The sequence below is a fragment of the Corvus cornix genome, chromosome 4A (assembly GCF_000738735.6).
Source record: "Corvus cornix cornix isolate S_Up_H32 chromosome 4A, ASM73873v5, whole genome shotgun sequence".
Lineage (NCBI taxonomy): Eukaryota > Metazoa > Chordata > Aves > Passeriformes > Corvidae > Corvus > Corvus cornix.
The window spans coordinates 17331849-17392503 of NC_047058.1; the positions used below are offsets into that span (position 1 = coordinate 17331849).

The window sequence follows — 60655 nt, forward strand, 5'->3', positions numbered from 1 at the left end:
TCTGTCCCCAAAATTTTACTCCTTCTTGTATTCCCACAGGCAGTATCCACTGTTCTGGAAGCTGTCCTCAACTAGCTGGTCACAGTTTTTTTGGACAAAACCCAAAATTCCTAACACAGAGTAAAAAGTTCACACTGGAATTTACCTCATTTCTGGTTTCCAGCACAGGACAGAGGAGAGTGAATGAAAAATAAGCACGGGGGGAATTCATGGGACTCAAAGAGGGAACACAGCTCTTCAGGACACCCTCAGTGCAAAAATGGGTAGGAAAAAAAGCCTAATTAATGGCAAGTCTTAATCCACAGTCCCAATCATGTAAGCAAATCACAGTCTGGGCATACAGGAGACAAACATACCTATTCAGGAATGAAGCATTTGCTTATACCAAAATGAAAGTCTGAGAACAGTATTACAGCCTAAAACATGACAAGAGTCATTATATTGACATTAAAAATGAAATCTGGCTTTCCTGTTGAGGCAAATTTCCTAAACGACCCAAAACCCCAGATAAAATTATTGCTTGTGCTCACAGTGCACACACAAACTGTGCTTCTGGAGCGCTACAAATCACCAGTGTCAGGTGTTTGAGGAAGCTGCTGATAATTATTTACAGCTAAGTTACCATAAATACAACAGAGCAGCTCTTCACAGGTGCCAAAGTTGTTCCAGCACCACAGGGAGAGGATGGCGTGGCTTTCAAACATTTTCTTGGAAAGGAGGACCCATGTCCTTTGACCCATGTCTGCATAACCTCGTTTCATTTCTAGATACCATAATTAGTCACTCTGAAAAATGGTATTAAGGAAGAAATTAAAAGTGGGAAAAACGACAGAGAATTCCCCCAAACTTTGGTGACTGTTGCACATCAGGCATGGTCCAGAAATGGTGACACAGAGTGAAATTATGGAAAGTAAATTGATTCCCTCTGAGGCTGCAGAGATTGACCACATTTTCCACCAGACTTCTGAAAGAAAGAGAGGGAAGTTATACTCTTCACCACATTTTTCCCTGATTTCAATAGTTAAAACTTACTTGGCTCTGTTCTCGCAGCTCATCACAGGTAATGGTGCATTCCTCTCATCTTGTCCTTTACTGAAGAGCAGAAAGCCACTGAACTGGGGCCATGGTTAACAACTGACACCAGGATGAGACAGAAGGACCTCAAACATGGTATCTGTGAATGACACGGGATATCTTAATTACTATAGCCCTTTACCATAAACTCCAAATTACCAGTGCAATTCTCTAATCATTATCTGATACTCATTGGTAATTTTAGATCATTAGGAAATATCCTCTTCCATTCCATCCAACAAAATTCAAACAAGTGATGCTAGGCATCTTTTTTTTTTTTTTCTTTTCTAGAAGATGACACCAAGCAGCTAAATTTACTGTTGTGGTTATGTTCCTTTTCCTTCTGCAAGAACTCCTAGAACTCTTTCAATATTTTGTTCTTAACTTTCTTTTTTTCCTCCTAGAATTTGTCTATAATAATGTTTGAACTAGGAATGAGTTCCCAAATAAAAACTGGATCCAGACCAGCTGGAAGTCAAACTTTGATCTCAGAAGACCAGTCGCTTAGTCATGTGGGATTTTGGGTAATTTTTTGTTGCTTTTTCATGGTCTGCACGTTTGGATGTTGCTTTGCAGGATGGTTTTTTCCAAAGGGGTTGGTTGGATCGTTTTGATTTATGGATGTAGCATCATTCCCAGACTCAGATTCAGCACTTAAACTTCTTGAGATCTCCTTAGGTGCTTTTATTGCCCCATTCCAGTTGCACTCAAACGCTTTAGAAACACCTATAAACCGAAACAAAGGCACCATTTACCCTTTTTCTTTGATATTAGGAATACCTAGGGCAGATTTTAATTTTTTTTCGCTGTGCCAAATGTATGTGAGAAAAAAGAAAGAGGCCAAGAAGAAACGCTCAGGAAAATCCATTTACACACGACAGGAGCCCAACCTGCCTTGCTTCCACAGCCCTGAAATTGCCCCAGAGCCTTCCCTATCACCTCCCATTTTATCAGCAGAGCTGTCCTGGGGGAATGACCAAGCCGGTGCTGCAAAGGGCTCGGAGAGTTAAGGCAGAGACCTTGACCTGCACTCTGCATTCAGTCGTGGTGCTCAGAGCAGGACATCAGGCTGATGTGCTCGCCGTGCTGGCTGTTGCTAAGCGAGGGGAGCTGATCGCTGCCTTTTGTGCTGGAGTTTTCGGGATGTGTGGCCCCGCTGAATGGTCGGGAGGTCAGGAATGCACAGGTCACCCTGGGCAGACCCGGGCCCGATTGAAAGGGCACCTCTCGGAGCAGATGGGAAGGGGAAATTCGCTGTCATGGTTGTAGGCATCTGCAGCAGCCAGGGGTTCAAAGAGAGCCCAGGGCCCTGCCCCAGTCCCACGCTTCCCCACCTTAACCTCACAACATTCACCTCTCTAAAGTCTGCAGCAGAGCGATGTCCTGGCTTGCTACAGCCTCAGCCCTGCCAAATTAGATTTAGCATAAGGGCAGCCAAGGAATCCTGCTGAGAATGGGTGGCACAGTGGAGGCAGTAAATTCATGTAGCTCGTGAGTTGCTGGCTCTTTATTTGTTTCACCAGTTCTCCCACTCTCTTCACACTTGAGAGAAGCGTGATTGTGCCAAAAATGGCTGGGCCAATCTAAGACCTACTGGTACTGTACCCCAAAAATCCCTGCTCCTATTCTCTTTCACAGCCAGCCCCCATCATCTGTGCTCATTATTATGCTCATGTCCAGAAAACAGTTCAGTTCAGTAAACCACTGCCTTTTGGTGCATTACTTTTGTACCCAAGGCAGCCCCCTCTGGGTCAGTAAGCGCCAGGACTGCAGAGCTGCATGCACAGAATAAAAATCAAGACCTCCTCTTACATCGGGGCTGGGAGTTTAAACTGTGCTTGTGCCCTCAGAAAAATGCTCGGGGCAGGAACTCTGAGCATCACTCCGAGCTGGGAAGGGCTCTCCCTGCTCAGCCTAAGAAAGGAGGACTGACCCACTTCAGGATGTTTCCCTTACGCTCGCAAGGCTCTGGGAAATAGGACAGGCGAACACGCGCAGGGATCAATAATAGTCAAGTGCTACAGTGAGTCCATTAGGATCAGCCCATCCATCAGGGTTTCAAGAGCTCTTTCCACGCCTGGCAGTAGCCTGGGGCTTGGCTGAGGCGGAATGTGGCACCCACCCCAGCTCCTGCCTGGCCTGCTCAGAAAAGGCAGCTCTTGGCAGAAGTTTCCAGGGCCGGCTCTGCACAGCACGAGTTTTCAGTCCTTGCTCCTGGCATCTTGCAGTGCTTTAGGATCAGTGTCCTGCAGAAAAGCGTAGCACAAAAATACTAAAAATGTCGGTACAGCACTGGAGTTCTTCTGTCCTTTTTAGCAAAGGAAGTGTGTAGGGGGTTCCTGGAGTAGAGGAGGCAACTTTTTCTTTTTTGGGGGGGAACTGGAGAAGAAAAGGTTTGAATTCAGCACCTGAGGACTCCGGGTGTGATCTGCTCAATCACGTTAGGATTTTGAAGGCTGCCTTATGGGAAACCTATGAATAGTTCAGAAAGGAGCCCTGTAGGAAGTCATCACCTGCCCAAACTCTCCCAGGTGATGGATTACTCCACAATTTCATCTAATGTGACTCTCGGGAGCATCTCTGGTGACTTTGGGTGTGATGTGGCAAGACAGCATCAGTCAGTGTCTTTCCCTTAGGGCTGCGCTTCCTCAGCAATTTTGGGGAGCCACTCAGTCCCTGGGTTTGTTAAGTGTGTGCTCACACTCACTGGAGGGCAGGGTGTGAACTGCATTGCCTGCACTGCTATTTCCAGGTTAACATCAATAAATACAGGTTTCTTCTCCCATGGACTGTGGCTTTTTCCATGAGCAGTAGCTTTAAAGAATGCAGGTAATGAAGAATCTGTTCTACTACTGAGTTATTTCATGGATCTTCACTATTAAAGATGTGCAATGCTTGATGAATATTTCCCACTTCAAGACTTAGGTAGGATCTACTCCAAAGCAGTGGGCAGATGGGGAAATATCACAGAGAATGGGGTTTTGCAGTTTGTTTTAGAGGGAGATGATACCAGAAACAGAATCTACAACATTGTAATTGTAATAAGCCTTACAGCTACACAAATAAAAATAAATCTAAGCAGACACATTTTTAATGCTAACTATTAAGGCAAGCAAAATAATTGCACCAGTGTTACCCAAACTTCTACAAATTACATGTGACCAGTTTTCTTCTTGCTCAGAATGCTGAAACACAGCAGGACAACAGCAGGAAAGAAAGGCAGGCACACATGTGCTGTCTTCTAGAAGACTGTTCCCGGGGAAATCCGCAGAGTTAGAGATTCTTGCAAAGTCAGAGTTCAGAATAAAGTAGGAAGACTGTGCTCATCAGAACAACAATTTGTATTTGTGCGAATCATAAGCCAGGGGTGAGGTGGGGGGAAGATAAATAGGTTAATCTGTTGTAAACTGATTTTGACCCTGAAGGTGATCACAGGTACACAGCATTACGGCACTTCAGACTGTTTTATGCAAAGCTTAAAAAAGACCCAGCAACAAACAAAGCTTTTTTTTGTGTTTGCTAAACAAAGCATGAAAGAATAGTGACAAAAGTAGGAGGAGCCGAGTTTGTCCGGACAAAGCCAGGAGGAGGAGCCCTCATGCAATGGAAATGCAGTTCAGTGGTCCTGGATTGATATGCTCATCCTTTAAACCCCCAGGGCTGGGAGATCACAGGGCCTGAAAGTCCATCAAAGAGCACTTCTCTGCATTGATCCAGTCTGGAGCGGAAGGCTGGTGGGGGTCTGCTCTTCTCTATAAGACTGCCTCCGAAGATAATCAGCTTTTCTTCTTGGAAATTGGGGAATCCCAAACATCAATAAAGTGTTATTTCAAGTAAAACATCAGTCTAAACCTGCGGAGGCCTGAACACGTGTGTGTCTCTTTTGTGGTGTTGCATTGCTGGATTTTTTTTTTTTTCTCTAAAGAGAAAAAATAAAAAGAAGGAAAAAAAAAAACGAGTATGTAACATCACAGGAGGGAAAATATTTTACCTCAAAAGTTATGTTCTTAATGCCTGAGCTGTCCTTTCCAATTTGTCAACAGCAGAATCTCCTGTAGATGTCTTTAAAGCAGCCTTACAAACTTCCCTGGGTAGGTCTGGATGCTCAAGCAGCACAGCAGCACCTGACCTAAAAAGAAAATCTTTTAAAAAGTTTAAAAATCAGGATGTCCATTAGTTAGGTTTGCATGTACAGCAGGCAGGCAGTCACAGGCCGGTCCAGCTGCTCGGTTTAAAACCCTTCAGGTCTGACAAAGGGGGAGCTGGGAGCCTGGGGAATGCTTAACACTGACAACACTGGGACAGGCTCAGGGACGTTATCTGGAGCTTCCAGGTGATCGGCTGGGGAGCCCCTGATCTCCCTCTCGCAGCTCTGGGTTTGGTTTGTTCAAATTACAGATAGAACATCCATATTTTAAAGAGCTGAACATGCATAAAGCAGGAGTGGGAGGGAGATCAGGCAATCCAGCACTCTCTGGTGTAACCAGAGCCTGAAAGTCATTAACCAACCATTCGTTTGACTCTGGATACTGTTAAGATATTTTATTTATTCAAGGGGAGAGGTGTTGAACAAACAGAGGATGATACAAGCTTTTCAATCCCAGCATGTGTAATGGGACTTGATAAAACTTAGGAATATTTTAATACCATTAAACAGCTGCGTTTGAGTAACATAAATCAGATGGCTGAACAATCTCAGTGCCCTGGAGATCCTGATAATTACAAAATCTATGATATCCTGGTGTTTGAAACTATTTCAGGTGACCACAACCACTGCAGAGAAATATGGTGAGAGCTCCCTCTGAGCACTGTCTGTGAGTATAACAGAAAGAGCAGCAACTCAGTTACTTGCAAATGGTCCATTTCACGATTTTTGGGATGAGGAAGGGTGGCAAAGGATGTGATTTCTTCCAAAGCACACGGCCCTGGTGTAGGGATGGTGTCTCTGGGATTAGCAGGCCATCAATCTCAGGGCTTTGGCAATCGGGCACACACAAAGTACTTTGCTGAGCACATTGCAACCAAATTCTGTGTGAGCTAACAAATCCCTGCTATGCTAGAGATGTAGAAGATGAATAGTACAGCTCAGAGCAATCTCTTGCCCTCAAAATACAGTTGTTGATCATTTCCCTTTCACTTACCTGCCCTTCTTTCCTCCGAAAAATCACGCCACTGAGAACAAGGAAATAAGGGTTTCTGTTATTAACACAGAGCCTAGCTCTTAAGTGCTTTTTAATAACACTGTTTGGTGAGGATTGTCTTCTCCTGCACAGGTAGAGAGTTGATTAGTCAATATTATTAATTATTTATATTACCTCAATATCTACATCCCTCAGAAAGTTTACAGATCTAGTCAGTATAATATAGAGTAGAAAACAGTTTCTGCCTCAAGAAACTGGCAATCTGTGGTTGCTTTAGCAGAGGGTATTTTAAAAGTAGAGTTTTGCCATTCAAACGATACTGATTTATGTAGTGAGGACACAATCACTTTTGCAGCAGTGGCAACCTAAACTGAAAAATTCTAAAAGAAATTTAAAAAAAAAAAAAAATCTTGTTCTGGTGTAAACATATCCACGCAGGAAATCATGCTCTACATGACAACTCTATGGAAAAGGTTCCTGCTCATCAGTCTGCCCCCGAGCATCTCTGCAACACCATCTGCCAAAGGTCATCACCCCTCAGCCCCAGCAGCACCACTCACACGTTTGCCTCCAAAGACGCTCCAGCCAGAACAAACCAGGTTCCCTGGAAGAGTTTAAATGCTCCCAGGCTTGGTTAACCTAAAGCTAACCTGGAAGTGCTCCTGTGAACAGTTCTGCTGGTGAGTCAGGGGAGTGGTAATCTCTGCAAAGTTTTAAACACCTGGGGGCATCTCTAGAGACACGCACACTGAACCCTAATTAAAGCCAGAGAGAGATGTGGGTAGGTTTCCCTAAAACACAGATACCTGCAGAGCCAGGTGAGGCTGTGTGAAAACCAAGGCAGAGAGACATCAGCGATTCCCATTGTTTCCCGTTTTCTTCTGGCAGTTTTGGAGCCACCAGTGCAGGACAGGTGAGCACAGAGATGGTTCTACAGCCTGGTGTGGGGAGGGCATTGCATACCTAAGGACCTGTCTGAAAGACAATCGCAGAGCATCGGGAGAGGCTGAACTTGCAGGGGGTGAGAAAAGGCAGGGGGTCAGCTGCTTACAGGGGAGGATATGGAAAAGGATCTGATGAAAGTCATTAAAACAGTGGTTAAAGAAGGCAAAGCTAAGACAAGAATTTTGACTTCCCGACAGTCAGTGCAGGAAATTAAAGCAAGACGTGCTACAGGGTGAAAGCACTAACAGAAACTGCCCTCCAAAGGTTTGAAATAGCAAGAAATGCAGAAGAAAATGGAAAGAAACCCCCGCTGTTCTGCAGGAGGTGCAATGCCCAACACAGTGAGCTCAGTTTTGAAGAGAGCTCGGGGTGAGTTAACGTGCACCTATGCAAAAGCGCTTACAGGTGTCAGGAGGCAGCAATAAACACGGAGATATTTGACAGTCCCGCACAGAAACAAACTTCCTTGATGGGACAAACCAAACCAAGGCACAGGAAAAATGGTCCCGACTAAAAGAGCTGCTTGAGGATTCATGTGCCACTTATCACCGTGGGGATTTATTTGGAGCAGCAGCACGGCAGGCAGCACGCTCTCCTTTTGTTTAGCACAGCGCTGGAGTTGGGATTCCTGCAGGAATTCCCCTTCTTGTCCACGACTGCAAAGGGAACCTGCTGCATCTGTAATCAGAAAAAACCCCCTCGGCAGAGGCCATCCGTCCTGTGAGGGTATTTGGCTCATTACATCTTTGCACCGTTTTCACCACACACAGAACAAAACCAGTGCTGGTTTGTGTTTAGCGCTTCTGGCAAACAGTCCTGTCAAAGTCGAGCTGCTTCTCACAGCAGTGCTCTGAAAAGAGGATGAGGAACCAAGCCGTTTGTAGTCTTGGGAGGTTTCTCGCAGCAATTTCCCTATTTTCTGGTCCACTGTGACAGTAAGTGGGGGCTCTGTGGTTTGGTTCAATTACTGGGGAGGGCAGGAGCTCACCACTTCACAAAGCAGGCCTGGCAGGCTCAGACTGCAACAAAAAATTGACTGCACTGAGCTTTCCATCAGGCTGCTGCCATCCATCCCTGTATTTTCTGCGAGGGAACAATTCCCTCACAAAGAAGAACAAAAAAGATACCAAGAATTATAACACAGTAGCTCCAGGGAAGGAAAAAATGAAGGGATATCCCCTTTTAAATGCAAGTAAAAGTGAAAGTACCATGTATTTTTCTAAAGGAAGAGCTTATTTTAAGTAGTCAAATCAAAACTGCCACAACAGGACAGAAACGGGTGCACTAACAAACTTTTATCACTTCAAATGGTATCACAGGGTTCTGTTATAACCAAAGACAGCCCCAAAGTTTGCAAGTTTAACCTCTGGCTGAACATGCAGCCAGCATCCCCTCTCCTCTGCACCACTTTAGATATTCATGAAGCCTGCGGTGTGAAGTACTTTTCATTTTTGCCATGCTTGGTAAATTAGCCAGCAGGCAGGGAGCAGACAATAATAGCAGATTCCTCTTCCATTGCTGGGTTTGATTTGCTGCATCTCTCAGTGTTTTGATCATTTGGACTGAAGATAAGTCGCACACAATTTGGTGGCTGGCAAAGTGGGATTTAATAAGTCTCCTGTAAAACACAGCGTGTATGCAAACAGCCCGGAGGATTAGACCCCGCTTGCTTAGTTTAGAACTTGGTGCAGCCAACCTGAATAATCAAATGGAGGAACAAAAGTTGTGAATCCCCTCAATGCTCTGCTTCATTAGGATCTCCTTACAAAAAAAGAAAATGGGGCTCATCTGATCAGCCAGATTTTATGGCATCTGATTAGGCCACCATTTTCTCAGCAGGTCCCCTTTCTTTAAACTGTTGACTATGGATGGCCTGCTGAATAGGATGAACTTTGGACCGCTAAATTGCGGCATTATGGTTATTTAGTGTAATTTATGAAAAAGAGAGAAGTCATGATCACCTACTTCATATTGCTAATGATATCTCCATTTATCAGAACAGCTATGAGTTTGGATCATCATTTTTGCCTCACAGCCACAGAACACTGTCCAATTAGATTAAAAAAAAAATTGTGAATGTGGGCTGTATGAATACTAAATTAATATTTAATAATCCTTACATAATCATTTATTACTGTTGACTCTTTGCTGCCTTGCATTAAGTTCCACATAGACTCGGAGTGTTTACTTCAAAGTTTCCTATTCATTCCGTATTTTCTATTTGTATTTTACAGTGAATAATCTAAGAAGAAAAATAAAGGGGAAAAAAAACCCTGAACTTGATTTTTCTGCTCAGCAGTGTTTAATCTAAACAGCAATTAAACCCATAAGAAATTACAAAGATGCCATGAGAATTAAATGACAGTTATTTCAGCGTGAAAGTGCCCTTACCATGGATGAAAAAAGAGAGATTTCCAATTACAGAAATTATCACTTTGTCTTTTTTCCCCCTGCCAACAAATAAGACAGCCAAACACTTTCCTTAGAGGCAAATTTCTAAATTGCTGATTATTACAGGTAATGATCTATTCACTGTGTCAGCTTCCCAGCCTTCCTTGGAAGCTGGAGTTATGCAAGGTAACAATGAGCCATCAGGGAGGGGAGGAACAACAGCAGTAGGTGATGCTGCCAGGCAGAAGCCAATTCCTCAGGCATGGCAGGAGCAGAGCACACAAGGACTGAACCTGTGTCCTGCCTCCCACCCACACAAACCCCTGGGTGAGCTTCTTGCCTCCAGCCCACTCTCAACGGATGGTGGATTTCCAGCTGTGCAACAGCTGAGCAGCTCTGCCCTGGTGGCTGCCACCTGCCCTGCTGCTGCCAGCAGGAGGTTGTGTGGTCACTCCTACCCCAGCCCCGATTGCTCAGGTGGGCACAAGCCCTACAAACACCCAGCCTTCAGCCCAGCCAGGTAATTAGACTGCAAGAAGTTTGGGTAGACCAAGCACACCACCATGGGCAGAGCAGAGGGGATCACAGGCTCACAGCAGGGCGTCCTGTGTGATCATCACAGCTCAGCCTGGAACAGCTCTGCCCAGAGCCTAATTCAGAATACAACCTCAGGAAACACATTTTTCTTGCCACTGGTTAATACATGGCCATGGGGACGTTGTTCTGGAATGCCTGGGAGCTAAGTGCACAATAATGATTCCAGCACCACTTCTGGGCTGACAGTGCCTTCTGTTCTGGTTCCAATCCACTGCGGAACTGTGAATCTGCTCATGCAGTTCTTCAAAAATAAGAATCTACTTTGTCAGCTTCAACCTGCATGGCTGGTGTGGTGCCTGCTCTGCAGAATTTTCTGCCATCCCAATTCAGGTTCAGTATCCTCCACTAAGTGAAGTTTTTACATGGGTACACCCCAAGAGTCAGCAGGAGCTCTTTGCTCTCTGGAGTATTTTATTAGCATGCTGACTATTTCTGCAAGAGAACAGTGGGATTTTCCTGTGGGTCGGAGTCCATGCTTGCTGTCACAGAGACCTTGAAATCCCTGTAGGCTTATAAATGCTCTAAATTTTTGGATTTTGATTATTAGAATCAAAGAGTAGCAGATTCTGTGAAAGATGAAAAGGCAGCCCCAAGTGAGGCAATATTTTTACCCTACACCACAACATGACCCCTCAGAGAAAATTTATTGCAGTGGACCAAGACCTCAAACATCTGAGAACCTCTACTTATTTCCCACCCACAGTTGCTACTTCCCAGCCATCCAAGGAAAGCTCGCTGCAGCGTTATTCCCAAGGAAAGACTTCCTCTTAGATTTGTTACACTTTGGCTCCATGAAGCCATTAGTTGTTAACCAACTGTAAAATTATGAACACAGCTCCAGCTATGCAAAATAGTCTTGGGTTTAGTACCCAAGAGAGGCCTTAAGTTGTCCTCATTTTTTTGGTAGGTACATAGACAGAAATCAAGGACAACTCTTGGGCAGGATGAGCAGGCAGCACACAGACCTTCACATCCTCTGCACATGGCAGGAGATAGGGCTCTGATAAAGCTCTCCAAGCCTCCTGTCATTCCTTTATTTGTGTGCTGTCATTAAAGACCAGCATTGCCTGGGTACAGAGTAGAGAAAATGGTGAGAAAGATTTCTAAAAGCCTTCTGTTGAACCTTCTCTTGGGGTTTGTGGAAGCAACCTTCCTCTCAGTAATTACCTGCTTGTGCTGCGCTGGTGGAGCCCTCAACAAGCCCAGCAACCCCTCCAAGGGACCTCTGCACAGGCAAGATGGTCCTGGTGGTACTGCACAATACAAGCCTGAGGTTGAAAAGCAAGGTTTGGAGCTGATTCATTCTCTGGGTGTGCTGGTTTTGGCTGGGGTAGAGTTAATTTCCTTCACAGCAGCTGCTGTGGGGCTGGGTTTTGGCTCTGTGCTGGAAACAGGGCTGATAACACAGGGATGTTTGAGTTATCACTGAGCAGGGATTACACACAGCCAGGGCCTTTCCTGCTCCTCACCCTCACCCGTGAGGAGGTTGGGGGGCACAAAGAGCTGGGGGGGGACACAGCCAGGAAAGCTGAGCCCAGCTGAGCCCAGGGATATCCCAGACCATACAGCAGCACCCTCAGCACATGAAGCTGGGGAGAAGGAGGAAGGGAAGACATTCTGGGTTTGTCTTCCCAAGTCACTGTTCCACATGATGGAGCCCTGCCTTCCTGAAGCACCTGCCTGGCAGGGGATGAATCCCTTGTTTTGCTTTGACTGCACACACGACTTTTGCTTTAGTTATTAAACTGTCTTTATCTCAACCCAGGAGTTGTTTCACCATCATCCTTCCAATCCTCTCCCCACCCCACAGAGGGACAGTGACCGAGCAGTGGGGCTGAGTGGTCAGCTGGAGCTAAACCACAACACCAGGATTGGGTTTTTCAGCAGCCAAGCTAAATGAGAGCATAATTATTTCTGGATAACTTCTGTTGCTGTAGGAATCCCAGCAGTACCACCAAACAAACAAATAGAAACAGCAACTTTTTGGCAGCTCTCACCTCCACACACACAGTATTTCCCACAGAATGCAGAAAAAGGAGTTCAAGTACTTCGAGATGATCCTTGCTCCTGAAATAGATTTGGAGTTGCATCATTTTTATTGGTAATATGTGATTGTCTTTTTAAAAGCAGCTTTTCAAAAATTGCTCAGATACGTTTCAGTGAGACTTCTTTTCGCCCCTGTGGAAAAATGCAATGTGTATTCTAAGAATTATTACACCTTTATTCTGTGCATCAACTCTGTGTCTAAATGTCTGAACTGACAGCATGTCTGGTCACATGAGCCCAGCTGACAAATTTGGCTAACGGTAACGCTTTAGGACAAAATTATGAAAAAAATGACAAATTAGCAATGGCACCTAATCAATAAATGACACAATATGGAATCCATGAAGCTGATAATGCAACCTCACAATTCTCTCATTTCATAAAATAAATTACCAGAGCTAAACATGTGCTAGATGATGTCTCATTTCCAGTTAGATTTCCCCCAACCAACAATAAATTTATCTGTAATTATAAACAGTCCCAAAATGATCAGCAAAACACAAATTTCAGAACCTGGCTACTTTTAACCCTAAACCAGCCATGAATGAGTGGTTTCCTCAGCGCTGTTGCCTTGAGACACCCCTTGAAACAATACAGCGTCCTTCAGAAAAAGTTCCCAGCTGGAATATCACCACTACACTGAGTAAAAACCAGGAAACAGAGTGCCAAATCAGCTTGCCTTTGCTGGAGGAACTTCCTAACTTCCCCACTCCATCTAGAAAAACACCACCACAGCGCTGCCACTTTGGGGAGAACTCTTTAAATATTTCAAGATTTAACTGCCTTCCAGATAAATTTTCTGTCGTTGCAGCCAAGTGTTATTTTACTTTAACATAACACAGTAACACTGAAATGACTTCCCTTTATTCTTACAGGTAGCCTTGGTGACTTATCTAACTTCTGCAGGCTGGCATTTCCCATGATGTTGTTTGTACAAAAAAACAATTCTTAAAAAAATCCTGAAGAAAATCTGTTCCATGATTTTGAAATTATCACGGAGCAAGCTGAGCTCATCACAGCACAGAAATTACCTTCAGGCATCCCTTTTCTGCTATTTTCTGGCGATTCAGAGCAAATCTAGGTACAAGGAGCTCGAGTCAGCCCTGTCCATCACACATTGAGGGAAAGGTGCTTTGTCCATTTTCTTATCTGGAGAGGTGCTGAACCAACTCCAGTGGGGTGGCAGCACACAGAGGGCTCCAAAATAAATTCCTTAAACTTGGTTTAAAAAGAAGTTTGCGAAAATCAAGCAGCCCAGTGAAAATGTCCAACACAGCAGATGCTGGCATGGTGAGAGGCACAGATAAACCAGATTTTAAAGCTACAAAGGCCAGGTTGGAGAAACCTGGTCTGGTGGACGTGTCCCTGCTCAGGGTTGGAACTGGATTGTCTTCAATGTCTCTTCCAACCCAAACCATTCTCTGACCTCCTGAAAATGGAGCTAAGAACTCGTGTAATTAACACCATTCATTATTTCCAAGAAATTAGAGGAAGCTGTCTTTGATTTGTCCCCTCCCAGGCCGTTCTCCTCCTTCGGAGGTTGTGGCCATCACCTCCAATCTTTGGAACAGAAAGAAGAACAAAGTTTTGAGCTCACACAGCAATTCAGAGCTGCCCATCACTGTATTTTTGTGTAACTCAGGGTGGGAATCAACACATCCTTTTACAGGAAAGTTCACCCAGATCCATGAAAAACAATGACAAGAGCAGAGTCCTATATTACCAACAGACATCAGTGTTGGGTTTGGGCAAGAATTTAAAACTTTGCTGTTCTGAATACAGCAGCAATGAACTCAACTCTATTTTTCAATGTATTTAAAGGGGGAGAGGAAGCCCTTTATTTGAGGGCAAAAGCGTATTTTACCATGGGAAAAGGAAACAATAAATAAATAGAATTTATTTCTTCGAAAGCCATTTAAATCCTGAGAGACTTTAAAAACAGAGCAGTCTGCTAAAAAACTAATTATTTAATATCCTGGAAAAGTAAAATAACGATGTTAACACACATAGCCAAGACAGACCTGTTTGCAGCAAGGACTGTGCTTAATCCCAAAGCTTTATGCATATTCCAGTCTTTACTGTACTCATTTTCCAAAGCAATGGGAAAAGGCACAGAAAATAAACAGGTGAATAGAAGATACTCCGCTGTTATCTGGACAAACTGGCCAATCACACACATTGATCTATTTTTAATTAAATCCCTTCTTTCTCTCACACGTGCCCCTGAAGCAGAGTCTCAGAGCTTCCCCAGCCACACCTACAGACAGCATTTCACTGCTTTAAATCCCTGCTTCCGAAAAACTTCACGCCACATTCCTTGCTCACAACCACTCTCCTCTTGCACTGGTAACTTGCAAGAGGTAATCCAGCTGAAAAAAAGAAATCATTCTGGAAGAAAAATGTTAGTCAGCAGCATCAGATTCTTAATCCAAGTGACCAAAAGAACTTCAGCCCCGGTCCATAACAGAAGGCAGCACCTTTGGCTGCAGATACAGCAGGAAAATGTACCCCAAGGTCTCTGGGCACTGGCATGGCATGAGCATTAAGGCTATAAAATAGCATATATAATTAACAAAATGCCAGCCAAGCACTTGGCAGGAAGATCTCATTCCTTCATGCTTGGGCTCATACTGCCCAACATGTGCAGTGATCTCCAAGTTAAGTAGCTGTCCTGTGTTTTGGGTCAATTTACACACATCTCTGCACAGGACTTTAAAAAAAAAATAAATCAAACTTCTTCCAATTTATTACCACCTGAAAGAAAGAAAAAAAAAGGAAAAAAAAATAAAACAATTAAGTGTATTACAAAAATGCCAATTCAATATGTGCCAATCCAAATGCAGACGGAAATCTTTGTTCTTGGCAGAGATGGGTCAAAACTCTGCCCAAAGTCACCATGAGAAATGAGGGGTTACAAACACCTCAGTGCTAAATACTCTGCAGAATATTTCAGTTGTGCCCACAAGCTCTTCTTCCAGCAACCCCAATTGTTACTCTCCAAACAGTTATATGGGCATGACTGGGAGAAAACAGGTTTTAAGTATGATTCCGGATCCTTTGAGAAAATCTCAACTCTCAAAGCAGTTATTTCCCAAGCCCCTGGAGCAGCTATCTCCAGCCCAGCATTCAGAACAATGGGAGGTGCAGAATATACCCCTAATCTGTATTCATTACAGTGAAATGTGTCTCTATCACCTCCCGTCACCTTAATGAAGGGTTAATTTAAACATCTAATTGGGAGCGAAAAGTTCTGATGATATGAAGCGGCCTGACTGGAAGTCAGCCTGCACAGAGACCAAATACCTGCTAACAGTGATGGGCTGAATCCTCACCTCCCCATGGTGCTGGGTGATTTAGAGCTCTGCTAAAATAACGTCACCTACACCCTATTTCCAACCCACGAGCACTTTCAAAAGGCCAGCGTTGTTACAGGACGCCAAAGATAAGAAATTAAGGCAAAAAATTGGGGGAGTGGGGGGAGGGAAGCTAAAGGTTACCTGAATCAGATTAACAAGCGATCCTCTACAAATGGGTTAAAGTACTTGTGAAAAATCCTAAACGTACTGCTGGATATCAGGCAGGACAACCCCGCTGACCAAAACGTTGGGCTCACATTTTTCCAGATAAAAATTTTCAGGCCATATTAAAAATAAGCTCTTTTCCACCTTGAGTATCATCTGCACACGCTGAGTCCTTTGCTCACTTACCTAGAGCCGTGCTACAACCAGAGTTACAGCCTTTACTTCTACACAACCCTATCATCCTTTTCCACAACACTTTTAGAAATTTTTTTACTGTTTGTGTCAATCTCACAACTTGACCAGCTTTGGCAATCAGATCATTTTTGAGAGGTTCTGTTTTGTTTTTCTCGTGCGTCTGTGAAATTTCATTTTTAAATTGTAGGACCACGGGAAGCATCGCTACGTCGAGACACTGTCCCTACTCCAAGGAAGTGAGCAGCACTTTGCAAAAGTCTAGGCTGCCATAAGAGGTTTTCTGGTGCAGCTCAGGGCAAAGTTACCCCTGATCAGCCTTAATACAGCCCTCAGCATCCCTTTATTCTATATACCCAGTCATGTGTTTACTCATCCCGGGCAGAGGGTGAATATGAACGCCTCTTTCCCAGAGGGGGAAAGTTATTTGAGGGTTCCCTGGATGTTGTCTGCTTATCACCAGGACAGATGAAAGCAAACAGCCCGTGCTCCACCCCTGGGTGGAAGGGAGCGGAGGAATGCAGTCCCCTCCCAGCAGCCACACCGGGATGGGCCTCCAGCTCCTCCCTGGCCAGCTCCTTTCACGGGAACTTCACAGCTCGAGGTACCACCGCCCCCCGCTGCTGATCACCCCGATAGCATCAATGCCAAGTACGGCTGAAGATCGCTTTAGGGCTCAGTAATGGATTTGTCACACCTGGGGGTCACAGGTTTCACACCTCGCCCGGGGTGATGATGTGGGACAGCACCGTGGATGGTCTGGTTTCGCCCCGTGGGCTTGGGGCAAGCCTTGACTCCTGCTGGGATAGTTCAACCCCAAAGGTGCCTTATAAACGTGCAATTAATATGGAATCATTCTCAAAACCTGAGTTTTCCCAGACGCATTTCTGCATGGCAGAAATTAATTATCTGCTTGCTCATTAGCAGCCCCTGGAACTCCCCAGTGCAACCCTCGGAGGCTCTGGGTGGGAAATGGGTACCCCAGCCATGACCAAGGCAGCCGCTGAGCCCTTAAGCCGCACTTTTGACGGCAAGTAAAATCCCTCCTTTTCCCTCTGAGATCGCGCTCCAGCAGCACGGACCCCGCTCCCGAGCTGCCCGGGCAGGGTGGGTGGGTGCAGGGCTGGGAAGGATGCCCTGCAGCTATGGATCTATCCCTGGTCTATCCCTTCCCGTAAACAGCCATCAACGTGCCCCCTGCCCCATTCATCCGCATCCTGCCCGCAAATCCCTCCGAGCGGGGACATTTGGGTCCAGATCGTGACAAAGGCTGATTTGCACTTGTGCATATCAGGGTGAGACTTTAGCACCTTCCTCCACGGCCATCAGCAGGCACAGGAGGCACCAGCGTGAAAATCCTCTGCTCTGGCTGCCCCGGGGGCTGCGCTGGTGAGACGGATGGGGGGACAAGGCACCGACCCTGCTGGTCCTCACTGTCCTCGGGAATTTTCAGAAGTCCCTTGGGCTCCTCCGGCCCAAGTCTCCTAATGCTTAAAATTGGACTTATAGAACTGGCTGCCCCCTTGAAAAGCACTCTACGAGACCTAGAGTTTAAGAGCACAAAGGTTGCGTCCTGTGGCACTCAAGATGAAAATTTTCTGCTCTTCCGACTTTGCAGCAAGCAGGAATTAAATCAGATCTGCACCCAGCTCTTTTTTTTTTTTCAGCACAAAGCACAAATGTTCACATGCTCTGCTGCTTCAAGTTCTAAAACTTCACGTTCGGTGCTGTTCATTTAGGGCCTGGAAAAGGCGCTGTAAATCCCCGAGGGCCCCGACGCACAATTCCCACTGGATTCAGCAGTGGAAGCTCCAGGGATGCTTCCCTCAAGTGCTATGTAAATATTCCGGGCTGTGAGCTATAAAGCAGCTCTAATGACGGGTTATGCTAATGAGCCGAGCTGTGAATTGCAGCAGTTCAGGAGCACATCTCTGCTGCAGTTCGGCTTTAGGCAACAGGTGATCTAGGGCAGAGGGGCAGGGAAAGCAGCCGGATTGTTCAGCATGTGGCCGAGCTGCCCAGGAGGGGTTCCCAACGTGCTCATGCCCCAAACTGCACTGAGTGAGCTGCCAGTGAGGGTTTTAACTTGGATCTATTGCTTGGCATCACCAAGAATCATCGCATGTAGGCAGTATTTATAAATTAATTGAATTATTCATCGCTTAAGCCGTCACAGCATAATAAGGCCTTCATAATTTTCATTAAAATATTTAAAATTCTCTTTCCACAGAAATGCCGTTGTTTGGATGTATAGAGGGGGAAAAAATACAAACCCAACTTTAATGATTTTTTTTTCTCAGCCAAATGGGGTTAATTTATTTTATAACATAAAAAATAATGCTGCTCCAAGTCAGCCTTGTGGTTCAAGGTAAAGAATTTTGAAGATGAACTTTCAAGTTACATAAATCAGCTCAGGGTTGCCTCAATCAGTTGCCGGGCTCCCAAGGGGAAAAAAAAAAAAAAAAGATAACACTTGTAGAAAGAGAAAGCAATTAAATTACTATCTCCTGTGGGGAAAACAAAACAAAACAAAACAAAACACAAACAAACAAACCCACCAAGAACAAGCAGATAATCTGTCACAGTAGATTAATAAAATGGAGTTTATCAGAGGTTGTTCAGCAAAGTCCTAAACTAAGGTGAAGGCATGAAGCCACCCTCTCTTTGTGCATTCGGGCTCTGATATTTTGTCTGCATCATCTGTAATTCTATGCAAAACGATCCATTTCTAATCACCAGGCATCTCTTATCGCTGCCCAGGTATGCTGTAGGACTGCAAGGACCCTGGGCACCAGGGAGGACAGGTACTTGAGGCTGAGCTGGCTGAGGTCTGCCCGGCGCTTTGGGGTCATTCCCGGCTGGAATGCGATGTGGGAAAGCAGAGCCTGTCAAGATCTGAATGCAGATGCAGGATGCCAGCCCCTGCACTGCCACTGATGGGGCACTCTGGCATCCCCGAGCCTGATGCAGTGATAATCAAGAGCCTTGTACATTTGCTGTCCCCTCCTGGGAGTTGGCATTTCACCTCAAAAATGTGGGAAATTCACCAAAAGGGGTGAAATACAGCGAACTCATGAGTTCTGAGCCTACCTCACCCTGCACCTGTGCTTTTCCCAATGCTATGCCGTGAACCAGGATGTCCAGCGGCTGTTATAGGATTGAAAAACTGCTTGAAAAGAAAAAAAAAAAAAAAAAACCAACAAAAACTGAGGTGTCCATTTTCTCCAACGACAAAAAGCAAAGCTCTTTCTTGCCACTCTCCATTCCGCTACCACATAGCTCTCATTGCTCACCCAGACACTGGCAAGGTTTCTTTATCTGAATAACTGGCAAAACCACTTTTTACCCCCTCCAAATATCAGTCAACAGCTGGTATAGCGTGAGCTTTACCACTCTGGGAAAAGAAAATGTATCAGTTTAAGAAAAAACCCCTCACTTCGATAAGATTTTTTTTTCAATTCAAATTTTTAATAACAGCCTATTTTAAGGCGCCCTTTCTCCCTTCCTTCCTGAAGCAACCTACATCTGTAATTTTCACGTGTAAAAGGCACTTTTGGTGATTTTGCAGAGTTATCCCGGGTGACACTGCAGCTCTAATCCGGCCACACTGGCGGCCCTTGCAAGTGAAACCTACAGTAAGTTTTGATTTCAGCCACACCTTTGTAAAACTAGTTTTTCCATGCCAAAATATACAACAGAGATCCAAATCTTCACCATTAGCGCCAGAAGCAACAACTCTCTCACAAGTGATAACCTCTGGGTAGGCTGCCAGCTGTGACCCAGGTAAAGCTGTCTTACCAAACGTCATGCACGTGAAAATACTGCATTTCAATTCCACCGCACGGGGTGAGGATAAATGTGAACAACACAAAACCGATATTCCCCGCCAACATCTATCAGCGCACCAGCTGACCTTCCCCTGGCAACCTTTTCCAGGCAAATCCCCGCTCCAAACAGCTCCAAACACGGCCGGGACAGGACGGAGAGATAAGCACCCAATCCTGCATTCCTCCCACACCCAGAGCTCCCAGCCAGAGGGCGGATAAAGAGGAGGCAGCTGGCTCCCAAGAGTGATGTTTGAAACTCCCCAAATAGTGCTGCTAACTGATTCAATCATAGTGTTTAAGACTTTTTCAGGCTGGAGGCTGAGTAGGTGCTTGGCTGTTTATCCCTGTGTCTGTTCCTGATGGTCCATTCAGTAAATATCTGATGTCGATTGACTCCAAAGCAGACACAGAGAACGAATCCAGCGCCCTGTGCTCACAGAGGCCCAGTTCATTGAATTTTAAGGTCAGTTTGAAGATTCTCAGCTTCAACAGTGATGCCAACAAGCAGGCAGCCATTGATATGATATTTTATCTTGCTGCATGTGCAAGGAAAACGGGTTCCAAATTGTGAGCCGTTCATTCAGAGCGCGCAACAGAAAGCCACAGAATTTAACCAGGAGGTTTTTGGTAGGATGCTGTACGGAAGGGTCACATAGAATGAAAAGGCTGAATAAATCCCATGGCCAATTACATGGTCAGTGAATCATGAAAAGGCCAGGCTCCTGGAATTTTGCAGCTGCTAGTAGATTCAACGGATGCATCAAACCAGCAGCAAACTCGGCTACAAGTTACCCCACCCACAGAACTGTTTTGAAACAAAACTAACTTAGAGCAACCCCCCATCATGTAGAAATCTTCAAGGGAACACTGATAGACCTTAATGCCCATTATCTTTCCTTATCTTCGGGATTCATCTGTACACTTTACTGCAAACCACGTACATTTCCTTTTCTGTTTAATGGAAAGTATGTAAAGCTTCATAGAGGTTTTCTTTTTAGTGAAATTATGCTGGATATTTAAGTGTGGTTATTTACTGGGAGCAGGAAAAGCATCTTTAAGTTTGACTCTCCTTAGATAAGCTCTGACAGTCTGCACTGGGGAAAAACAGAAAACAAGTACAGAGTGTTTACTGTCCCTCTACCAGAGTGGCAAAGCCATACGAGACAGAATGATTGCCAGCCCTCTAGCAGAAGTAGCCCAGAGTATCTGAAAACATGATTACTTTAAGCCAGGATGCAGTGACCGAGGAGCTGGCACAAAAACCCTGCCCTCTCTAAGGCCAGGAACCCTAAGCAGAGGTGTAAGGAGAAAATTGGGAGGAATTCCCTCCAGGGCTGCTGGAGCTCCACCATCAGCACGAGGAAATGCTGCAGACAGGGCCCATCTTGAAAATTCCATTCCAAAAAGGGGGCAGAGCATCAGTGTGGGGTGAGGGATCACTACTGGCTCTACCCCTGCCTGACTGGGGGCCCCTGGACTTTGTCCTCATGTAACTGCACTGATTCCTTTGCAAAGTGTTTTGAGATCTCACAGGGGGGAAAAAAAACCCACCCAAAACTAAGAATCATCATCAAACCACAAGTTCTCTGCTGGTATGGCACTCCCAGGCTTGCATGACGTTAGGAACACACCTGATCAGGGATGTTCCAACCAGAGAAAAGCAATTCTTTTACAAATGACTCTGAAGAGCAGCCATGAAACACTGATCTCCCCTTCTTCCAACACAAGATTCTTCTCTACAGCTCACAGATGTTTTATCCAGTCCTGCTTAAACATCTGAAAACTCCTGGAGAGAACCTTGCACATCTGCCTTTTCTTTTCCTGGCACTAAATGCTCCCATTTTTCCTGGCTGTGTCGCAGGCCACCACCCAGCACAATGAGCTTTTCTTTTTGCATCCTTCAGGTGTTATGCACCTCCAGACTTCTTCCTCCCTTCAGCAGCGATCCCACAGCCCCTCATATCTCCACCTTTGTACCCAGTGTTTCCTGAGAATGCCTTCTAGACCTCTTAAGTGATTTTGTTAGCTGAGGTCTCAGTTTTGTCCATCTGCTCTGTGTGGGTGACAAGCTGGTGCAGACACGCATGGGAGGACTGCACCAACGTCCTGCTCACCTTCCCTTTCCCTGATTAATTTTCCTTAATTAAAAAGCACATGCCCTTCCTGTACATCTGTACAGTGCCCCTGCCACGGCCAGGACAGCTGAGAGATTCTTCAAGAGCTAATTACAAATGATTCATGGATTGTGAAATCTGCCATCCTTTCTAGCTGCCAGCGAGGACAGGAATCCACAGGTCCCAGTGATCTCAGATGTGTGTGGACATTTGTAGGTGATCTAAATTTTCATGACAAAAAGCAGTTTTCCTGCCTGCTGGCTCTAAAGAGACCTCAGCTAGTCCTGCAGTACTCAGTCACCAGAATCCTCAGCACTAGAGAGGTGTTCTCTTCCCTTTCCCTCCCACCTCAGGAGCATCTGAATGTTGAGGGCACTTAAAGCCACTGAAAATGAAATGGTGCCAAACATTTAACCGCTGATCCTACCCACAAATATTCCAGCCTGAAGATGACTTCACTGGGCCCAGGGAATGAGAATTTGCTCAGGCACATGTCTCAGGTGAAAATGTTTTTATTTTAGGATTAGCCAAGATTTACCAGAGAACTGTTACTAAATTGCCTCTTCAGAGAAAGTTTAAAAATGAATTTGAAAGTGCTAAAAAAGTGAGAATATGGCAGCACCATTTGTGGGACAACATGAGACCTGAGAGTGTACATTTATTTTCTCTACTACTTGATCCAACGATTATTAAATTATTTTAATGCCCTGCACTTTAGGAAAAGTTATTGCAGGGATACAAGGGAATGCAGGGGGAATTCACTGACTGCACATTGGCCAGGATACAGTCCTGACCTATACTTGGATATTTTTAAAAACTTCTGTACTTTAAGGTCAGACGGCACCATTATGATCCTTTACCCTAAATCCTTGAGGCACAGCAAAGACTATTAAATTTTACCCAGCAGTTCCTGGACAGGAGAGAATTATTCTCTCCTAGGGCATAAGTGAACTCTATTGAGCCCAACAGCTTGTTATTCATACTCCAAGGCAAGCAGCACCTACCACAATTTGAGTGATGAGATAAATAATAATGCAGCCAACCAGAATGGGAGACAAACTAGAAAAATCCTCATCGAAATTCAGCAGATCTGGGCTGGCTCCCTCTCAAAGCTCCCCCATCCATCCTCCCCTTCACAGGGAGATTTTTAGGGACAAATGCCAGTAGATCTCTATTGTTCCTGCTCATTCGTTAGCTACAACTGCTTTTTCTGTTGTGCTCACACTTCAAGGTAAGGGTAAGATTCTGGCCACATAGTGCATGTTGAAAAAATAACTATGAGACACAGAAAATGTAGATGTATTTTAAAAACAAAATTACATTGCATTGTTTCCTTCACGGTTTTAAGTAATCCTCAGAAGGGAAACATACGTGTTTTAAGGTGATAAACTCCTTTCATCCCATTACCTTTGGACTTTCCCCTTCCATCTCCATTAGTTGTATCATCCTCCTTTTTTACATCTAGCCCCCTCCACTAAATGGACTCAGAAAACCCTCTCTTGGTACTATTTGTCACGATGCCATTTTCTGTACCTGCAATTCCCATGCCTGCAGCAAGCAAACACTTGTGATTAAATCATAAAAGCCTGATGTTAAATTGCTGCCCTGTCTCTAGTCCTCCCTTCCACATGCACCAGTGCAGCTCATGAGCCGCCTTCTAAGGCTTCAAAGGGAAGGAGAGGGTCTCAGTTTAGCTGGAACAATGCATTTCACAGAGCCACAGCTTTCACTTACCTCCCATGCTGGGGGTTACTATTTGCTTTCCCACACTTCCCTTTGGGCTGCCCCAGTCTTTGGAGCTGGAATTAAGGCAGGCACAAGTGGTGGTTAAACCTGCTTAGATATATGAATGTGATCATCAAAATCACACCTAAAACTTCAGAAGCTGGAAAACAAGTCCTGTTCCCCTGAAAAGCTCCCAGCCTGAAGCACATCAAAATAAAAATGCTTGAAGGTTATCTTTGCAACAAATTTTGTGATGCAGTCTACTGAAGTCACCTGCTCCCCATTTGCAAGTGGGTTTTTTGTCATTAAGCAGGCAAGGTAAACCCAAATGCTCTCCCTCACACCTGAGCTGCTTAGAGTCCTCTGCTCAGAACCCTGACTTTTTTTATTACTTTCTTATCTCCCTGATAACAAAGGTCTGTTCTGCCTGCTTTTTCTCTCCCCATTCCTTCTGTGGGCAAGCCAATCTTAAAACCCACAACTGGCAGTGGCTCTTATTAGGTCTGTTCAGGGAATTCTCCCAAGGGTTGATAACAAGCTCAGCCATCACAGCTTGGATGTCTCAGGTGAAGAGACATCTCAGGCCACCAAGGAGGTGGCCCCATGGACTGCTTCTCATCCGAGGGCCACATTCACCCACTTCCTTGTCACAAATCAAGCAGAGAATCTGGTGCTGTAACCACACAGCACTTTAGAGACAGTTAATGTGTCCTTATTTCAGCATCACCTTGTCCTTCCTCTTCTGGTTCCTATCCAGATACAGAATTTTTGGCTTCACTTGATGATGCCTTGCCCATAAGTGGATACAGAGAGAAAGAACATTTGCTACTCATCTGCCTACTTTGCACTGAGGATGAAACAGATCAAGCATCAAAAGCCTTCCAGTGCCTTTGGAACACCAGTCCTGGAGAGTGTTTTCCTTTATTCCTCCTTCTTCCCCTTGCAGTCCTGCCTGAGTAAGGTACAGAGCTGCTCAGCACCCGACTCTGGCAATATCCTCCTGTCAGCAACTGTCATGGGATTAGCAACAGAATTCTGGTGTGAAGCCATTAGAAACTCTAATGTGGTAAAAGCTAGAGGTAGTAGTTCTGCAAGGAAAGAAGGGGTGAAACCTCAGTGTGAGGAGAAATCAACTTTCTCGAGGTTGTGTGTATCAAAACATACACTGGCTTCTTTCAGTGGCCTGGCATTCTGACAGCCCAATGAAAATGTTTTCACCCCAAAAGAAGAGTAGGACTGCATGATCAGTTGTCCCCTGGGTGTGGAGGTTGTGTTCACAGACAGTTTCTGAACCTTGGCAGGATCGAGGAGTGAGATGCAGCCAAGCAGAACCCGAGCCCAGGCACAGGACAGCAACACCCCATCAAATACTTGTTCAGTTCAATTTAGGCTGGCCTAAATTCTAGTCCTCTCTTGAATAATTGAAAAGAAAATGATTGTGGGAAAAGTTTCGTGTAACAGGAAGTCCAAAGGATGTGCCAGGTTTTGGCAGCCCCACGCTTCTCTGTGCAGCTCACAAGCCTCATCCCATCATTAACTGGCCTGTCAGTCACTGAAAACAAAATAACTCCCGGGCACAGATGGACAGCCCTGTGCTAGAGGCCAAAACAATCGTGTTTCCTACTCCAGAACCTCCAGGAGATCTGTCAATGCCTCCACAGTCTAAACTCTTCAGTAATCTTTTTGTTTTACTGCTGTCTAAACAAAAAACACCAAAAGATTCCTTAATGCCTCTAACAATTAATCCAAAGTTATTCGTCCCTGCTTACACAAGACTTTTAAATCAAAGCAATTGTTCTTGGCTAGAATTGATACAAGTACAATCTGAAATCTAGAGAGGAGCAGAAGAGTTATTGCAAAGGGAAGCAAAATACTTTCAAGGAGATGATCTCCTTATTTTGAGTATGGTTAAAAAAAACTTGTTATAATATTCCATGCTCTGCTCAAAACCATCCAAGTCAGGAAAACTTCAGTTGTTCCTGGGACAGAGAACACAGGCAGGGCTGATCCTTCCTGCAGCCACTCACACAGCCCAGCTGAATGCCTGGAAAACTGCACAGAATTACCTTGAATCAAACGTTTGCCAGCTTGTATATTCAGCTCCTTTACTTCCTTTAACTTTAGGGCCATGACATCTAATTCAGTTACTATCCCAGCTCTGGTATGCTCATAAAAAATTCACACCTGTTTCACAAATGTTCACCTGTTTAACAGGCTGAGGTTTAAAGGAAAGGATGTTTTTGCTTAATTATGAAAGTATAACTTGCTTTTTAAAAGGAATTCCTACTATGACACTTGCTGTTTACAGGCTGTAAAAGGAAAACTGCCCAGTGAATCGAAAGGGGGAAAAAAAAGCAGGGGTGAGGGGGGAAAAAAAGAGAAAAGAATTATTTGGATTAAAATATCTTTCCTTAACCTCGTGGAATAGAAGCTTCTCTGACTTGGCAGCGCAGTACAATGAAAATGAAATCAATGCCAAGTGTCTTATCCCGAACTCTGAAAGGGCAAAGTTCCCATTGACTTTCAAGATTTCTTCCCCTGCAAATGGCATTCAAGAACAGTCGTTACCTGCACCGAAGGCACTTCCACCACTATGTTCTGTCTCTCCTCTTTGTGTCAAGTAGATGTATAGAATTTTTGAAATCAGCACAGCAAGCTGTGAATGATGCATGAAATGAATAAGCTGAGCCTTGTACAAAGGGGAAATCCTGAAGGCTTGGTGCAATCACTGCTCTACTATTTCCTATGGCCTGCATAGAAAAGATGCATAATATTCTCCACAGAGACAAAGAAAAAAGCTCACCAAGGCCAGAAGTCTCAATCAGAAGCCCCAGAAGAGATAAATGACAGAAGCTCACAAGTTTTTAACATTGCTTAATTTCCCTCTTATTCCTAAGCTCTTCCCCAGGGATGCCTGGCACTCTCAGCCCTGGGTGCACGTGGAATATACACACAGGGACCTGGGGCTCTGAGAGCCCGGCTCACTTTGCATTCCTTCGGAGGCAGCCCAGCTTATGCAGGAGTTTGTGTTTCACACCTCGCCCCATCAGCCGAGGGGAGTTTGCACCAATCCCCCAGCATGGGATGGCCAAAGCACAGGAAAAGGTGCAGATTTTTCCACAAGATCAACGGGATGTGTTAAAACCCCCTAACTTCTTCCTCACGTGGGCATGAAATGGAGACTTCACTTGTATCAACACAAACCACGCTCAGGTTGATCTGTCTTAATTTGATGTATTACTGAATAAAATTAACCTGACATAAATATATGATAGTTGAACTTAGCAACAGCAATAAGGATGAGCATCCTGAGCATAACACTGTGGTACATAATTTTTTTATTTCATCATGGAGAAGGCATAAATACATCTTGTTATGGGTGTGCTGTGACCTCCCCCAGCTCTCCTGCTCTCTCTCACATGTTTGCTCACATGCATTGCAATCTCCCCTGCTGCACTAAGGAGGCAGAGGCATTTTAGAAACTGGAAAACTGAGGTATAAATGGGATACAGAGCTGCTGAAGATGCCTTTGGAAGAAGCAAATCTAAAATCCTGTTTGCTTGACTAGCAACACAAGGAAGTTGGCATCAAAGAATAATTAATTCCTCATCCTGAGGACATTCTGTTGGGAAAAAGTCACTGTGCTGCACTGATTGCTGCATCCAGTGGCACCAATTAAAAGTTGTGATAGGGAAGTATGTGGAAAACTGTCCTGGAAATCTGCATGAACCACTAAATTACCCCATGCAAACACATCTGCAAGGACAGCTCTCCACACCTTCCTGGAGAAATCATAAAAGAAATTGATTCAAATTTTCTCTCTTTGTTATTTCAGTTTTGTCGGAATTCAGCCACAAAATTTACGATAGAATTAATCTGAACCTGCAGATTATTATGTGAATAAACTGGACACGACTACAAGAAATCTAGGATCAAGGTCTGTATAAGTTGAAAAGAAGCCATCAAGCTTCTCACTTTTGCAGGCACTGAGAATAGCAGCAACATTCCAGTCCTGAACATCACCCAACTTCAGATTTCAGGTGTACTCATTCCTGAGAAACCATTCTTTCCATTAACACTGGAGGATAGTTAGATAAGTTCTTGTCTTCCTAATAATGTTCCTGAGAAGTATCTTTCTTAATCTAGTGTATGAGATGGGACAGCTAAAAGGATAATTTATGAATGCTTTCACAAAGTGTCTAATGCTTTTCCTGAATTTATTCTTCATCTCTTCTTGTAGCAAAGAAATACTAGAAATACAAAACCGTGTGGTTTAACATATATTCTTAAAATACCCATAATCAGATTCCTCTGCTAATTATTAGGCTTTATTCACCAAACCGTTCCAAAAATTTAAAATATTTTCACTTACCAACTTTTGTTGCAATAAATTAACCCTGAAGCTCTTTGGCATAGGAAGGAACCATGAAAATGTAATCCAATATACAGGGTTTTGACAAACCAACAGTACTGAGTGTTATCTCCCACTCAAAAACATGTTAAAACAAAAGCCTAAATATTGTCATTACACTTAAATGCCAGCATTAACCTCTTCACAGCCGGTGCTCTGTCGTTCTAAAGATAATGGATGCACTTGCATCTATTCTGGATGTTGTAGAATAAGGCTGGAGTTGGTTTAACTGTGCAAAGAGTTGCTAATGGTTGTGCACATGCAACGAGCCAGCACTTTATAGTTTGGAGCTTTACCTGGTTTCCCTGTGAATGTTAATGGCTCCATTCTGAGCCCTCCCACACCAGCAGGAGAAGGAAATCCCTCACGGGCAGTGCTCAAAAGGCATTTGTTTCGATTTAATGCATGCAGGAGGGATGTCAACGGCCAGATACTCTACAAATTTAAAAACTGAGTTCAGTACAAGTAAAACACACCTTCATCAGTTCTAAAGAGAACCGATTTCTGCTTTTGTTCATGAGGAAAATTTCCTGAGCCCAAGCAAAGGATGTAACAGTGCTCTATGGGGAAAAAAAAGTTGTCTTTCAGGCAATGTCTCCCTCTGTGCTGTTGGCTCTCTAATGAAATACGCTCCTGTTGAGGCACGAAGAGGCTGTATCTGATCTGTATTTGATGTACCAGGCTGGGTTCCATGGGTCTGTCCCCCATCCAGTGTGTGCACCTCTTCACAACCCGTCCCACGAGCTCTGACCACAGCTTATGAACTTCAGGATAAAGTTTAGCCCCGGGAAGCTGAAAACTGCATTGGGAATTTTACCTGGACATCTCAAAATCAGTAAATCAGGAAAAGCAGCCCCTAGACCCTAGCCTTTCCTAGCAGGAAAACCACGGATAGGAGCTTCCAGAGAGAACAAGGCAGAGACTTTTCTCCGTGACCTCTCAGGGACTGGCTCACACACCCTCCTTAGGCCCTGACTTATGGCAAACAAGGATAAGTTGAGCTTAAAAATACTACAAATTTTGAAAAAGTGTTTCTCCCATTTCATGGCAGAGAATCCGCTTCCAGAAAACTCAGTTGTAAAGAGCAACTATTTCTAGTGAGCTGCAGCTCAACTCTGAGGACACCAAGTACAATTCCAGTGCTGGCAGCTGCTCACCTGCCCAGGAGCCCTCGCTTTTGTCAGACCTGCACCTGCACACCTGCCCGGGAAGGTGGCAGGAGAATTGTTTCAGGGAGCAGGATCTTCACACTTCCCCACTCAGAGCTGTCCAGGCACTGCAGAGAGAGCACTGGGGCACAGTCTGACTCCCAGCTGAGATGAAATAGGTCCTGCTGCTGCCCTGCCTGCCTGTGTCCTGTACTCTATTAACATCACTGATATTACCACCTTCTCTCAGACCTCCCGGTTCTTTATGGAGCTGCTGCTTCTCACAGAGCTGGTAAATCACGCTACTAAACCCTCATGCTCCTACCTGAAGGGCAGCAGCACGAACAGGAGGAAGCAGCATCACAGGTTTGCCAGATTTCACCGGAAATATTATGGAAGAGTAATATTACCCCAGAGCTGTGGGTATGAAACAGAATGGGTTCTCATTTGCAAAGCGGTCACCCCCAGCCCGTCCCGGGGCAGTGGTGGTGCCGGAGCTTTGCCTCACTGACCAGTGGGCGGCCGGCCCCGGGCGCTGCTCTGTGCGGGGACAGGGTGCGGGGCTCGGGGCTTCTCCTGCTTTGGGACCTGCTCCAGGAACTGCCCCTTCCCCGGGTGGCCAGGAGCCAGGCACCCCCCGCCAGCGAACGAGGCTCTCGGTGAGGTTTGCAGAACATCCTCGCCTCTTGGAAGAGCCCGAGGAAAGCCCTGCCCGAGCCTGGCCGTGCTTCCCGGCGGAGAAGGCAGGAGCCGCTGCCGGGGCATCCCCGCACCGGGGCCGGGATGCGGCGCGGGAGGGAAGTGGCGGGGAAGGAACGCGGCTCCACCGCCCCGAATAGCCAAGGGTCACAAAATCTCCCCAAAGCCGCTGTCGGAAAGGGGCGGCAGGGCAGGTCCCCGTACCCAAACCCAAGCCCCAGCATCACCGTCGCGTTCCCTCTCCTCCTGTACCAAGGCAAGCAGCGGAGAGGCAGCAGGAGCAGGCGGGAGGCAAAGCTGGAGGCGGGGATGCGCTGCGGAGCGGCGAGCTCGGAGCCCGGCCCTGGCGAGGAGCCGGGGACACACGAGGGGAGCCGGCCGGAACAGGGCTCGGAGGGAGGGCGAAGCGATGCTCTGCTCCGCCGGCCGCCCCGGGGTCTGTTCCGCAGCCATGAGTAAAGCACATCCCTAAAAAAAAAAAAAAAACAAAAACAAACCAAAAAAACAAACAAAAAAAAATGTAAAAAGGGCGGGGAAAGGAAGGAAAAGTTGTCCAGACTCAAAGCACTCGTCAAACCTACTGAAAAGATTGAATTATTTATTTCCTCTGGGGACTCCTGTAACCATTCATTTTTAATGGAGTCTAATTAAGAGTTCCCCAACGGGTTTTACTTTTGTAAATATTTTAGACGACCTGGCGTTTCTAGGCAAATCCTCCAGACCAAAAAAAAAAAAAAACAAAAAACGGAGAAAAACCACAACAAGCCGAGGAGGAGACGTGATTCCCTTCGTTCCCCGTCGGCCGAGGGAAAGCAGCCGGGCGGAGAGGCAACAAGTGGCCGCGGCTCGCAGAGCGGCAGCTCCGGCAGCGCTGCGAAGCTTCCCCGGCGCCCGAGTCCCGCTTCACTTTAGAGAAAATCAAATCCAAAGAGCGCATCCTCCCTCTCCCGCCCCCCAAAATACAGCCCGGTGCGGCGGCCGCAGAAACGCGGCCAGAAAAGCTCCTGGAGCGGGCGGTGGGGCCGCGAGTGCGGCGGGAGCCCCGGGATGGGCTCGGCCCAGCCCCGCTCCGCGCTCCCCGCAGCCGCGGAGGGACCCGCACAAACCGCCCGGACACCGCCGACGTGCCTGATATAAAATTTATTGATCTCTCTTCGTTTGGAAGAAGGAAGCAAACGAGGACTAGGAACAGGGAAGGAGTATTTCGATGACTTTTTTTTTTTTTTTTTTTTTGGAAGGAATCCGGTAACAAAACTAAAACGTTTCTTCATCCGATATGTCAAAACATGGTTCACAGTAAAATTCACAAACCCATTTACATAAGTTTACAGCTTAAGAAAAACCAAGACACACAACTTACTATAAATAAAAGAAATGCGTTTGCGACCCGCACAGCTCTGCTCTCTCCCACCTCCCCCTTTTCAAGGAATAAAACCTCAAAGTTAAAAAGTCGTGAAAGCTACAGATTGTGGATAGAAACCAAGCGAGGGTCGGTAACAAAACACTTAATAAACCACAACGATTATGTGAACAACCGAGTTTAAAAACAAAAGCCCGCGGTTTTTGTTTATGTCATTGCAACGCTAGAAATCAAACTGGAAGATGCAAGATTTTTAAAAAACTTTCAAGCGAATAAAACAGTGCCCAACCTAGCCGAAACCAGGAAAGGAGTTGCCGTGGTTTGAAAACTTCACAGCGGCTTCTAGGAGGCAGGAGTTGTGCTCTATTAAAATAACAACTTGCTCAAATATTATTTCTTGTACAAAAAAAAAAAAAAAAAAAAAAAAAAGACACAACTAACGGATTTCCTTTTTAAAATTTCTCCAGAGTTAGTATTAAGTCTGCTAAGCCGAGCAACACTGCCGTACGTCCCGGTGTAGTCAGGGAGCGGTGGTGGGGTTAGGGATTAAGACGGGGAGCCGTCCGGAGCAGCCAAGTTTATATGTGAGTTAGTGGTACGGTACCATTCACGCCAGTCCCGGCACTCTGGTAGTGCTGGTGGACGCTGTGTAACCTGCTGCCCTGCAGGGCGGAAGGGTCTGTGGCATCCCCCCCGGGGGGCAGGTACATGCTGATCATATCCCGCAGGTCTCCCAGGCAGGCCCTCTGCGAGTGGGAAGTGATGGCCGGAGGCGGCGAGCTGGGCTCGGATTTCACCACGGAGCCCATGGAGCCCAGGCTCATGGCCGTGGAGGGCTGCTGGCCGTAGGCGGCGGGGGACATGCTGTAGGTGGAAGCGGCGTTCATGTAGGTCTGGGCCGTGGACATCATGGGGCTGTACTGCAGGCCCGTCATGTCGTAGCGGTGCATCTGCTGCAGCTGCGGGCTGTTCATGCCCGGGTGCTGGCTGTAGCCCAGCTGGTCTTGCATCAGTGAGTAAGCCCCGTTGGTCCAGCCGTTCATGTGGGCATAAGTGTCAATCCTCTGCCCCACCCCGACGGGGCTGCTCACCGCGTTGCCCCCCCCGGGGCCAGCAGATTGCCGGGCAGCGAGTATTTGTCCTTCTTCAGCAAGGTCTTGGTCTTCCTCCGGGGCCGGTATTTGTAATCCGGATACTCCTTCATGTGCACGGCCCGCAGCCGCTTGGCCTCGTCGATGAAGGGCCGCTTCTCGGCGTCGCTCAGCAGCTTCCAGTCGGCCCCGAGGCGCTTGCTGATCTCCGAGTTGTGCATCTTGGGGTTCTCCTGGGCCATCTTCCTCCGCTGCCCGCGCGACCACACCATGAAGGCGTTCATGGGGCGCTTCACCCGGTCCTGGTCCGATCCCGCTCCCGCTCCGTTACCGGCCCCGCCGCCTCCGCCGCCTTTGCCGGTGCTCCCCGGAGCGGAGTTGCCCCCGGTGCTGCCCGGCGTGGGCTGCGGCGCCTTAATCTCCGTCTCCAGCATGCTGTACATGGCCGGGGCCGGCAAAAGGTGCGCCAGGGCGGCGGCGGGCAGGCGGGCACCGAGAGGGGAGAGGAAGTTAAAAAAAAAAAAGAAAAAAAAAAAAAAAAAAAAAAAGAAAGAGAAAACCTGCCTGGGCGGCTGCCGCGGAAGAAGGAGGAAGTTTTTGTGCCTGGCAGAAAGCGCCGCTCCCCGAGGTGCCGGCGGTGGCGGAGCCGCTGCAGAGCGGCTCCCGCGGGCAGCACCAGGCGATGCGCACACGGATCGCGGGGGTCCGTGATTGACGGGCTATAAATGAGGGGGCGGTGGCCAATCAGCGAGCGGTTCCCGACAGCCCCACGCCGGGAACTGACCGGCCGGGGGGGCGGGCGGAGGGACCCGGGCTCGGGGATGCCGCGGCCGCGGGTGCCGGACCCCTCCCGCCGCGGCCCCCGGGCCCTGCACCTGCCCCCGGCTCCGAGCGGCGGCCGGGGCAGAGCGGCTCCCGCAGCTGCGGCCGTGCCGCGGGGGAAGGAGCGGGCCGGGGGTGCCCTGCGGGGCCGCGGGGAGGAGGAGCGGGGCGGAGCGCTGCGCTGCGAGCGGGAGCTGCGCGTTTGCCGGGCACAAAGAGGTTTGGGACTCCCGGGCGGATGCACAGCCCCGTGCCAAGCTCGGAGAGGCTGCCTGGAGACGGAGAGAGCCCGCGCTGCACGGACGCCCCCCCGGAGCGGATGAAGGGGCGGGGGAAGGACGGACGGGCTAAACTCTTGCACTCCTGAGCTGTCGCCTAGGGGAGAATCTACATTACCACGCTGGGGTTGGGCACGGCTGCCGGGCACTCCGTGCCGGTGTGAGAGGGGCTGCCCCGCGGGAGCGGGGCCGGGGTGGGTGGCTGCCGGCCGGGCACTCCCGGCCATTCCCACCTACACTCACCACGTTACCACTTGAGCTTTTACACTCGGCTGCCCCAAAAGAGGGGAGGGGGGTGGGGTAGAGGGGACGGCGCTTGCAAATCCCCCGAGTTTCATGGCAACAGAAAGTTCTCTTCGTGTGAAAGAAAACTTTGGCGGCGGATATGTGAGCGAGCGGCGCCCACTTGAGCTGTCAATCACCGGCTTCCCTGTCCGTCCCTCCCCGCCCTTTACCCCTCCTTCCCTTCCTTCCCCAGAGGCACGGACATCGCACCTGCACGGACAGGGCCGGCAGCTCCCTGAAAGCACCGCGGGCACAGCGCTCTCCGCTCTCCTCGCCCTGCGCTGGGGGCCGGGACAGGCGGGCTGGGCTGCCCCATCCCTGCGCTTCCTCGTCCTCCGCAGCCTCCGCTCCAGCTCCGCCTGGGGAAGCCGGGCGATCTCCGGGCCAGTGAGCGCTAGGGCAGCAGAGGCAAAGCGAGCCGCAGTCTGCTCGGGGAAAGCCCCGCTGCCGGAGGACGCGGGCAGCACCGCCGCTGTAGCGATGAGCAAACTGCCCCAGGGGCGTGTGGGGCGCAGGGGAGGGTCAGGGGCCTTGAGCTGGGGATGTGTCTGAGCCTCACGTCCCGTCCTGGGCGGCCCGGCGAGAAGGGATGCTGCCGCCGCAGCTCCCCGGCTTGGCACGCACTGGTGTCGGCCCAAAGACGAGACCGCGAGTGTGATGACGGTAATCGGTACGGGGAGGAGGAGACCTCCAGGGCAGGGCTCTCGGCTGGAGAGGGGGCTCCGGGTCGGGGGGGCTCGGCAGGGCCGTGGTGAGGAGCGCCCGGCCCCGCTCCAGCCCGCGCGGCGCTTCCTGCGGGAGCGGGGACAGGACGGGCACTGGAGGGACTCTGGAAACAGCACGATGGCGTGGAGGGGGTTGGTTTGAGCTGATCTGAGCACGGCAGAGATGTACCAGTTGAAGGTCTCACTCGTTTTGTACGGTTTTCTTTTTTGATAAAATGATCTGGTGAACAACGTCGAAGGGGAAACAAATCCCGCTTGCGACCGGCTATGGTGTAGTCAGCACTTTGGTTTTTGCTTGCTGCTGGTGTATTGAGTGAAGTCAAAATTTGGCAGCCCGAGGGGACAGGGTGGCAGCGGAAGGGTTGTTCTAGGCGGGGGTGATTCGCGTGTAACTTTTGCAATATGCTGGAAAAGCTTCAGAGGGCCGTAATTAACTCCAAACCCTCAAAATATCTTGGCCGCTCCAGTCGAGGTTTAAGACCTGCCAGGCTGGCAGGAAATCGGATTGATATATGTCCTGACAATACTTTGATATTTCTTTATATAAGCGTTTGTTGGAGGGACTGGACACGCTGGCATGCAACGAAAAATTGGGCTGTATAGAGAATTAGAGGACGTGCTGAAATCCCCCTGAACAGTGTTTCCATCAATGTTTAAATAAATATTACAACGTTAAGTTTCGGTCTCTTACTTTGTCTTTCAATTCGTCTTTGTGCAGCCTGAGTCTCAAATTAGATTTTTTTTCCCACTTCGACACTCTTAAGGTCCATACTATTTCAAACCAATACAACATTTCTCTTGAAACATGGCATATTTTGTAAAAGAACTGAACCTGACCGAATAAAAATATAACTATAGATTGCTGGATTTCCAGACCTCCCAGGTTCCTGTAATGCTCCCTCGGCGCTTGGCTTCCCACGCCGCGCATGTTCGGAGGAAAGCTTCAAACTCCGGTTCACTGCTATTTCCAGAAGAAGGGTTGAGCAGAGACCCTCTGCTCCAATCCCTCCGTCTCGGCGTTAGTGCTCTCGGCTGGGATTTCGGGAGGGGAGAGGCGAGCCCGAAGCCGGCTTCCCTCAGGACTTTCCCTGGGAGCCGCAATTCCCCGGCTGAGCCCCCGCCCGGGCACGGCGCTGGCCGGTGCTGTCGCCGCTCGCAGGTCGCCACCTTCCCGCGGCCACCCCGCACCTGCTGTCGCCCTGTCCTTCCTTGTCCCTGCCCTGAAAACGCCCGTGAGTCGGCGTGGGGGGCAGGAGGAAACGAGGCGAGCCCGCCGGACCAGCTGCTGCTCCCCAAAGTTACTTGCAGAGCGCTTTAAGAGACCCCATCCCACCACCCTTGGAGCCTCCGCCTGCTCCCCGGGAATGGGGACGGAGCCTGCGGAGCCGCTGGGACGCAGGGAAGGGACAGAGAGCAGGAGGGGACCCAGCCCGGCACAATAAACGGGGCGAGGGGAAACATGATGCCCGGAGCCATTTTCTTAAACTCACTACGAGGGAAGCCCCGTGTGTCTGGCGGGGGTCGGGGAACACTTGAGGTGGTGTAAATACAGTTGTCAAAGGCTGAGGAGCCTTTTATTATTGCTATTTATTTATTTGGGTGACAAAGGAGCGCGAGGCGAGATAAGGAGTTCACAGCGCAACCCAACTTGAACGCGAGAGAGAACCCGCGCTTGAAAAGGGCCATTTGAAAGGGTCTGTCTGGGGTTTCTGCGCGATCAGCGCTTCATAAGAAACAGCCATTAATATTTGTTAATTGCAGCTCCAGAAGAGCTCGGGGGAATCTTGGAACTGTGTCAGGGAGGATCGCTGGCTTTTAAAGAATAACGCTACGTACAAACCGGCCCCGTCTAATCCTGTTATTAAAACATCCCCTTGGTGCCCAGCCCAATTCCCGACCGAGATCAGCGAGGGCTTGTCCTCGAAATTTGCCCAGACAAGGAAGCTGAGCGCCCCTTTCGTTTGGACCCTGCTGACCCTCGCTAGGTTGATCCTCCGAAAATGCCCAGCCTTTTAGTGATGCTTAAGATAAAAGTTCACGTGATCCCTGCTTCAGGCTCGCATCGATCTCCTCCCCCAGAAGTTTTCAGCGTGGTAATGTGGCCGCTAAATGGACCATTCGAGGCTGGTTCTACAGCTGAAGGTTGCTAGGAGTTGGGTGGGGTTTTTTTTTAATTTATTCCACTTCTTAGTGTCACGTCAAAACACAGCTCGAGATTGCCTGCGAGGCTGCTGCCTCCCTCGCCGCGGGGCTGACACGGCCGGACCGACCTCCCAGCCCGGCGAGGGGGACAGCAAAATCATTAATTCCGACAAACGAGCTCCAACTCCTGCCCGTGGCTTCCCCAGCGCCTCGCCGCGTGGAGATCGCGGCTGTACCAGAGCCTCCAGCTGTCCCTGCTGCTCGCGGCTCCGGGGAAGCAAGGGTTACTTCTGATGACATCATTAAAAATCGCAACATTTAGGAACAAAAATCTGAAGTGCGTGGGTAAACCCGGGCAGCGTCGTTTGGGCATAGCTCGATCCCTTTGAACTGAGCCTCCCAGCGCGTTCAGGAGGCAGCGGTGAATGTTTTTTTTTTAATCACTTCCCTCCCCCCGCCCCCCCCAGCTGAACTTTTATTTGGCTTCTGACAACAATAGCGGGCTGCAAACAGACCTCTCGGAGCGCCCGCTGAATAGACCCTTTTCGAGCCCGGATTGTTTCCACCGCCACAAAAAAACAACCAGTAGCTCCGTTTTTTAATTGGGTTGTTCCTGGCCCTGGCTCATTCAGGTGTTCGCGAGGAATTTGTTTATTAGCCTTTGACAAACAGCTCCTCCTGGCAATCGCCTCACGGAGTTGTCTTCAGCGGGAGGGGAGGGATGCGGAGGGGGGCCGTTTGCTAATAAGGACTCTCTCCATCTCCAAGTTACCAATTAACAGAGTTGTGGAGGGGACCACCAGCACAGGACAACTCACCAGGGCTCGCTGCCGAGCCCCGAGGAAACGACAGAGTTAGCTCACGTGTTTTCACGCAAAAACACCGAGGGGAAAACGAGCACGAAAAGTGATGCTAAGGAGACCACCACCGCTGCCCCCAGCGCAGTCCGTGCCGAGCCTGGCAGAAATCTCTTCCCCAATGGATGAGAGAGTAACAGGAACTTTCTGTAACATCCCCTCGCTGTTACAGTACCAACTGCACAGAACCCTCTGAAAGAATTTCCCAGCTCTAGCACAAGCTGCCCGGGGCGGTGCTGGAGCTCCCATCCCTGGGGAGGCTTAAAAGCCTCGGGGATGTGGCGCTTGGGGACGTGGCTCCGTGATGGGCTTGGCAGGGTCAGCTTTGCTCGCTGCTCTCACGGAGCATTTTTTCCAACTTAAACGATTCCATCGTTCTCAATCGTTCTCACACCTCAGCTCCGTTTGCCCTCCCCGCCCCGAGCCGAGCGCCCCCGGCAGGGGCAGCCCCGCGCTCGGTGGCCCCGCTGTCCCCTCCTGCCACCGCGGCCCGGGGACACAGCCCCGTGTGGGGTGGCCCTGGGCTGGCAGCGGCCCCTCCGCGGTGCGGGGACAGCGTGGGGACGGAGCGGGCGAGCCCCGGGTGCTGTGGGGCTCCGGGCACAGCCGCCCCTTCCCTCGGGCCACTCGCCCCCAGGGGCAAGGCAGGGACAGGGGAACTCCCCCGGCCGGGAATCCGCCCCCTCCCCGGGTACGTGCTGCTGTGCTTCTTAAACACACAAAAAAAGCCCAAACCAGCAAACCAAACGAACCCCGCAAACTCAAATCATCTCTGTTTTTCCCGTTTAAAACTTCACGAGTCTTTCCTCCGGTGTTTTCTGTACAGATGCAATAACCACCTTATTTACTGATAATCATGGCCATGGTCCTTTTTAGCAGTTGCATTAGAAATCGGACATTAATTGTAAAACTCTAACTTGCTAATTAGCTGCAAATAAACTATTCATTAGTGGCGAATTAAAATCAAAACACACCTTATTCCCACTCTCGACACACAGTTTTGAAGGCACATATTGTTTCGAACTACAGCCTGTATCACTGGCACAGCAAATTGAGATCCTGAAAGGTTTCTCTCCAGGATAAATAATTAAAATATATTCTACTTTAATTGACATTATAGAGGACACAAATGAGATTTTCCTTTTAGAAAGAAATAGCAGTTTCTAAATAAAGCTTTGCAGGCTGCAGCATGGAGGTTTCAAGCAAATGAATAGTCATTACTACCTTTTCAATGATGTGGGCCTTTTGATCAGAAAAGAAATTAGCTCTAAAGGACAGACAATAGGAAGCCTGCCCTGCAATAGGAAGAAAATTAGATGGCTAAGGCTCTTAACAACACCTATTTCTATAAACCATGGAGCTTCTTGCTTTTCAATTACAGCTGTTCATTTCATATAAGGAAAGTGGAAAAACACTGGGGGGAATATAAACTCTGTTGCACCAAAAAAAAGCCTGAGACGGGGCAGGCAGGCAGTCTGCCCATTTCCCCTTTGTTTTTATTATAATCAGTTAACTAATATTACATATTTTGTAATACTCAGAGAGCCCAGTATAGCATTCCCCTGGTCAATCAGGATGGATTATATTCAGTAAAGGAACTGGTAAAACATGAGGAACTTCACATTAGGTAGCTGGATGTTTCCACTGCACATCAAATCATAATGTGCATCTCATACTTGTGTGCATTCTGCAGAGAAAACAACATAAGACTGGAGAACCTGAGAAAAACAAAGTGCTGAATAACACTCTGCTGTCTTTTGATTATAGTCAAAAACTAACTGCAGTTCTTCTGAATTAAATTGAGTGTTCTTTCACTACACTCAGGACCGAGAGATTATTTCAGGCAGGTTCTCCCCACATTACTTTTAACCCATTATTATTTCAGAAATAATACTTCTACTCTCAAAATGTAAAAATAACTTGTTGTGTAATAACTTTTAAATATGAGTTCTCTTTCAAGTTATTTTGTTTGAACATTATTTTTGAACACTGTTATTTCTCCTGAATATAAAAATAATACAAGTTTCCTTGTGAATCTGAGATGCAATCATAGAAACAATCCTTTCTTCCTCTGCCTTTTCTCTCTAGCCACACTTATTATAATTAGGTGTAACAAGCAAATTATAATTTGTTATTATCCAATCAATATACTGTAATTGAAATACTCTTTCAGTAATGATTTAAACAGAATAACCACAAAGCTTTATTTTAAACAAGTCCTGTTCTCATATTGATTCAGCTGGACTATAGAGATGTCTTTAAAAAATAACATAAAATCAGAGAGTATGCACACTTTCTTTTTTATCCTTTCTGCTAATCTATTTATGTCTTTCGTACTCTCTCCTTTCCCACTCCCCATTCCTGTCTTTATTTTTCTGCCTGTCTCCTTCCCTGTTGTATTATTTGTTTAGAAATCAGGTTAGAAGTTTAATTCAAAGAGCTGATCAAATAAATATGAATCAGTTTTGCTGTGATAAGGTGTCTTGTTATCCTCTCCATCTCTGAAGAAGAGAGTGTTCAAGAAAAATTACTTGTCCCTGTCTGAAAACCTAAATCATGTTTGTCTTCTATCTAGAAGTGATTTTAGAGTGAAATACAAATGAGAGCTTTCTATTTGGGGTCTGTATCTCCCTTTACTCCTTCTTGGCCTTGAGATACAGAAGAATAAAAGAAATAGTTTAATCTGGTAAAGAATGATCTTCTAATTCCCAAAGTGGAGTCACTCATGTCAGTATTTGAAGTAATCTTGAGAGCAGTTAGAAAATTATGAATAATGCAAGCCTCTGCCTCAGTTTTTACCGGAACAAACCTTCCATTTGTTTTGCAAGATCTTAATTACAATGTCATTTGATTTGAAATTATTTTGTCTGAGAAAAGCTACCCATACTAGTAGTAACCAGTGGGAAAAACTTCCCTCCATGCAAATAAGCGGCTCAAGTGTTGTTGAGACTTTGTGATTTACAATACAAAACCCACAGAAAGATCGGCATCCCTGAGGAGATTAAGAACTGGGGAAAACCCAGTCCTGCTGCTCCAATTCTCAGTCCTGATCGTGTCTTCACTCCCTGGAAACAAGCTGAGGGTAAGGAACTGCCTGCGCGAGAACAAGTGAATCTAAACTGACCTCGACACTCAGAATCTGAAAATTTCACCTGAAATTGTTTTAAGTGCCAGAGCAATGAGATTTTTTAGCAGAGCTCTACAGAAAAATAGAGAAATAGGGAATGTAAAGAGCATTGAAAAGTAGAGTGAGCAGGCTGTGAGTGGGGATGAGCTGGAGGGGCTGGACCTGCTCTGTCTACAGGACATCAACACATCTCACTGTTAGCAGGGAAAGGATTCAACTCCTTTGACCATTCCAGTCCACGTGGCCAGTCATGAGAGAACTTCACTAGCCCTGAAAACCCTTTCTGCTCTTTTTTCCCCCTAACACACACTGATAAAACGAGGGCAATATCTGCTCCCCAGCCTTTTGCAAAGCAAATATATCCATCTACACAGACAATAGATATAAAATAACAGAAGTGGGACTCACCGAGGAAACAATTTTTATATGGGCTGTTTCCATGGGACAAACACATTTCTGAGCTGAACATGAGTCACAAATAACTACACCATTTAAATTAATATTCATCACTCATCCTTTATTTCTGTAATAGCTCAAATGAATTATCTGATATTCAAGGTATCTCCCAAGAACTACCCAAATCCCAGTCTTACCATGGGCCAGCTCTTAATTGTCTCTGTAGACATCAATTCCTCTCCTAGCAGGGCAAGTGCAGCAGCACTTGCAGGGGGAGAACTTATTTCATGATACACAAATTAAGGACTTGTCAAATAGGTATTTCCAGGCCTTTTTTGAAACAGGTGGAGCAGTCAGACAAAATGCATCTAAAGCCACACAGTGGATCTTGCTGCTGGTGTACCCAACACATTTTTCATGCAAAGAATCCAACCAAAATCCAATTTTCCCTGGTTAAGAAGCTTTCTGGTGGCACTGGACTCCCTTCTCTGCACCTACCAGGAACACGTGCAGGGTAATTATTGGGAGATGGTGCTCCTTGCTCTGTGGGACAGCAATGAGGTGTTCCCAGGTAGATTAGATGTGTGATCTCAGTGTGTGTGAGGGTCACAGGATGATCGTGATGACAGAAAAGAGAAGAGACTCCACTAAACTCAGCCTCATTCCGGCAGAAGCAAACAAAAGGCTGCTCAGTTAGGGGAGCATGGAGGGGAAGGGGAGCTTTGGGATGCTGTCCTGAGGCTACTGCCTGAAGAATCCTTTTAGGAAGTGAGGAAGGGAATGCTGTGTGATGCAGGAGGAGCTACAGGGGGAAAAGGCTTCAAAAGGAAGAATTTAGTGGCTGAGAGGGGAAGCCAGGAAAGGGACACCACACAGTTTATGGCTGGTTTCCCTTTAGCTCTTTTCCTGTTGTCAGTTGCCTCTGTCCTGGCCCATCCCATTCCCACTTTTGCAAAACAGCCCATCAATAAAAAGCTCAGTTTCTTTTTTGAAAAGAACTCCACAACCCCTTGGAAAATGGTGTCATCTCATAAAACTCTCATACTCTACTTTGATTTAACTTGATTTGAAGACATCAGAGACAGGGCATATCTAAACTATGTCCAGTGAAGTACCAGGATTAGCATTCAGAAATATATTGTACAGAGTTTGTTTCACCCATAGATTGATTTGGATTGGAGCCAAAAAACAGTTGTAGGGTGTTAAGAAAATAGGTGGTATTTATGATTTTATTATTTTAATCAGGGCAAATGCAGATGATTTCTGTATCTGGTTTCCAACTTCTATAAACAAAGTCCATAAAGACTCAAGCCTGCTCTATTTGCACACCAATGGCTCCCAGGAAAGCTGATGGAAAATTAGAGGGAGGCAGTTTTGTCCTAGTTTTGCACGAAAAAAGCAAGTTCTTCTTATCAAGTGTCGCTACTTCTCATTTCAGGTTGAGCCAAGCTCAACTGCACAAAGAATGGCAGCAAACACACACAAAGCACTGCAACATTCATCGACAGTCTTTAAATAAAAATGAGGGCCTTGCTCTTCTATTCTCCAGATTCCATAAAAAAAATGAACCACTGGTTCCATTTGATGCTTTTATGGCTCTTCCTATCACCGTATTCGAATCTATTACAAGAAATGAAGTTTTTACTGAACAGAATTCCATGGGAAGTAAGGAAGCCCTGGCTCTATTAACAGGTGAGAGATTTGGAAAATGGGCAAAACTGTAATGTGTGAAAAGTCTCTGAAATACACAGGAAATACATGGGACCCGATCTCTTGGACTAAATCAGATTAGCACAGGGCTTGACCATCTTGCACATCTGTAATGGATCATGCCCATAAATATCACCAGCTGGAAAGAACTCCGAACCAACATGGACTAACAGAAAGGGAATGGTCAGATCTGCATTTTGTAACTCCCTGCGAACACTCCAAACCAGACACCAGGACAAAAGAATCCAGAAAGAGGAGAAGCTATTTGCAATCCCATCTAAGACTCTACATCTGTGTAATTTGCTTCAGGAATATGTTAAGAATATGTTTTGGATGAGCTGGGGACTGACTGGAGTGACAAGGAAAAGATTCTACTGCAGTATTTATAGCAAAAAAGAGAAAAAAGGAACTTTCTAAAGAAAGTTTAAAAAGATGAGACAGTAGGAATTAGTCTGAAAAAACCCTCAAATTATTTATTTCAAGCTCATGCAAGACACTTAAGACAGACACAGACAGCTAGGATTTCTCCAGAAAAAGAAAGTTTAAACCTCGGAGTGCCAGTGTAAATGGGAATAATAACCTCATGTCCCACTGCCTTTAGGGAATGTCCCACAGCTCCTGCACTGCCTGGATAAACGGGATAATTCCCTATCCCAGGAGAGGGCACCCTGTTCTTGCACAGCTTCTGCACTGCTGCCCAGCTACCAGGTAGGACATTGTCCTGCTGCTATTTCCCCTATTCAAAACTAACCCCGACCCATAGAACATATTTGAATTTACAGTGTTATTATTCCTTTGGATTTCCTTAATTATAAGTGAGGAAATGAGAGCTGCAGAGAAAATGTGCCTGCACTGTTGTAGGGCACAAAAATGCATAATCAGAATTAGGCAACGCTCAGACTTCCCACACTAATCATTTTCCACTGGTAGCTGTTACACCAGGACTGGAGATGAATCAAGTGAAGATTTGAGCTTGAATCTACTGCATATTTTTGAGGTTTGCTACCTTACACCAGGGAAAGCTGCACAATTCCAGGTTGAAGGGGGAAGTGAGACCTGCTGGACTGACCCAGGATTGAGATTATTGCTGCTATATTTTACCTGTAAAACTTTGCTGGAAGATGAAGAGCAAAGGGAGTTCCACTGTTTGCTGATAACTTTCTGCTCAGGAAAGGACAAGATGGCAGAGACGACTGGTCAAAAAGAATCCCTTTATCTCCAGGTCTTTGGGGCTGATCCCAGATGGTTACAAAAGGAAATTGCTACTGTTTGTTAGGTGCTGCTGCCTTATGTACACGGAGCTGGAAATCCTTGGTTCTCTGGACTCATTTGTGCATCATTAACTCTTCAATAACTTGCAATTATGACACAGTGATCATGGGCTGAGTGTTCTAAAGGAAATGTGTGTAGTGCTCCCGCACACAAAGAGCCCTCCAAGCTAAATTGCCAGGAAAGGGTGGATGAACAGGCCTTGTTTCTGTTCATACCATTGCACTTGAGATGAAATAGAGGATTTTTGAATTTTAAAAAATTGCTAATCAGATATTTCTCCTTATTCCTGGGTTCACATCACACACAGTAAAAAAGCAACATTTCCACATTCAGGTTTATACCAGAAAAACTGTTTTTGCAATTTAAAGGAGTATTTTTCCTTGTAATTTATCAGCTTCTGGCCCTGCTACCACTACTCATTTGATGCATTTTGCTTTGAGCTAATTAGACAGTCAGCAACACAAACTACTTATTTATAGACTTGAAGAAACATCTGATTTGTTGCTTATTGCCTCGAGTAGAGCCAAAATCATTATAATAATCACACACCTCCCACTTTCGTCAGCCACATGCTCGCAAGAAGAGAGGGATTTTTAAAATTCTGATTTTTACTGTTTATGCTCATGGCATCAGGCAGATCATGCATGTTTGTGCAGTAAGATGTGGCAGAACCACCACAATTACATCTCAGATGCCTGAAGGTGATATAATATCTAAAGGATGATGATAAATACTTTTAACACATTGACCAAACATAGGCTCTGATTACACTGACTCTTAGAGGGATCAATACCGTTTAGCTCTTCATGTTACGCTCCCAAAATTCTGGGGTTTTACAGATTGATCTAAACGTTGCAGATAGGACAAATACATGTGTGTACACACACAGTGGCAGACACAATCACAGAGCAATTTAAAGCAAGAACAAGATGAAACTGAAAAAATATCTCTCCGGTTTGTTTTTGTGGTCGTTGTGTGAGACTGAATCAGTATTTCCACTTCAATAACAGTGGAGTTGCAGGCAGGCATCAGACATCACAGAGCCCAACTTGTCCTACTTATTTAGCAGTAAGGTAATACCACACAATTATGAGTCTTTCCCAGAAATTTGTTCTGCACACAAGGCAGTTTGTATTCTCATTTCTGAAGTCTGAGGCATAGGAGCAGGACATATTTGGGAAGACTCTCTGTTTTGAATTAGTCCCTGCTGTCTTCCCAGGTTAAGAGTAGTTAATGACAACACAATCAAAATTATTGATGATAAAGCATATGGAATTTGGGATAAATTAACTACTGATGTAAATTTTACAATGTTGTTATACCATTGACTTTACTGCACCTGTATCATAAGAAAACATCCTACTGCTTTTTTTTTTTTTAGGAAACAGATAAGAAGTCCTTTTACTCCATTTTTAGAAAATGGATAGAAGAATGATAAGTGAATTCTTACTCCATCTTTAGAAAATGGATAGAAGAATGATAAGTGAATTCACTGAGGGTAACACTGCTGGGAAGTTTTTAGAGAGGCTTCAACTGACTGATTCAAGCTAGTTAAATTTATGGATGTCTCCACCTGCATGTTGCCTAGGAGGAATAGCAGCCCAAAACATGAAAATTAAAAACATTAATAAATAAATGTTGCACATGGCATATTTTTATTTGTTTGGTGTGAATTCCGTGTAGCAGGAATGTGTTTAGGGCTGTTACTAATGGTGATGTGCAATAGCTTCCTTCTAGAAACCCAGGTAAATTACCTGAAAAAAAAACGCAGATGGCTGAACAAGAACAGAATGATACAGAATAAGGTAAAACCATTTTAGCAAAAATACTAGGGTGGTTTTAAGTGGGGTTTCTCTGTCTTCAGGAACATGCAACAGAATTTATAATCTGCATGAGAAGCTGCCATGGCTGTATGTGCATATGGGCTCTTAGCAGGTGTGAAGGGCCACCAGGACAGCTTCTATTTGCATGTGAGACAGGGGTAAACAGACGCACGAATTAAGTTCATCCTGAATATTCATTAGGTAGCCAGGGCAGTTTTAAATTTTGAGTACTAGATCCACAAGGTCCAGCTGTGAGTCATACGAAATTCGAAATTCTGAACTGGGAGGGTTGGTGTGAACACAACTGTCACTAGGCTGCCAAAATGCAAACTGGATTTTTTAACAGTGAAATCAAGCTACAATTTAATGACACCATCCAGACTATGGAGGAACAAACAGGGTGTGATGTACAGCAGCAAGGTTTGGTACGAAGCTGAAATATTCACTCTGCCAGATGAAGGATTTAACCTTGGTTGTTATATAAATTATCTTCTTTTGCTGGCATTGCTCTTGGCAAGAAAAAAATTCTGCTTTAGAACATTTCCCCTGTAGTCAAAATCAATTGCATCAGAACAATTATGTTGCATCTTCCAGTTTTGTGGGAAAACATGAACTGAACAAAAGCCTCTTGATTAAAAGATTTTAGAGCAATAATTGAGATCAAGTAGCAAACAATAACTCACCTGAAATCTGGCAAAGCTTGCACGTGCCGTGTAGTTAAAACTAATAGATACAAACGAAGTTAAAAATGCCAGAAGTGTTTCAGGGGGATTTGACACGCAGCTTCCAGGAACTTAAGGCAATATGGGGAGGTGAGAAGCTCAGGATATTTTATTGTAGCAGCAGACTACGTAAGGGAACTCAGGATAGCTGGAATTATTCACACTCAGTTCTGAAAAAAGGGAATAAATCCCCATCTTGAATTCTTACTGCTTTTCAACTGCTTACTGCTTTCTAATTAATTTCACTCTTGAACTGAACTTTCATCTTTGCATTTTCTGTTTTGCAGCTAACACAGCTCAGGGTCCTGCTCTGCTGTTCTGAGAGTTAAATTTAAGTAACTGGATGCCAATTACATTTTTGTTGTAGGTGTCGAATTACCAGTAGTTTGATAAGCAGTTATCCCTATATTTATTATTTAGTTGGCTGCTGAGATTATCTGAAGGAAGAAAATTCCTCTTCTCTCTGCTCACATAGTCTGCAGTATATTCCTGTTGCACTGTCACATGTGAATTTTACATTCCTGGCCTTACAGCACCTGTTTTCTTAAAAATATTTACAGATCTTTATTTCTGGTAATGGGACACCAAGTGCCAGACTAAGAGCATTCTGATCTGAGTGTAAATCCAGTGCCACAGTGTGAGTGATGCTGAGTTAACCTACAGTTATCACTGAAATCCAACCAGAAACTGGAATCTCTTTTCTCTTTACATTGGATCCAGATTTTCACTAAGAATATTTATCAAAACTATAGGAGTTAAGTCAGGGGTTTTTAGGCAGGAGTCAGAATCAACAGCAAATTTTCAAGCAGGAATTTACAGACTTGTTATTTAAGAAAATCTAGCCCAGGCAATGCAGATGTGTGAGCCTCTTTCCAAATTAACCCTGCAGAGACATAGGGAGCTCCCAGCTCTGCTCCTGCTGCTCTCCAGACAGACTCAAGCTCTGATAAGATAAATACAAGATGTGTTACTGAAAGATCAGACCCCTAGATTTGTTATTAGGTGTTGATTTTTTAAAAATTGTTTTTAAGAAAAAAAAAAATCACAATCATCCTGTTTACACCAAGCTGTAATCATTAAAATTTGATTATAAAAGGGAAGTTGGGCTTTGTTTTCCTCAGGAGTTACTGACAGTCATTTTAAAGTCAGCTCACTCCCTAAAGCCACTGTTATCTATATGAAAAGAGTAACTAAATTGTAGGTGTTTCTTTATTCCACCATAAATTGACATGTTCTAACAAGACAGTTTGTTTGCTTTTGTTGTTCAAAAGCCCCTAAGTCTCTACTGTCTGCTTCTCCACTTGTCTTAAATGTTTGATTAAGCACTGTGAGAATTGTCAGTATTGATAAACTTCTTTCCAGTATATTAAGCACTCTAATCCTTTACATTCCTACTCTATCTCTCTTGCCGAGTCACTCAGCTTCCTTCACATTTGATTTTAGGCCAATATTTGCATTAGAAATGGTCTAAAAATAAAAATTACTGTGAGAGAGCAGGAAAAACTGTTTTTCTGCATCTGAAGATTCCTGACAGGAACAGTATGTGAAAGGCTCTGCTTGTTCCTCTGTAATCACTGCAACTAAAGAGCTGTCTCGTGAGCTAATTAAAAGGGGTAATTAAACTCAGCACTTTTTTCCCCAGTTTGCTAAAAATCTTAATTTTGAGGAGTGACAATGCTATTTATCTTTCCTTCATGAGCCTGAGCTAAGCAGGAGGGTTTTGGTGCCTGTGCTGTATTTTGGATTCAGCTGTGTGTTTATTGGGATCATTTCATATTAGGGCTGTTCACAACTCAGGATGGACTCTGCCAATTTTTGGCACTGTTAGGGTCAGCATTTTGGTTTTATTTTTTATTGCATTTTTTTCTCCATACCGGTCCAAGATCGAAATTCCTGTGTCAAACAGAGAACGTGTCAAAATCTATTTTTCAATGCTTAAGATTTCAGATTTAGAATGAAATATCGTACAATTTGATTATTTTTACTTTATTTTGGCTTTGTCTCTATGAATTTCACTCAGGTGAGTCCTGGGGATAGAAGGACATTCCAGGGCAGCAGGAACATGCTGGAGATGATGTACACTCCTATCAGGATTACACAAACATACCACTGGCAGAAAACTTTAATATCCCCTTTCCCACATTTTGTGGAAGTAAAACTGTAAACTCAGATAATTTGGATGCCAGAATTATTTGGTGTTTCAACACTAATACCAATATATTAGGAAATATGTTGACACAAGCTGAACATGACTTAACCTTGTCACCAGTGGTGCAGAACTGAGCCACTTCCAGATGAAACCACAGCGTGGCCCATGATGCTTCTTACCAAAATCTGACCAAGGTGAGTGCAGTATTTCCCTCTTTAAAAGATGATTTGGGCATGCCACATGCAGCACAGAACAAATACCAGTGATTATGCAGGGCAAAAGTGCATATCCCAGATCCTAACCCTGTAATCTTGACAGAGACTTTGTTTCCAGGCACAGCAATGAGTATTTTGCCCGAGTAAAGGCAAGGAGGATCAGGCTCCACAGAGCAATTTCATATGAAAATGAAGTGGATGAGATACTTCTATCAGGCTCATTTAAAGTAAAATAGGAGGGCTGCCTTTTTGTCTGTGCTGCTAATAAGAAAAATATGCCAGAATAGAAGGTAATTGTAATAAGGTATGTCCCCATTTTTCTCAATTTTGCCCAGTTTTCTTTGATATGATTATGGATGTCATATATAAATGGTATTCCTTCAGCGTGGATTTATTAATTTTGGAGATGTACATTCTTCTAGTACATATCTAAGAATTGACCATTTATACACAGGGGAAGAGAAAGGGTAGGAGACCCACAGGAAACAGAGGGTGTAGCAGAGAACATTGTGTCTGCAGCATTCTTCATAAATAACACGAATCACACTGAATTGCCAGAGATTATTTTTAATGGCTCGACCCTTATGCTGTTATGGTAATTACAGAGAGAGTTTTAAGCCCCTCCACCAAGGAAATTCTGCATCAAAAATAGTCAAATTTTGTCACGAACTTCAGGTGTTACTCAAAATTCTTCATCAGAACTCCTGCTATTAATAGTTGCAGTACTTCTATTTCCCTTCTGGAGAACCCTAAAAACAGTGCTTTAAAAAGCCTGCAGAAAACATGCAGGATATCTAAAATTGATGCAACTCTGATGATTTCAGTGAAACGGGTGTGATTTCCCCCGAATGAATTCCTGGCTAATCTCTTCTAGATGTGGGAGAGAACTAGATTGGATGAGAGGCTCCTGCATAGGCAGGGACATATTTGAGGAGAGTTAAGTCCATTTAAGCCTCCAGTTTACCTGCTGGTTAGGGAATCAGTCAAGTTTGGGTATGTGCAGAGTTTCTCAGTCTGCCCTTTCTCTCCATGTGGAAATCCTGCCCAGGGAGAATCTGTGGGATCAACCTTTTTGTCTCTGATTTCTGTGCATCCAGCAGCAGGTGAGAGAGGCAGCAGGCACCTGATGCATCACCTGAGCACTCATTCCTGCCTGGAGAACCATGGACAGATCTTTAGCAGCCCTGGTGATTCATAAAGCCATTGTGAATTTTCTGGTTCAGACTGAGGCATTGGACAACAGGTTTTCAGTATTATTTTGACCTTCTAATCTTCTGCCACAGGGCTGAAGGAGTAGGAACAGTGACTGTTGCCTCTGGTTTTGCTCCACCAGCACAGAGCTCGCCCTCACTGCACTCAATAGCAAAGGCTAAACTCACCGAGGCTCTTTTTTCATCAATTAGTAACCAACTGCAATGCATCCCATTCATTTCAACACAAAACCTCAGTGCTACGAGTCAAAGGGGGACAGAATCTGGCTCTGCAGAGCTGAATACAAAAAATTAAAGGGTCTGTTTGCAGAGCAGGTGGGCTACAAGCAAGGTGCTCTGTGTGGGCTGACTGGAGGTGCAGATTTTCCAGGCGACAATAAGGCATTGCCTACTTGTGGATTTGGTACCTTCTAAATTCTTATTGCAGCCTAATGCTCTCTTGCTGCCCCTTATAGACAAGCCCCAAGGTAATTGTTTATATTAAAAAAGCTGTTCTTTCTTTAACAGGAATCTCCTCTCTCTCTCTAAAGGAGTATATTAAGACAGATTAGAGGGGAAACCCTCAAAGCTGCTCATCAAATGTAAACAAACCCACCAGGGTTATTATACACACAAAAATAATGATACAAGAGTTTTCCAAGCATGAGAACATCACTCTTTGTATCACACTAAATTAATAACATCTCTCAAGCACCTGCCTAAACCAGAAGTCTTTCCAAGAGACTAAGCACAACCTCTCTCATTAAATCAGCATTCAGGGAGCTAACTAGCAGATGCTGCTGACATGAACCCAAATGTAATCTCTTTAACCTTGTCCTGTGGGGAGCAGACAAGTCATGACCGAGTAATTCCAACTAAATTAGATTTTATGTGAAAGTGTATAATCTAAATTAAATTTGATTAAAATGATTCACTGATTTGTGTTTGCTTTTAAAGGCCCTAATGTAGCCAAGTTCTCAGTAATCTGGGTAATCAGATTAATTTGTTTTTACACGGTTGGATCAAGATTTTTTTATCCGATAGATTTTTCTATATTAATCATATTTGCTTGAATATCTGTGGGTAGATTAGGTGTTTTCTATTCAGACGGAGGCTCGCCGTAATTCAATTTTCACCGTGTTAATGAAACCTAACTGGTGACTATAAAGATGTGTGAGGTAAAATATCACAAACCGTCTGCCAGGAGAGAATGATCAGGTCACTGCCACCAAAACTGTGAAACAATCCTATCCCCAAAATTTTCTTCAGTGGGAGACTTTGCTCAGCACAGACTCAGGGCAGCACCAGGGGTGGAACTGTGCAGCTGCCTGTTTGTGCAGTGATAAATTTCCTGGGCTTAACCCCTTCACATCCTCTTCCCCTCCTGGGAATTGGTGCAAGTGGGATGAATCTTGGTCACTGCCTTTATTACATCTTTAAATCTGCATTGGATACTGCCAGTGCTGCTGAGTGGCTGCATTCTCAACACTAATCACAGTCTGCAATCAGCAAACAACATAGAGCTACTAATTAAGACTTATTAAGTTCAAATGACAATTTTATCCAATATATGAAGTCAGGGGTTGCTGTGTGTTGGATGTGGCTGCTTTAATGGCAATGGGAAGAAGATCATGGGAAGGGCTCCAGGCAAGAATTTCTGTAATTTTTATAAGAAGATGCTGGTGTCACTTTTTCAGATACCATTTCTCTGTTTCTTTCTGGCATCTGATGGGGTTTTTTTTGTTGTTGTTTTGTTTTGTTTTGTTTGAATTTTTTTTCTTCCTCTTTTGGTCATCATGTATTTCACAGTGTGACAGCCCTGCTACAAATCCACAGTTCTACAGTGAGCAGGGCTTACCAGAAGGTTACAGGTCATCTCTGGAGAATTAACAGGTCTGAAGCAGTGCCTGGTTCTGTCAGGAGGAAAAGGCTCAGGGTAGCAGGAGGAAATGAAGGTGCACAGTTGGTGATGTTACCTGGGTGGTAGTGCTGTACAACCCTCAGGTTAAATTTTGGGTTACACACGGAATAAACTGCCACCTATTCGATGTAACTACGGCAGAACATTGAATAAATCAAAGGCAACGAGCTGTTCAGGGTTTACTTGGCACTTTATTGCTTTAGGCTGCTTTTTTCCCACCCTTAATTACCACAACTTCAGCTCCTTGCTCATTTTCCTTATCACATCAACAAATCCTGTGTAGGACCAAGTAGTTCCCTAAGCCTGTTCCTTGGCAGTGGAACAAACCCTTCAGGTCATGTTTAATTTTAGCTGTGGGGATATCTTCAGAGGCTTAAATGGGATTCTTCAGAAGGCTTGAATTTCATAAGTTTCTGCTCTTTCTGAAGGGGAGCAGATGAAACTTCCCTCTTCCTCAAAGACTGTGCCTGAAATCTACTCTGGAGTGTTCAACAATTTGTTTAGAACGTTCTTTCTCACAACAACATCTCTGGTGTTAGAACCCTTACGAAGAGAATAAAAGCATGAGTCAATGCATTGCTCCCTTCTCCACATTCTCCACTGGGAACAAAGCAGAGATATCCCACCTCAGCATCTGCACAGATGTTGAAAGCCAAGGGTGGCTTTCATCCTGCTCATTTTTATTGAGTGGGAGAACAGAAAACAACAGAAATTGCTCCTCAATTTCTTCTTTAGTCTAATTAAAAAAAAAAAAAGTGCACTGTGCTTCACTTCTACTTTTTAAGCTTTGTGGTGTCTTTCTAAATACAAATTTACCTCAGTGAGTGGAACTTGAACAGGAGTGAAGGCACTGGGCCAGTTCTACTTTTGAAAGTGAGATAGAAAAGCTCTTTGGTGAGTGAGGAATCAAGATCAGATGAGTGTTGCTCCAAGGAAGGCTGCAAAATCCCTTTGATCACTCTCTTTCTCTACATTTTGCATATGACAAATGCTCTTTCACTGGATCTTGATAACTGCCCAAACAAGAGCAAAGAAGAGAGAACCTGTAGCTCCTGAAAAGCAGCTATGGGCCAGCCTCATCATTCTCACTTATGTTCATTCATATTTAAACTACAGTTTTATGTTTGGAAAGTTTGTGACCAGAAAAGTGAAGTGCTTTGCAGGATTGTCTTAAATGTAAAAAAAAAAAAAATTACCAGTCATTGTTACCGTAAAGAATAGCTCCTTATTTTCATATCTAAAAGATTGAACCCTTCACAATGATTAATAAAGTCTGGTTGTTATCTACTTTTGTCATAAAAGTGATATACAAAAGAAACAGTCTGAAAAAACACAAAGGTAAAACGCCAGCCATGAACATTTGTACCGACACCGCTAATTAAAAGACTTAACTTATTAGTCTTTAAGTAGCAAAAAAAAAGAGAAACAAACAAGTATAATTGGCAGATTAATTTTATGTTCTGTTCTATTTAATCAAAACTATACCTCTAGTGAAAATGACAAATCTGAGTTGTCAGACTACGGATGATAAGAAAGATAAAGGTCATATATTTTTAATGTCATAGAAGGTCTTATTAAAGGGAAACCCTAATTACATTAGGTGTCCATGAAACATTAATTAAATACTGTCTGAAATAATTAGGTCCAAGTTACTGATGATTTAATTAAACTCAGTTTTTTATTTTATAAGAAAACCACAGGTCCAGTATCAGTCTGTTGGCAGGGTAATTGATAACGTGTCAGAAGAGCAAAACAGTAACCTTGACCAGCTGCATGGGAAGGACACTTTGGGAGCAGGGTGTCCTGCTCCCCACCCTCGTGGGCAGGAGCCTTGGGTTGGCTCAGAGTGTGCAGAATCCAGAAAAAGAAAGCTTTGGGCTCATTTTCTCAACTTGTGTGAACTGTTACAGCACGTGAGGGGGTCATCCCTGACCCTTTCTTTCAAATTTTGTTGAAGGTCTTTGCCTTACCACGAAGTTGGACTTCTCCAGCAGATCCCCCAAAATCCGGGTTTACATTGTCCACCACACACCCCCACAAAGTTCCAAACCCTTCTTTCTCTTCCCCTCTACAAAGACACAATGATGGAGTAAGCAGCTAGAGATTCCTTTGCCTACAGGAGGCTGTGCCAGCTCTGTGGTTATAGGTGGATAAAGAAAGCATGACTGGAGCAGCTGGGCTGGCAAAGTGCTTCCCTGGACTTTCAGGATTGAGGGAAATATTTGCAGGAGTGAAGAAGCATCATCCCCTAGTTAAAACTGCCACAAATACATGTGGGATTATCCACAGGGAAAAAAAAAGAGTATTGGAAAGGTAACAAATATGCATTTGTGTGTGGAGTGACGCAGTGAAGGAATTTTGAGGGAAAAGAGCATTTTCCTGTCCATTCCATGAGTGGGAAACACAGGACTTTGTGGCACTTACAGGGATGGGGTCTGTGACTGGGTTCTGACAACCCAACTCCACTGGCAGGATTTAAATCTTCCTCTTCACCCAAGCTGGCTGGCTGATCTCAGACAAATAAACCTCACACTTCAATTTCTCCTCTCATAGAATGAAAAGGAACAGCTTTACTCCTTCATAATTATGAGTCCTGCCTGATGCCTGTGATAACTCTACAAAACAACACTACTGAAATGCAAAATAATGGCCTGAAGAGCTCTAAAAACCAGAGGCAGCCTCATGGCTGCAGTGAGAGCCACCCTTCCTTGAGATCAGCAACCATCAAGGGTCATACAGGCAGCCCAGACATCATCCTTGCCACACGGGATGCCTAATTAAGGAAAAGATTGCAGTATATCACCTGGACCATTAGCACTGCTCACATGGAGGGGTCTGGGTGAAGAGAACAGGAGAATCAGTTTGTAATTAAAACTGTGTGCCCCTAAATATCCATTTCCAGAGAGCCTTCTGTTTTTGAAAGGGAATTAATTGCCTCTACACAGCCAAAAGACTTTTAAAAATTAAAACAACAGACTAGAAAGCTCCCACAGCTTGTACTGTACAGAGTAAAGCAGATTCCACAAAGGAACACCCATCCTACCCTCTTGATAAACCTCTAGAGTTCAGCATCCACTGATATAAAAAGATCTCTGAAGGCCCTGTTATTTCACCGTGGAAAAGTAATACATTCTTAAAAGCAGCGAAGTTCACCACAATTATCATTGGCAGGGTGTGTTGGGGTTTAGGGCACAGTCACCATTGTGACACCTACAAATACTGTATTCACAAGAGATGTGGTGAATGATTCAAAGTGTGAAGGGAATGCTAAGATAATGACTCCGTAACTGGTAAAAATCTCTTAATTAAACACAGAGAGACGATTTTGCAATAACTATAACAATTGATTCGCCAGCTGGACGCTTCTGGTGTGTTCTATACTGGGTATGTAAAACATTCCAGCTGCACTGGGCACAAATATAAAACACAAAATACCTTTGTGTTTGCTGCTGCTTTCCCATCTTCCTCCAGAGGTTCAGGAAACTTTTCTCTCAGGCTTTTCCAGCTGTGAATCTGCTCTCATTAAAGATGATGACTGAAATATAAAGAAAGACTGATTTTAAAGAGAAATGGAATTTTGTTTGTTTTTAAAGAAAGCTTTCTTCAAGTAATTCAAAAGATAAAGCAGATAAAGTTTTGTTCTTTTTCTCTGCAGACTCTTCATGACATCAGTTCCTAATTTATGATGTAAAATAATCCTACATTTTACCCTACCTGAGTGCTTGTGCCATCTGTTTAATCCTACCTTACACAAAAATCCTTAACTCCTTCAGGCAAAAATAAAATTTTATTATGAAATTTGTCATTAAATCCTCATACTTTGACTGTTACAGTAATCAGTATAACAACAGCATGGATTAGCATGTGTACAATGTTTCAAAACTAGTAAAACTTTAAATATATGAGTTACCAATGAGCAATTTAGCAAACAGACCTTTATTATTAATATGCTGTCCCCAAATATTCTGTTGCCACTGTTTGTACCAGAGTACCTACATAAAAACCGGCAATTTTTTCCCCTAAAGTTTGAATTTCCACTGAAATAAATTTCCTTTTCAGATGTTTTTGATGCACTTTTCAAAACACAGAAACCTTCCATGCATTTGACAAGGATGTAACTGAGCAAAGACCCCTAAATAAGGAGCACTTTATACATCTGCTGCAATTTAAAACAGTGTCCTATGCTGCTTTCTTGGATGAGGCACATAAAATAAACACAAACACAGAGTGCGAGGTCCTGGATGGTCATTGTCTGCCTGCAGACAGGACACAGACAAAGCAGAGCCAGCCCTGAAAGGAGTCCAGGCTCTGGGACAAAGGGACAAGCAGATGAATTAATGGAAAACTGATAACAGGGTGTCAAACAGGCCCCTGCTCAATACCTACAAATTCCACCCAGCAGGGAACTCCCCGGCCAAGTTTTAGGTGGTTTGGGATGTAACTCCAGCCCTGCTGCAGCACACAGTCCCTGCAGTCAGATATTCAAGGTCTTTGCTCATACTCAGTAGCATCAGCTTGTTCATGACCTGAGTCAGAACTGGTGGAGCCCTTCCTGATATTTGTTGCCTTTGTGAATTTGTTTTTACCTTTTCTTATGCTGTTAAAACCTAAAGGATCTAAGTAAATACTATTAAATATGATACATGGTGAAGGTATTAATTAATTTTTTAGGTACAAGATGATGAGCTGGATCCTGCTCTGCTAACCTAAGCAAAACACAAGCAATGGAAATTCTGCTTCATTTACTTAACTAGATCAAGTTCTGTGCAGCAGTATTCCTTTATGCCATTGTAGCAATCAAATAATTTAGAAAAACGGCCTCTCAAATTAATTCTTTCCAAAGTGACATTAACTATCGACAAAGGAGGTGGAGAATGAAAGGAAAACAGATGCTTGTGTTTTACCTGTTTAGCCACCTGTTAACTGAAAGGAATGAATAAACTGAGCACTGCTGGGGAATCCTTGGATTTCCTGAAAAGAGGGCCCAGAAAATCAGCTTCCATTCGAAGACACGTTGGTGACTGATTTACATAAGTTAAATCACAATTATCCTCTATGCAAAATAAAAATACATCAGCCTGGGACGGCTAAGAAGCAGTTTAAAAAATAAAAAAGCTTTAAATAGTGTTAGTAGCACAAATTCTAGACAGAAACAAGCTTGAACATTGACAATAACATTGGCAAAATCTGTTACTTGAAAAACCCATAAGCTGTGCACACATTTGCAACATTTCCCCCCCACAAGATATTTCCAAATATTGCCTTTAGATTTTAACAGCAGTGCAGATCCAGTACAAATTTCTTTGTGTGAGCAAAGATGTTCTGCTAGAGATGTGCCATGGCACACAGCTCCCCACGAAATTGTGAAAGTCTGCAGAACAACCTGGCAGAAGCAGATCTACAATTAACAAACAAAATTTGACAAGGCAGTTGCTGGATCTGTACTTATATTTACGTTACAAGCACTTACCTGATGTCTCGTGCAATGTGTTATAAAGATATTTCCTAAAAGATTTTGGCAAATGAATTATGTAGCTGAAATGTAATAACGAAGGTAGAAATTTGTCCTGTTATCAGTCACACACATTCAAGCAGAAACCCAGTGCAGCACAGTAGATAGAACTATAAGCTCTGGGATCTTCTCATTCAACCAAGATTGCTTCATACAAAAGTTGACAATACACTACTGAAAGCCATTGTTGATATTCAACATTTTTTAAATAGCTGAACAGAATAGACAATAAGGCATGAAGGAAAACTTGGATAGGAGGCTGGCCTGGAGTCTGGGTTCAGAAAGGGGAAAAAAAAAACATTAAAACTGGACAATAAATATGTGATTCTCATTTTTGCCCTGTATGTGTCAATTAACTGATCTTTACTGTGCTGAAATTCTGCCAGTTTTAAAGGGAGAATAAAATATGAACTGTAATTTTTTATTTCATCTATTTAAGTCTAGGTGCAGTTTGAAATACTGGCACTGAGAGAGACAAATGTTTTTGTGGTTCACATTCACCACCATCTCATGTAAATTAAGGACTTTGCAAAATCACTGAAAGATCCTCCCATCTGCCCAGCCTGAGGAGATCATATATTTCAGTCAGAAAAAGGATTCCTGTAAAATACCTTTTTAAACTGTGAAAAATCCAGTATTCATATTTTACTGGGTCTGAATTCCCTATTTCCTCAGTTAAAAGATATCAGACCACTGTATCCAGTCTTGGAGAACTGCACAACATTTCAGAGATCCTGCACATGGCAGATGATGGCTTATTTTAACAACTGTTTGAATTGGGTTTGTTTTGCCTAGAATTTCAGTGCCAACAGGGGAAAATCCCACCTTGTCCAGCACTGAAAATCTGCATCAGTGCAAACATGTCTCATTTTTTTCTACTGGCACTCCTGAAACACCTTGTGTAGACCATACTAAAACCAGTACGGTTACCAGCTAGCAGAGGATGAGTTTAAACAATTTTATTTCTTGATAATCCAGATATGGCAGCAAAACTTCCTACTTTACTCTTGCTCAGAACTGTGTTATTTCTCCAGCTCTGCCTTGGTTTTCACTGTGTGCTGCTTCACCCATGCAGGATAGATTCAGTATTGCTTTCTCCAATTTTTTAATTTTTAATTTTTTTTTATAGGAGGACTGTCAGGTTATTTCAAGCCAGACCAAGCAGTTTATGATGAATGTTGGTAGAGTAATTTAGCATGGGTAGATTTTTGCTTGTTTGTTAACCCTGTTTTATCATCCACTAATTCTGCTGCTGAGTTTAGAATGTGGAATGAAACTGAATTCTGTAGAACATTTTCCCCTCTTGTTTTCAATCTTATTAGGATTCAGACACCACCTACATTATTTAGCCTTCCTTGAAGACAGGACACTGCTTGGTTTGTCTATGGTCCATATGTGCTGCTCTTCCAGTAAATATCTGGAAGTCCAAAACCTGGCACTGAGCACGGATATTTTTGTCAAAACCAGATTTGCCAGTGATGTGATGAGCACAAGAATTGATCAAGAGATGAGTGCCAGGAAGGGAATTCTGAGCAGGGAAGGATGGCCTTGATTACATCCTCCTCAATGGCTGTTACCTGGGTCCCCCTAAAAATGTTTCCCCTAAAGGGAAGGATTGAAACCAGCTGAGGAATCCTTTGCACTGCTGCAAAGCACAATGGCTGCAACCATTTCCATCTCCATTTCCATTTCCATCTCCATCTCCATTTCCATTTCCATCTCCATTTCCATTTCTATTTCCATTTCCATCTCCATTTCCATCTCCATCTCCATTTCCATCTCCATCTCCATTTCCATTTCCATTTCCATCTCCATTTCCATTTCCATCTCCATCTCCATTTCCATTGCTATTTCCATTTCCATCTCCATTTCCATATCCATATCCATTTCCATCTCCATCTCCATTTCCATTTCCATCTCCATTTCCATCTCCATTTCCATCTCCATCTCCATTTCCATCTCCATTTCCATCTCCATTTCCATCTCCACTTCCATTTCCATTTCCATCTCCATTTCCATCTCCATTTCCATTTCCATCTCCATTTCCATCTCCACTTCCATTTCCATTTCCATCTCCATTTCCACCTCCACTTCCATTTCCATTTCCATTTCCATCTCCATCTCCATCTCCATTTCCATTTCCATTTCCATTTCCATTTCCATTTCCATCTCCATTTCCATCTCCATTTCCATTTCCATTTCTATTTCCATTTCCATCTCCATCTCCATTTCCATTTCCATTTCCATCTCCATCTCCATCTCCATTTCCCTTTCCATTTCCATCTCCATCTCCATTTCCATTTCCATTTCCATCTCCATTTCCATTTCCATTTCCATCTCCATTTCCATTTCCATCTCCATCTCCATTTCCCTTTCCATTTCCATCTCCATCTCCATTTCCATTTCCATTTCCATTTCCATTTCCATTTCCATTTCCATTTCCATATTCAGAGGCCCCTCTAGGACAGTCCTGGGAGACATTCCTCATTTCAGTTGTATTTGCCAATCCTGACTTAGGCTAGAAGTCACCCTCAGACAGCAGAGTGGAAATAGATTGAATTTAAGCCACTTTGGTCCAGGGTCCATCATGAGGCCTCACCACAAACCCGTTTTTCTCTGACCTTGTGAACAGAAGGTGTGAACAGAAGTGTTCAAATCACTCAAGCCAGGAGAGCTGGAAGGAAAACTACTGTCCTTACATCACTGCAGTTGGAAGTGTCTCACAGCAGCTCATCCATGCCCTGGGATGTTGGAATTTACACAAAACAGATAGAATTGCACTGATATTTTAACACTGACTCTTACCAGACAGTCAAACCCTGTAAGTTGTCCAGCCCATCGTGAAAGATATTTTCCAAGCTAAAAAAGAAGCAAGTTTGGTGCCTCCATTCATACCAGGAAGAAATCAAGCAAGCACAGGGCATTTTGCTTTGAGCTGGCCTTCGAGTCTAAGTCATACAATGATACCTCCAGCTCTTTAATTGAAATTAATTGCATTGATTTTCAATTAGCTCACTGATGTTGGTGGACATTTTCATGTGCCAGAGGATTTGGTCTAAACCAGCTAGAGATGTGACATTTATATTGAACACTATTCCCTTTTCTCTTGTTCCTATGAGATTATAAAACAACTTTCCACAAGAAATCTAAACATCAACTATCAGTGTAATTTGCAACACCTTTTTATGCCTTTCTTCCTTCTTGATGCTTAAATGGAATCATTTTCA

The 60655-nt window shown here is 44.8% G+C and overlaps 1 protein-coding gene across 1 annotated transcript; it reads right to left on the reverse strand.

The window, feature by feature from the left end:
- Nucleotides 1-31043: 31043 nt before the first annotated feature.
- Nucleotides 31044-32814, reverse strand: LOC104691727 (transcription factor SOX-3). Its single transcript, XM_010403358.3, is given in 2 exon segments — nt 31044-32294; nt 32297-32814. Coding segments are annotated over 2 exon segments (954 nt in total). The 5' UTR covers nt 32726-32814; the 3' UTR covers nt 31044-31769.
- Nucleotides 32815-60655: the final 27841 nt, after the last annotated feature.